At 33.8% G+C, this 72,089-nt stretch overlaps 1 protein-coding gene and 1 long non-coding RNA gene across 2 annotated transcripts; both read right to left on the reverse strand.

Moving 5' to 3' along the window:
* Nucleotides 1–1,653: 1,653 nt before the first annotated feature.
* Nucleotides 1,654–34,325, reverse strand: LOC137402221 (uncharacterized). Its single transcript, XR_010979491.1, has 3 exons — nt 34,254–34,325; nt 2,300–2,373; nt 1,654–1,764 (listed from the first exon to the last, which is right to left on the reverse strand). It is a non-coding gene; the product is annotated as an uncharacterized lncRNA (long non-coding RNA).
* A 16,573-nt stretch (nt 34,326–50,898) lies between these two features.
* On the reverse strand, nt 50,899–71,894 carry LOC137401859 (hepatic sodium/bile acid cotransporter-like). Its single transcript, XM_068088334.1, has 10 exons — nt 71,818–71,894; nt 68,325–68,503; nt 65,941–66,076; nt 61,011–61,162; nt 60,641–60,760; nt 58,270–58,441; nt 56,824–57,011; nt 56,083–56,259; nt 53,470–53,652; nt 50,899–51,913 (listed from the first exon to the last, which is right to left on the reverse strand). Exons 1-10 carry the CDS (start codon nt 71,885–71,887, stop codon nt 51,758–51,760), a joined length of 1,533 nt encoding a protein of 510 aa, XP_067944435.1. The 5' UTR covers nt 71,888–71,894; the 3' UTR covers nt 50,899–51,757.
* Nucleotides 71,895–72,089: the final 195 nt, after the last annotated feature.

The following is a 72,089-nucleotide window of genomic DNA, read 5'->3' on the forward strand; positions in this document are numbered from 1 at the left end:
ATTTTTTTTGTGTATTTAGAGGGTGTGAACGGATTAGCTTGCATTTAGTCATTTTATATAGGAAATATTGCTTTGAGATACAAGAAGATGGACATACAAGCTCAGTCCTGAAATGCATAAAGCTGGTATGGTGAGGTAGGATCGGACGACTACTACTGTTACAGTAGTCATCAGCAGCACTGGGCAGACACATCACAATTTGGAGTAAAGTGGTGAGAAGAATCCAAATTTATAGGTGAGTGAGATGACATGCATGTGCAGATCGCAACACCTACTACAGGCGACGCCTTGGAAAAAGTAGCGCAGGCAAATATCCTCGATGCATACAATTTATGATGCCTTTAAATGCATTCACATCAGGGTTAACAAGTTAGTAATATCGATGGCTTCGTACTGAGACAGAGGCTTACATTGATCCCGCAGGTTTAAATAGTCATAGGGATCCACCATGAATGTCGACAATCGAAAACAAGCGATAACAAGTGATAACAACTTTAAGTTGATCATGTAAAAGGGCAGGTCAATGACCTCAAGCACTTGTTTACACAGCATGTGCAAAGGGAAGGGGTTTGTTGTTGGCTAGGAGATCACCCTACGAGTTAGTATTCCAAAGACATGCTGTCTAGCTGGGTTGATACCGATTACTAATTTAGTAAAACTCCCCCTGCAAACAGTAACGCAACCCTCATTTGTTCAGACCAATACAGACTGAGCCATATCCGGACATTGAAAAAATCCGGACATTGAACTTCAGTATTGCAGTGTACATCAAACAGCCTAGGCCTATATCGTGTTGCACACATACTCGTAAGCTATAATATGGTACAATATGTATATACAGTATACATGAGAGAATAAAATATGGCTATACCTGTAATAGATTACAGTATAATATTAACCCTTTCAGTGCCATCCATGTACAAATTTAGCTATCGGCCTTGTGCCAGCCATTTTACCGAAAACTGCCGATATCGCTTCATGATATGTATATAATATTTTTTCAGTTTCAAACCAAGTTTTCAGTTTTCATCAAGTATCTAGATCATTTTTTGTAACGCATTTTATTTTGCCAACATTTTAACTAACGCTGCTATGCAAAATATTCAATATATCTATACTTTGTGCGATGATAATGCTATGTGAAGCGATCGCTGCGAAGCTAAGACGATCCTCCCCAATGTTCCTTACTTTTACAAAACTATTACTTTCACCACTATCAGAGTCACTGCTGCTACTTTAATTATCTGTATAATCATGAAAATCTAAATCTGAATTGGATATAACGTCATCGACATAAGTAATTACCTGTTTTCTGACTCGTGTGGTACTTAGCAAAACTTACACACAAAAATGTTTGTTTTTAGATTAGTAGTTCTCAAACAAAAGTTTAAAATTGCTTCGTCATTTAGGCTAATTTTATAGAGATATCTTCGGACAACGTTGTCAATATCATGAAAGTCCTACAGACCGTGGGTTATGTTGTCAACGAATAATAAAATGAAGTGACTACGCAATTGCTAGGAAAGTCATAATTATGCGTCTACGGCACTCGACCATAGAAGACGCATTTATGCGTCTATGGCATCGAAAGGGTTAATAGCAGTAACAATAATAAACACAAAATACAGTACAACACTCTGACAGGAAACTTACACACAAGTGTCGCTTGCGTCGTCAGTTTAGCCAGCTACCTATCGGTCAAAGTTGTCACTGTGGACAGAGAAGATCACATCAGACAATTGCCCGGGCCTTCGGAGTTATCCCCTACAAAGCCAGCATCATAAAAACATAAACTTAGGCGCCGATGCGCCGCAAGGTCAGCTTCAAAAGTTAAAGCTGTGGAATTGACAGCTGTCATTCCTGATGGAAACGATCTTTTCTAACCGAAATCCTTGAAAATAGACACCCGCTTCAAATTACATTATCCTGATTATATATGCATGTATCTCAGGGGTTCCCAACCCGGTTTCCAGCCACTTATTCCATGTAGGCTCTATATGGAATAAGTGGAGGTGAAGAGGTCAATAGACAGTGCCAGCAGATGTGTCACAGACACTATAGCTGTAATTTTGTAGCTACCAAACAAACATGTAAAAACATATTTCTGAGGGAAGACTTGCCAAAAATGGATTCACCTATCCAACATACAAAATAAACAACTCCAGTGTGTGCGTGACCTAGAGATAATTGACTGGCCACAGCTGCTCATCGGAGAATAGATTGCAGGGGTTAATGGCCGCTAGTATGATTATTCATCAGTTTTGAAAGGGCTGCAGTCAAATCATTACGACAGGCATACCTGATGGCGAGACTGCCTATGAATCTACTCCAGCAGACTTTATCCTTCAGTTTCCACGACGATGTGTTTGAGATCTTCAAATAAAAAAGCTGAAGAGTGTAAATATTCTGCATGTCATCTTCTCTCAGAATGGTTCAACCAGAAACGATTTATTATTTGATGGTAACCATGTTATAGGAAAGGTAGACAAGGATAAAGAACTAAGGCTATATATTGAAAGATATCAGGCAATAATTCACATCTTACCCATCGACCGGCAAAATAGCAATGTCAAAGCAATGCGACGAACATGTGGCATGTTCGTCATCTTATGACACTTTAACCGTCTTATGGAAGGTTTAAATATATATTAATATATTATATATTAATCAGTCTCCAAAAGTATTCGGCTGTTAATAATCCAACAAAAGCTCTAGCAGCACATATTACTGTAAACTACATGCTGCCGGGATAGAATGCTGTCAAACCTCTGCTTACGATTGCCTTAAAGATGATGTAAGTATAAGGCAATCGTAAGCAGATATTACACAAAATTTCAGTAGATTTTATCTGCAAGTATTGGCATTTTTCTATCATTTGAGATTTTTGTTGATGTTTGAGGTTATCTGACTGCCATTATGTATGAAAATTAAAATTGGCAAAAAATTGATCATGGTTAAAACACTTCATTGGAACATGAACCGTACGCAATGCAACCACACAAACAGCCATAGAAAAGCCTATCGCCTATGGCTTTTAGCTTATTGATGCGGGTACGCCATCTTTGTGCTATAAAACCGGCCTCTGCGCCTTAGCGACTGTCACTATGTTTCCATGATCCTATCCTCATTTGGGGCTGTGCACAATTTTAGTTGCTTTGCACTGCAGTCAGAGAGGCTTCAATGAACGCCAACATGATGCATGAGCATTCAACCAGCCAGCACTTGACCCCCCTAGGTCAAGTATTAGCCTCACTAATGACTCTATAAATAGCTACTCAGTTTTGTCACACTAAGCTTAGCACCAATCGTTCGGACCATTGGCACTGCTCAAATCCAAATAAAAAATGACTAAAGCTTGAAAATGTTTAGAATGGAATAGCCAGCGATATTTAAACGCCGCATGATTGGCAAGTGCCGTTTCCATGATTCGCAAGCATGACGGGTTCGATAAAGGTTTGCGGATTGGCTCAAATTTGCCAAACATGCACATCATGAAAACACAGTGTATAGGTCTTGTTTTCCTGTTGCACCATGTGTCACACAACAGTCACTCCACTATAGTGCTCTATGGAAGCATGCTCTGCTTGTCAGCCCGGTGTAGCGCTTCACACTGGCTCACCCAGATTCCTGCTACATGGAAAATTAGTAAACTTCTGAAGATATAGGACAAAATTTGGCATGCAGAGAAACCGTTACACTTGAATTATAAATTAACTCTTTTAGTTTTTTAATATAGTATTTTATAACATTGCTAAAATGAACAAAACTTTCTATTAATATACCCTTAAAGGAGGTGTGACAACTCCAATTATCTAGGAATAAAGCTATTGTGACACACACAAAAAAATATTACATTTATAAGCTGTATGCAATGCATCACCAGTAATCCTCTGCATCGAGTTGATGTGACTTGTTTTTGCTTATTGACCAATGGCTGATCCGACTACTCTGTTGCGGTCACAAAATGCTTATTTGATGATTTGATGGCGGGGCAATTGGTTATCCACCCACTTTACTCACTATTAATAAAGTACACAGGTACTTTAAGCATTGATCAGTTATTACTAGCAATCTCTTCACTTCGTTTTTGTTGTTCCAAGTTTTAAATTTCCGAGCATATTTTATTAACAGTCATACAAAAATGAAAAAATTAAAATTTTCATAGAGCATTTCTTTTGAAGTCATATATACTTAACAAGGTCAAACTATAAAATTCAAGGCCTCATAAGACCGCAAACAACAATTTGCATCATTATTATGAAATTTATTCTTCAATCGCCTAGAAGAGACCCGCCTTGAAGTCGCATGACAATTGAAGCAGAGCTTTTGAAGTACACAAACCTCAACAGAAGCAACCGCAGTTTGCAATGAGCGCCCACATTTGTTGCTCCATTGTCGCTTGACTTTATTGATATTGTTTGATTTTTACTCAGCAAGCATGTAGATCAATCAGTAAGAGTGTAGATCACAGGATGACGATAAACTTAAGTGGTTGCTTGCTAGTTGATTACGAAACTTAAATTCACCTAGGTGAATGAAATTAAGCATGAAGCGTTTGGTAGCAAACAAGTGCACCTCAGTACGTTGCAAACATGTACACCTCAGTACGTTACAAACATGAACACCTCAGTACGTTGCAAACATGTACATTTCAGTAGGTTGCAAACATGTACACTTTGGTAGGTTTAGCTACATTTTTCAGTCAAAGATTCTGATATAGGCCTATATGGCTTTGTTTGGTTGCCATTTGACAGTCAGAGTTTGTGTAGGAAAGCTGACATGTGAATAGGAACGAATATTTATCCTACGACCAATAGTGAGCTAATACTATACCAATGGTGTCCTACAGTATTATAAAACTTAATCTTCAATCACCTAGTAGAGGCCAGCTTTGAAGTCCCGGTCACATGACAATTGAAGCAGAGCTTTTAACTACACAAACCTCAACAGAAGCAACGACAGCATGCAATGAGCGGCCACATTTGTTGTTCCAATGAGTGAAAGTGATAAAGTGGAACCTGTATATATTTACGACTTCCGCAACATCTCAATTTTGTCACATCGCAAGTAAAATGTGGATCAAATTCGTGGCTTCACAAACAAAAAACTTTCACAATGCAACGCTCAATTTTTGATAAAAAATGCAGTTTTTGTGGATTTACCAAGCGGCAGAAAAAAGAAAAATGCATAACATAAAAATATACAATATAGAAGATCAAACATCATGTACATAATCCACGTTACAGTTAGTTATATGTAGCTTATCTCTATCACTACCTCTACCTACTAAGACTACAACTCAATTCGCCTCCAAGGTAATGTAAATGTGACAAATCTGTTCTTCATGGTTGATAATTTATTGCATTATTACAAATCTATATATACACATATATACATATATATTCATGTATATACATATATATTCATATATATATATATAGATATATATATATATATATATATATATATAAATCTCAGTGTTTGCTGTTTTGTTTTTTGTTAAACCCAGATAGAGCATTTAAAATCTAGCAATAAATAATCCACACAGTGTTGGATTCGATCTCGGGACCTCCAGATCTAGAGGCTTAATCCATTAAGCTACAGGGAATACAATGGAGTTAGTTACATTAGTTAGGATACAATACATTAGTTAGGATATTCATGCTCACAGGCCTCGCTTGGGGTTAAGAACTAGCACCATTGACCTTTAAGAGTAACGATTGTAAAGCTGGTCCAAAACGTGGGTATTGTTTTAGTAAAGATTTTAGTAAAGATCTATCTTACCAGGTAAGTTACTCAAATTTGTTAGGTAATTATCCTACCCGTGCAATGCCGAGCATTTGGCTAGTATATATAAATCTATGTGTTTGTCGTTTGTCTGTCCACTTATAGCGATATAGTTTTAGGAACAAAAACAGTTTCACACTGAAACCAAAGACGGAAAGCCCGGCGCTGCAAACAGGTGTGCTATGCACTACTATGCAAAAACTTTTTATTACCTTTGCAATGTCAGGCATTCAGTAGTATTTTATATGATACATTGGTTTTATACTGTGTGTGTGATCATCCACAGTATTTATTGAAAGGTTATCTTAGGTTTGTCAAACAGTGATACAAATTAAATAAATAGCAGTGTGTTCTTATGAAAACATATAATTCAACATACAATTATAACAAATGTAACCAATATGAACGATAGCAATCAAATTTAACTTGTATTCCAAGAGTGTGTTGACATTATTGTGTAATGATTCCAGGCTATTAGGCTGTATTGTTGTAATATTAGCAAACGCTGTTAGTTCATCATTGCAATACTTTGAAACATTTTGAAAGTCAAACATAAATTTTTTTTATATATTTCATTATCATCATAAAGTAGCCTATGCAGATTCACTCTTGTGCAACAATTTTATTTTCTTCACAAAAATATATTATAGTTTATTATTTTAGGGAAACATGAATATTTTACAAATAAATGTAAAATTGCTGACTTTACCCTAATATGAGAACCAGAAAAACCCTGAAAAAGTGACATTTCGATTTTATAAACTCACATAAATTATATAAATTATTAGGTAAGCAAAAGAAATGGTACACACAAAATTTACCAACCCTACTATTTCTATTGCAAAATATGCCTCAAAGTTGTCAATTCAATGTTGGTTCTGTTATTATTCATAAAGAAACTGTGCTGTTGCTGAACATTTGAGATGTTCTAACAAATAATACTGACAAGTTTCTAGTGAGAAAGGTGAGAGACATTATACCACAATCCTAAGGGAATAACGCATATGTTACTGTTGAAGGCAAAACCTTTTCCAGACAAAGCAACATAGCATATACATACGTAGACATCGAATAGAAAACCAAATAATTTTGGAATGGTATCTTAAACAATTACAAAATAAAACATTGGAGAGTGTTTTATACCTTCATCTGGATTATTGTTTTTTATAATCCAAGCACTTTAGTTGTTTAAAGCCAGTTCGGGGTGTCATGTCCCAAGCATTCAAATTTTAAAAACAACTTTTATCATACCCAATATCATTAGCAAACAGCCTTATCAACTACCAGTATGTTTGACAAGCCATTTGTAAGCATTTATGAATAATACGCTCTAGATTTTCACACGATAAAAATGGATTTGCAGGAGACTACCAAACAAATGCTTAAGCAACCCGATTTGGATTACAACAAAATTTTACATGACTCTTAATGTGAATAGTCATGAAAATTCAAACAAGAAAACAGTGAAACACAATAAATTGCAAGTAAATATTAATATGTGCAGCATCAGGAAAAAAACCCATTTATCAGATATTTAACCTAACAGAAACTGAAAAATATTTTTGTAAAGTCGGTGTGGCTTATTATTACCTATCCGCAGGTAAAGAGTGTGTAGAGTGTGTAGAGAATATTAATGTCTGTGATTATGCTATTAGCTAGCAATAATATGGCTTATTTTCAGCTAAGGGATAAGGAAACAGGTTGGTGAAATTCAAATTAGTATAAAGAAAATAGTTAATCATTAGCACATTGAGCGAATTGCGAAAAGAACTTTTTTGTGTTATTCATGGTTTTTTGCGATAAGACCCATTCACTACTGGTCCAATCGAGTGGAGAGCTTTGGGATTACAAAAAAAACTGCTCTAATACAGCAGGAACAGAATTGCAATCCATTTATGGATGATTCACATTATTTTACATTTAAATACATGCTCCCAAAGCGAGCAATATTGTTTGGCAATATTGTTTGACGTTTGGCTTATTCTTGTGGCGAACTATGGCTATACTGTGTTTTATGCTCAAATTAGTGTGTTAAGTTAAAACATATATAGTTTAAATTTTTTATATTGTTATAATCAATTCACACAGCTAAACAACAAGTTTTTTATACCTCAAAAGGATATGTTCATGTCCAGTATCTAAATACACAGAAAATGCTATTGTGATGCAATCAAACACAAGGCTATAGCCAGAAGGACTTTTAAAAACTTTACATGGATGCTTTGATACATGAAATGATAATATAATTAATTTTTATCTGGAACTAATTGTATCTTTAATAATATTTTGTTGACAAAAAATCTCTCCAGAAAAATTAAAGGAAGAAGACATTTTAATAAGGTATTTTAATATTTTAATAAGGTATTTAATAACATTTTAATATCAGTTCACAGGTATTTTCATGCTGCTCAGCATGAAATCATCTGTAAACTGATATTTAAAGTAATTTGACTTACTGACGACTTGTACAAAGTCTTGAGAATAAGTTGCTGACAATACTTTCCATACATGTTTTATTCCACGTAAGATAGTATCAACATATCAGTACCTATGTCACTTATTGGAGCCTTCTGTCGATGAATGGGTCTGGACACCAGAGGTGCTCCATTGGTGGTAAGTACAAACACCGGATTTTACTTTCGTGGTTTTTTACCAAGAACCAGAATTTGCGCGGCTTACCATAATTTGAAAGATATTTTTTCAACATTTTAACGTAAAGGTCCTGTTGTATTCAATATACCTAAACACATTCATGATTAGTAATGATTAGTAATGGCCAGGCTTCATGTTGCTCTGATAATCTTACACGCCCCCAGTAATAATGCTTGGCACGGGTAATAAAACTCATTGAACTTGCGGATTTATCTTCTCTCGAGTCTTGGGTAATAAAAACTTTGAGCATTTCGATCTTGCGGCAAAGGATTTTGACTTGCGAGTTCAGCTTTTGGTACACGAGTACATCGAGTAGCGTGAACAAAAACTCGGTCTAATACGCCCTGCGCTCTTTGTACTGTTTAACAACCAGCCTGTTAACGCTGCGAGCACGAATATCAGTCGATAAAAAATAGTAAAAATTAATAAATAAATTGAATAGAATTATAATAATAAGATATGTCTGATATTTAGAAATTTTAGACATAAAACCAGTATCAACAAATCCGATACCCGAGAGACCCGTTCGCCAAGAATTACTCGTGCCAAGCATTACTAGCTACCCGATACTCGAAAAGCTCGAACAAAAGGGGCAAGTCTAAACTCATCGGCCAAGAAGTACTTGCGCCAGCACTGGCCAGTAATGACCGTTTCTGGCTACCCCTCACATACTAATAAAAACAATTCATAATCATTCTTTGCTTCTAGAAACTAAATCTAGTAGCTAAAGCTAGTAGCCTATGAGTGCACATGCTATGCGACTGTAAGTACTGTTAGTGTAGAGTTGAATACATAGCATATGGGATATCAACGAGCATCCAGTCGGAGACAATGCTGATGTAGGAGTAGGAGAGTTCATTTCTTCTATAATTTTTGTCTTGAACTACGGTTTTCAACGTATATAGTCGCAGATCGGTAAACTAATAGACATTATGCTTCCGTTGTGTGAATGATGCGGGTTTGGAATTGTGCGCACTTTGACTTACTGTGCAATAAGTGGTTCAATCGACATTCGCGAGGCGAAGGAATTCTGCGCCAGAGGTCATAGCGGCGCAATCCTGTCTTGCTCACCAACACGCTCTCGAAATAGGAATAAGTGAAGTTTGAAAATGTTTAAAATGGAATAGCTTGTCCACCAATTTTTTGCAAATCATTCGCAGGTACTGCTTCCATTTTTCGGAAGCATGAAACATTCAATAAAAGCTCCAAGAAACAAAACTCGCTTGATTCATCTGCTTTTGCTGTTACCATCTAGCGGATGATGCAAACTTGCGGATTAATTATTCAGTGCAGTTAGTAAGTTAAACTACCCATGCTACATTATGTTCTGTATTCCATGAAAGTGTCTTGAACTAGGTAGTAGATGAACATGACTAATATCGTGACCAAATATTTTCGCCAAAAAGGTGATTATAGCCATCATGATCATAGGTGAATATAGCCCCACTAAAAGGGGTGGTTACATGACAATTGAAATGACATTTCTGAAGTATGCATATCCACAAAGCAACTGAAGCGGGCAAAGAGTGGTGAGATATGTTTCCACCAAACGCAGAAATATGTTTTTATCTTTTGCGTACCCGTTGTCATGTGATTCTATTTGGCACATCCTTAAGGATGATTGAATCAATCCTTTCAACAAAAAATGAACAACAAACTGCCCAATCAAATACAAGCTTTGGTTGCACCTGGTCAACCCTTTCGAGACAGATCCTAGCAATATAGGGTTAGTAGTCCATGTCCTCAACATGAATGCCGATGGGAAGTAAACTGAAGGATTGGAGTGATCGAACCATTTATTCGCTGGAAAGCTTCTGGCTGCTTCTCCCATGCAGAGCTTCCTATGTCACTCACTTTGGTTCAGTTTGTCCGTGGGTAAACCTCTAACAAGTTTTCTCAAGACAGAAATGGTTTTTGGGTTAACAAGTTGATTTGAAGCTCCCGATTTTGTGATTTTGCATTGCATCAAACTTGTAAAGAATATATTATGATGATTGTTTTTATACCCAGGATACTTTCATGAATTATGCTGTTTCCTATTACATCATACACAGACAGTTTGCTACTACCTTATTGATAAGTTTTATATTAAAATTAACCCAACTATTATCTAGATGGAAATCAAAAAATTATTAGATATAAATATAAGACAGATTCTGATTGACCTCAAATCTATCATGTGTAACCACCTTTATTCTCACCTCTACTTAATATTTGCTTCAACTTGGAGTGGCCTAAAAAATGTTTGGCGAGAACACTCTCGGCATGTGCCAGTAATTGTTCATTCTGGAAGCGTGTGCCCACATTAGTCAATGTCAATAACTCCACTTGCGTCCTTGACATTCGCATTGCGAAACCATGCTCAACTACTTTCTAACATAAAATTATGCTATAGGAAGGCAAGTGTTGAATTGAGCACTTGAGGAAAAGAAATCACGTTCCATATGAATGTAAAGCGGTATAAATTTTACTCAACCCAACAACAGTGTTCTTAAAAGTTGACTAGGAACAAAATTCACATTACAGTTATTTAGTATCAAAAGGTTCACCATGTCTTACTCTGCAGTGTTGTAGGTACGAAATATGTGGAAATTTGATTACAAGCTCTTGAAAGCTCAAAAGTGAACAGTTAATCACAGCCATCAAGAAAACGTCGTAGGTTCGAATCTCTTTTCAAAACGGCTCAAACGGGACATAGTTGAACACGATGTGCTTGTTTACACATTCATGCAACCTCATTCGTCGAAATATTTTCACAAATATACTTCACGCAATCAATAAAACCATGTCTATTGTCCTTACGCGTCTATTTCATCATCATTGTAATGCTGTCACTTTGAGCATTGATATCTCAAAACTAGCCTAAAAATAAGTTTAATTTCTTAACCTTAGCTCGAAGGAGTGCTTATCATCTTCTGATAAACATGAGGAGCCTGTTGGTCACCTGTGATAGTCGAAAAATGCTGCAGAAATTGTTCGCGCCATTTGGCAGGAAATATGGGCACATGATCAGATTATGACTAGATGATTAGACCAAGCTGAAACGAAACTGTAACATAGCGAGCATCTATATTTGATACAGGCGGGCTTTCCAGTAGAGCTCGAAGTGTTTGTAATAAACTAGTGCAATGAGACATTTTATATTGAGCCTTTTATTGGCCTTTTAATTCACGTGTCAAAACAATAACCACATCGAGTTGAGTATGTCATCAACATAAAGGGATTCCAACCTACGGCAGTCTCGTGCGGCTGCGATTAACTGTTCGTTTTTGAGCTTTTAAGAGTTTGTAATCACATTTCCACATATTTGGCACCTACAACACAACAGAGTAAGACATGGTGAATCTTATGATACCAAATAACTGTAATGTGAGTTTTGTTGCAAGTAAACCTTCAAGGACTTGCAAACATAGAAGTAGTCACTCTGCCAGCCCATCTCAAGTTTTTTTCCATGAGCTGTTGTACGCAAGTATGCTTCGATTGGTACACATACTGAACGAGCAGTTGGACATATACATGTATATGCAATAACAGTTTTGATTGAAATAGCAAATGCAAGTTTGTTAAGTAACATATGTCTAGGACCCTATCACTTCCCAGCAAACCTCGAGTCGACTTGCAAAGTTTTGATAATGTCAATTTAATAACTGTATAAAACTCAAAATTTTGGCAACTCAACAACGAAGAATTTGGCAACAAGATTGCTCTGCGCGAGAGCAGGAGTTTTAAATCTAAGCTGCAGCTGATTTATCTAGTCTGCCTCTGAATATGTTACAAATAGTTGATGAATTATCAAATCAATAATAGAACGAAATGTAAAAATCAATTTCACATTTCAAATCAATTTCACCTGCAATGATCCTAATTGATCGCAGAAGAACTTGAGAAATCAGAAAATGGCATATCAACAGGAAATAAGGTGGTTCATCAAGGCTATCCCATATATTAGCAAGGCATATATAGATAATTTATTGTTGAGCACTTTTAATCATCTTATATTTTGAGGCCTCAAAACCAATCATTTTCAGATTATTTAGTATGACTTGGCAGCGCACAAAATAATAAAAATATGGCTGCAATGGTTTTAATAAAAAATATAGTGTCATTGTTTGATAATGCCAGATCTGAGCATATATAATTGCTAATGAAGCATTGTTTTATATATATAATAGCATGCTTCTGTCATGTAGTGACAATGCTTGGTAGTGTTCTCTAGTAGAGAAACACACAGCTAGGACTAGGTTTTTATAAGCTACCTTGGGTGGTCCTAACACTTATCAAGGGCTTCTTCTGGAACTGTCAGATTAACCTGAAGGGATACATTTTTGCAACACGTCCAGTCTGACAGAGCCAGGTAATCATTTCACTTGTCCAATGTGCGAGGGACAGAGGTGGATCTTTAACATGCCCACATTGTCAGTGTGGTACACGGGTCTCCAAGTTAAGGTCTAGCTCCGAAAGACCCAGCAATTTAGGGTTGAAAGCTTGCTGAGAGCTTTTTGTCAGATTGGCATTAAGCAGGGCTCGAACCACCAACCCCATGGTTGATAGTCAAAGATGATACCACTACACCACCCTGACACCCAGCATTGTATTAAGCCATTGTCAAACTATTCATTTCAACTTTAATGTACCAAATATTGGGTCAAGAGTAACTTGCAAGAATGTGAACACGGCCTCTCTACTAGCAGCAGGGTCGAATAGGGCATGAGAACAACAAAATGGGCCCAAATAAATACAAGTGTTTGGACCCTCGCTGATGACATTGAAGCAAATGATAAACGTATCAGTGCATGCACCAGTGTCACATGAGAGAGATGTCTCCGCTCGCGGTCAGTGGAAGAGACAAAAGGCTATCAAACCTCTCACAATAGGTAGTTCAATGAATTCATATCAAAGTTGAGTGTAAACCCTTCAAGTGAGAATGTGATTAATTGGAGATGAACAATGTAGCTAATACACAAAATTTGTCAACACAGATTCAAAGATCAATCCCTAAGTTTCTATAACGTTGTTAATCTGGGAGTTACTGGCATCAGAAATATGAAAATGGCAAAAACACACGAGTCAAGCGAGTTTTGTAACTCGGAAATTTTCATCCAATGCTTCATGCTTATGAAAGATGGAAACGGAATATGCGAATGATGCGAAGAAAATGCCTCGCAAACTATTCCGTTTTTAACATTTCCACACTTCAATCATTCCTATTTCAAAAGCGTGTCGCTAAAGCGTGGTTCCCATATAGACTGCGAGACCCGGCGGTAAACTCGCCCGGTAGAAAACTTGTGGCGATAGCTTCGGCGCCTTATTTCGCAGATGACTGCATAAAAATGGTTGCTCGTCATGCGGTTTTGAAAGTGCTGACCTTCACCTGTGTAGTGGATTCTGGTAAGGTTTTGCCCGCGGATCCCACCGACAGTTTAACAGCGCTGAACTCTTGCCTTAACCACCTGTAACTACCAGCCGTACTTGGCATGTAGATTCCCATTTCACCATTAATAGCCCTGCGATCCGGCCAGAAGTGCTTGCGGCGTATAATATGGAGACCAGGCTTATTCGAGACAGAAGTGCGTCGCTATGACTTCTGACACAGAAATCCCTATCTTTTTTAACAAAGTGCCAACATTTATTCACAACACGCGAATGCTCATTGAAAAACTTAATCGCCCGGTCACTCAACATTTGCACATTTCCAAATCCATATTATCCACACAATTGAAACAGTGAATATGTCTACTATATGCCTCCTCACACCACATTCTCTATCAATCAACCCACTCAAGTTGTTTGATAGTACATGTACTAGCTGTGGCAATAAGGGGCAAGTCAAAACAGCAACAATTAGCTTTTCTATGTAATGTAATGAACAGCAATGTGTACCCACATATTCTACTTAATATTTGGGGTAGGTATGATCGGACCAACTGGTCACAGAAAACAGGGTACCATGATGGCTTTGTACAAGAACAATGCTTAGCAAGTCATTTTTGGTGAAAGGAAAATATGGAGAATTTACTAGGAAACTGTGTAAAAGGTCAGCGCAAGAAAGGTGCAGTAATATCCATGATCTACAGCCGCAGGATCTGCGGAGGCTTATAAAAACGGTCATTGACCTTTTAGAATCACTTTGCAATTGAAACAGTAATCATAGGGGCCAGAGTGGACATGGGCAAGCATGTCAAGGCTAAAAGCTACTAACATCAGTTTTCACAGGCCCCACAGATCAGGTATGATGCCTTCTTAACTTACTGCAAGCAGAGACTATGGTGTTTTTAAGAGCATTGTTGTACAAATAATGGTCTTGGCTGGACATGTCTGAGTCCAGTGGCAATTAAGCCTCGACGACTGCAGACATGCCCAGTTACAGAGAGCAATTTAAGGTTGGATGTCATTGCTGACACCATGAGTGGCCATTTTGACAATTAAACCCTCAACTAGTTGATTGCAGGTAAGGCATTCTAGATCCCTAAATCCACCGCTTACGTCACATACGCTTTGCATTGACAGCATAGTAGAGTGGCCATCTACCAAACTGAGAGTTGCGGTTTCGAATCCTGTTGAACACAACCTTTCTCTTAACTATTAAGCGTGGCTTCGGACAGACGGACACTACTCTTATTATAGTAAAAACTAGTTGAATACCCGTCGTTGCCCGGGTAATAAAAAGTCTCTGCGCAGAAAACTTATTTTTACATGTATTTAACATACACAACATTTACAATTCTAACTTTCAAACTTCATGTAAAGAGAAAGAAGTTTTGGGCAGTTCAAATAAATTAAGAGAAAAATTAAACAATGAGGATGTGGAATTGTGGGTATAAAAAAGTTTACTGTTGCAGCAGAAGCTCGTTGTATTTAAAATTTTGATGGAGTAACTGGTACCTCTCGATACTAGTACAAATGTAAAAATGATATATTGGACGTCTTTTTCTGAGACTTTGTCTGACCAAAGGGAGAGAGAATGTAGAGGCAATTCCTACTCCGGATAATGCATTTGTCTATATGAAAAGTATTTAGCTTCCACAGATTTACTGAAACCGGAAATATGAGGGTAACGGCACATTTGTAATTACAAGTTAAATAAATAGGTATGGCGAAAAAAGCTTTAAAAAAATAACAATTGTGAAAGGTAATAATAGTTAATAATAAAAAGTGCGTAGGCCTATTTAGCATGTGCACTTGCGATAGGGATATATCTATATGTATAAGCATTAGTAACGATACAAATGGCTTAGCTCAGAGATTGTGCACTTGTTCGGAGATTTGCGATTTGAATGGTGCGAGATCAAACCCTCTGCAAAGCGAATTTTTCATCGCTAAATTTCAATCGCTATAACTGGACACAGGGATGGAAACAAAGAGACAAACAAACACTGAGATGTATATAGAATACATACTTTAGACCTCATGTATATTGCGGTCTTTTACATGTGGTTCTTTACATAGTTTTATATAATGCACTTGTTTGAACGCTATAAATAACTGCCTCAAGTATTTGTCAGGAAGTTTTTGAACTGCAGAACAAGTGAAACAAATTATAGTACACATGCGGAAGAGTACTTGCTCCGAGGTACATTTGTTGTAACAGGCGTAGCAATTGTCCCCCACCCCTAAAATATCAAGGTCAGACCATAATACTGAACATAGACTGAGCTTATGCGTTTCAGCATAAAGCTTCTGCTATACTAAAGGCCTCACACTGTATCGCCCTTTGTCTGCGTTGTCCCTTTGACATTCATCGTGGATAAGTTGGAAAGTTTGCAGCTGTCAAACTTTCCAGCTAGTTGGCGGAGCATCAACAACTGGAAAGTTTGCAGCTGTCAAACTTTCCAGCTAGTTGGCGGAGCATCAACGACAGCCTGTATAAACGTGCATCATTTCGGCAACGGTAATTCGCTGTCACGGATAGCATGATCTATTTATTTCCGTTTATGATAGTCACTGCGAGACTAGTATTTGATTCGAGCGCGTGGCAACAGAAAAATTAAAAAGAAAAATGCGAACGCTACATCGCGGCGTAATAGCTGATGCAAGCGCAGACGTGTTTGTGATAATGTGAACATTGTTATCACTGCCGATCACCGAAGTATCATTGCATCGATGACGAGATACGGCGACATAGCGTGAACCAGCCTTAAAGACAGCACGTGAGTTTATATAAACATGCCGTTTAAAATATTAACATACTGACATTAGGACTGTCATAACATTTGATGACAAAATTGCAGTAGCAGATCCGAATGAAGTAAACAAAGCAGCCTACAAGCGGTCCTGCCAAAGCGGCTAGTCCTGTCAAGTGACAGACAGCGCTTGCTTGGCCGATGTTGACGTAATTAATTCAATCAATCAAATCACAATTTCGATAAGAGAATTGTGAAGCCAGTTTCCAAGGTGAATAATCAACTAGAAAGGTTAGCTAGGAGACTGATAATACCAGATTAAGGACAACCAAAAAGAATGTGCATAGATTGATGAAAATGTACAGTGTTTAAAAAACAACGCAAATTTTACTAGACTTCATCAGAATGTATCAGTAATTTTCTATCATAAGCAATTGTTTTTTATTTTTGTGGTGTTCTGATGGCCAAGGTGTTTCAAAGAGACAATCAACAAAACTTGATGGCTTAATCGAATATAGACGCATAACGCTGCAACTTAAACGCAATAGCGGATATTTATTATAGCAATGAGTAACGTCAATTCTGAGTATTCTCACCCAATCAAGTTTTGTTGACTTTAATCTTGAGACATCCTGGCAGTCACATCATTTCACCCAACGACACTTATGTATTCGCCTCATCTAACTTTCGCGTTTTCGAGGAGTCACCCTCTCGCGAAAAATTCATGGGCGAAACTGAACTGTCATAACGAACGAGCGAAAGCGCGGAATTAAATAGCTTTGTTTATTGATAGCCCAAAAAACAAATGGCCGCAAGCGATCAAATTGCATTATCGATCTCAGCCACACAATTTTACCTGCGGTTCACAATTACAAACCAGTCCAAAAGTGAAAAAAAATTTCTTATCGGTGAACCGAACCTGAGGAATCTAATTACGTTTGTTCCACCGCATTTATTTGCACATCACTATATTTTCGCACTCATCAGAGCTGCAAAATTAAGTTGCAACGAAGTTTTACTCTGTATGCTACCTACGAAACTAAATACTAGCGAAATATAAGTGTCCTAGGGTCTAATGGCAAAAACAATTGTGATTGATAGAAAAATATCGGGACTTTATGATCTTTATAATCTACTAAAAGTTTGAGTAATTTCATATTGAAAGCACAAGCAATACAACTGAATAAAGCGAGTACACAAGGTGTCTGGTAGTAACTGTAAACTGTTTCTGTATACCAAGCTATTTAAACCTATAACAATGCTATTGTTCAAAACCCCTTTGTTAAGCACCAACCCTGAATACTTCCCTTTCACACAAAATGCAGCATAGCAGACATTGGAACAAACTTGTCGCAAAAACTGTTTAGCGATAGCTTGCCAAGGCTTTACTGCAGGCCTCTCATTTGCTGGCTGTACCGGGGACCGTGACGCCCATGATTCGCAAATTTGAGCTAATCCGCGAGTTAACCGCATCAGGGAAACGGCAAAAATCTGCAAGCTAAGCGAGTTTTGCGATTCGCAAAACTTTATCGAATCCATCATGCTTGCGAATGATGGAAACAGCACTTGCGAATGATGTGCATTTAAATACCACGCCAGCTATTCAATTTTAAACATTTTCAAGACTTCCGTAGTCCTTTCTTGATCGAGTTTCAAGTGTTTGCGTCGCCAATTATTAACTTATAGCGTACAATTCCTTACCTTTTTTCTACAAGGCGCTGGAGTCAATCCGCATCATGCAGATTAATTCGCACAATGACGCAACATGCGCACAGCTCCAAACCCGCATGCCCATCATGGAAACATAGTGGAATGTCTTCACTCTTCAACAACTAGCTAATTGATATGCAGTGACTAGCAATATGAGCCACTGATTAGACGCCACAAAATAATATGCAAAAAAGTAATTTTTCAACCACAAGGGAGCATTCGCAATTTTTGCTGAAATCTTCACCTGAAACAAGAGCCTAGTTCGTCCGTTCCTCTATCTGAAACCACGACTGGAGGTTAAAAAAAGATTGTATTGCACGGAATACGAACTCAGCCATTCGACCCGGTCAATGCGCCAGCCATTAGCGTCATAGAATAATTGTATGTATAGTTATTACACCTAACGATCTGTTACAGCACATCCGACTGCGCGGGTACTAGTTTAAAACAATTGCTAAACCCGGTGAAAAAGATGCGATTGAGATCATGTATATTAACGCATTACTTATTAATAAACATATTTTTCAGGTTATGCTAGTATGTTCCATCAACGATGTTTAAGCGATATAGTAGTCACATATAGACCTAACGAGAAAACTTGTGGGTGTTTGAAGTATAACCATCGCGCATGATCAGCGGGGGAGTGAAAAGAGCATTAGAGAACTCAGTCTAATCCATGCAAAAACAACTAAAATCAGACATTTTCATAAATTTACCATGCATCCGGATTGCAAAAGTTTGTTAGATTATGAAAATGAAATGCCATGATTGTACATCAGTCAGTGCTGTTTCAACATAACTCACTTTCCAATCAATACAACGTGCATCAGAAGTGCCAATATCCGTATGATGACAAAATTCATCTTTTAAATAACATCAAGTCATGAGACTTAGTGTATATCAGCAAGATATTACATCAAGAAAACAATACAATTACTTTAAATCCAATCATAAAAACTCAAAAGAACCTTGTATAGGCGATAATCTATTTAGAGAACTTATACCAAATTTTTGTAGATTTTATAGATTATCGTTATTTTTTAATATTTCGGTTTGTTTTAGACATTTGAGGTGATCAGACTGCCAGGATGTTTCTAGATTGAAATCGATAAAACCTGGTCGCAATTAAAACGCTCAGAAGAAAGTGACGTCACTAGTTGCTATTGTTGATATCGGCCGGCTATCGCGTTCAATTTTGAGCGTTCTATTCTGCCGACTATTTGCAAAGATCACCTCAAACACAAAAAACAATCGCAAATGATAGAAAAATACCATCAGACAAAACCTACTAAAATTCTGCGCAAATTCATTCTTAATGTCACTACTAATAGTGAAAATGGCTGTATGCCAGATATATTAGCTTATAATAAAATATAGCATAATATAGTATATATAAAAACTATATAGTAGAAATACGAAAAGTAAATATGAATAAAATGCAAATATCTATGAACAACAAGTACACAAGCTACTATAATACACAGATGCTCCCCAACTTACGAACGAGATACGTTCCGGACAGTCGTTCATTTAAGCAAATTTGTTCGTCAACTGTCTCAGACTATAACTTGTGCAGTGCGCATCGGCTAAATCATTATTATTTTGGCAAAGTTTTTTAGATTAGCAAAGTGTGAAATTCTTGCTCGACTAAAAAAATGTTCAAACGCTAGCCTAATATCAACTAGCTCAACAGTGTGGAAAGAGGTGAGGTCAGCAGGTACTGTAGAAGGTATTGAACAGCCAGAAAAAGATAAAATCATTCCATATGAAAGCAACAATCAGAACACAAAATGCCGAGCAAATGATGCAAATTTTTTTGTTTCAAAAATTTTAATTGTTGTTTCTGCATGTGGTATAATTATGGTTTGTTTATGTCACTTGTTCTTGAATCTATTTTTGTAACACCTGATAGATTATTATACAACTTATAAGCTTGCAGGTTTTTAGGATATTATTTGATAGCATCATTGTGATTATATAAACACGGCTTACAATAGATCGACCGCTTACAATGGATTGACGTTCATAACTCCTTTTCTATTGCACATATAAAGCCAGTTTGGCTGCAAACTGTAGCAAATGTATCGATGAGTGTAATGAGCTTGTATGCAACCTTGTTATATATATATATAACAATATCTATGAACCACATAGATATATATATATATATGTATATATATATATGTATATATATATATATATATATATATATATATATATATATATATATATATATATATATATATATATAGACAAAGTGGATGCTGCACAGTTCGTTACAGAGAAACTATTAGTAATAAAATGTTTAACTTATAGAGTGAAGTACCACTTATACATATTTTATATATATATATTTATATATATATATATGTAGTTATAAAGGGTTATACGGTAGCACCTGTACATACAACTGTTCATATCTACCCTTGTTCATTGCACGAATGTTTGTATGTAGGGTAGCATCTGTATGTAGACAGGAGACAGAATATAAATCTATAGGGATAACGAATGTAATTAACCTAATATATTGCAACTGTTTTTTTTCCATTCAGACCTGGCCATTATTAAGTTGGTTATGGTGTTTTTAATAAATAATATATATTGGTAGAAGAGCCATATAATTAAACTTTTAAAATAAATTTAGATACTTACTGTTTAAATACTCAAATCATATCTTCAAACTGCCTGACCAAAAATCATTAAATGTTATACCAGACACCAACACCTTACCAATTTGCATTATATAACAATGCTATGTAAAGAGAGTTTTTTCTTTCGGTATACATAATTTACTTTACTACTTTTTGTTTCTGTTTTTGTTTCATGATATAATTTGATTTAAATGGCATTGACTGGTGTAAATAAAGGTAATATGTATCAATATGGCAAGTAAGTTATAGACGCATTATTATATACCGTAACTTCCGGATTATAAGTTGACCCGGCGTATAAGTTGACCCGGCGTATATGTTGACCCGGCTTATAAGTTGACCCGGCGTATAAGTTGACCCGGCGTATATGTTGACCCGGCGAATAAGTTGACCCGGCGAATAAGTTGGTCCAGCGTATAAGTTGACCCAGCGTATAAGTTGACCCAGCGTATAAGTAAAAGTGTAAATTTTGGTTTAAAAATCTTGGTTTTGCCACGTACATGCCATATTAATTGAGCCCCCTTCTCTGGGTCATATCGTTTGATCCCTAATAGTTCAGTCGGCATTAGAGGGGGGCGATGCGTAGCTGAGGAAATGGTATTCAAAAACGCCATCAGCGAAAACCCAAATGGTTTTTTGTGTTGTTGGCAATACATATAACAATTAACAAAAAACGAGAGACGATAGTTCTAGTGAAGATCACGAGGCATGAAAAACAAAACTTCGCCCTCGTATTGGCTCGCTATGCTAATACAACAAAACTACCACCTTCGATAATATGTGAGTTTTTAACAGAAAAGCCATGCTGTAAGGCAGATTTCTGTCGGGAATAATGATTCATGTACAAGAAAACAAATGGATGGACGATAGTAGATGTGACAAATGGAGTACCGAAATGTGGGTTTGTGGGCAAATACTACGGAAAAATCCCCCTTCTCGAAAATCCTAGCGATGACAATTTGGATAGTGAAGAATGGAACTTTGTGTTTGATCCATCTTATGTTGAGTACTTTAACTAGTATTTTACAACTAAATCATATCATAAACTTTTGATTTGCGATGTTCTTTGAAGTTGAATTTTATTAGAATTCATGCCATGAAAAACGTGACCGCCGTATGAATCGATGGATTTTTTAGATTTAAATGTGGTATCAAATTATTGACTTATACGCCGTAATTTACAGTATGTCTCAGACATCGATGAAAAGACTCTTAGCACGCGTCCACCGAGTGATCACCTCTAACAGCGATAAAATACTGTCCCAGGCAACTATATTTGAACTGTGAGATAATGTAGTAGATAGTGTGGCTAGAGTCACAGCTCTTGAGAATTCAAGCACAGCTGTTTGAGTTATTACTATTTGCTCAATAGTACAGTGATACTTCAACTTACGAGTGCTCCAACGTACGAGAAACTTGAGATACGAGCCAGCTTTTAAGCGCGTTTTAGCACTAACATACGAGCCATGTTTGAGATACGAGCACTTGAGCCAGTTGCCAAGTATGCCGAAGGTGTTTTATGAGAACAGCATCACTCTGTATTTTTCAACTGCTCAGGTTATACTGTTGTACCGTGTTATTGTGCACGATTTTCTGTGCAGAATTATGTGAATTAAACATACTGTGCGTAGACCAAAAGTTTGCCAGTAAAATGAAAGATAATACAAAGAAAAAGCAAATGATAACAATTGATATTAAACGGAAAAATATTGAAAAATATGCGAAATGTGTATGCGTGATTGAGCTAGCTCGGCAACATGACAGAAATACAGAAATTCATAATTATCAAACAGAAGGATTATATTCAGGGCATTTAGTTCGCAAAAGGACTAACCATAGTTTCTAAACGGTGTCGCGATCTTCACGACCGCTGATGGCATTGGACAAACAATTGGCCGGTGACAGCGTAACTGAAATGATGCTATGTGAAAAGGCCGGCGCTATTTATACAAACTGTTTAATAGACATTCGGACAAGCTGGCTAGTGGTCATGCATTAACCATTTGTGACGACACCTGTGTTCGTCCTAATCGCAACATGTTGCAAGGGCGACAAAGGCAAACGTCCTTAGTTAGGTTTATCTTAAAACGGCCAGCTAGACGTGAAAGCGAAAAAAGGAAAAATTTCTCGCTAACCAGCGAGAAACTTCAAACTATGAACGCCGAAGAAATATTAATTACGTTTAGTTGAAAATGAAAGTTTGCTTTAAGGTTTGCTTCTAAGTTTGTCTTTTAACACTTTGATAAAATCCAAATTTATCAAAGTCAAATGTTGTAACGAAGGATAACTTATATCTCCCTCCCTGGCAAATACGAGTGTTAACTGCTATTGTATGTATATTTAATTTTACATTTTAATTAATCACATTTTCTTGCATTATTTTTTATTTGTTGCTTTTTGAAAGCATGTAGTACGTAAGGACAATAACCAACATGTTCTTTCTGTTACAATATCTTGTTTTGAGTGTTTTATTTGCTTTTTTTAGAGTATGGAAACCAATAAATATATATTTAATTGTTCTATATATAAATAAATTGCACCAACATGCGAGTAAATTGACATACGAGCTCAGTCTCGGAACGCATTAAGCTCGTAAGTTGAAGTATGACTGTAATGCTCTTAAGCATTACTATCGCTCAAGTAATAGTAAAACTCAAGTATACTCGAGTATTACGTTGAATTATTGCAATATTATAATTTTCAATACCTGAAAATTATCTTGAAAATTTTCAAGATAATTTTCAATACTGTTTGAGTTATTGCTATTACCCTACAGGATGAATTTATTCGCGGAGTTACGTTTCGCGCAAATTGCCTTTTTCATGCATATCCGTGAATTAATTTATTCGCGGGTGAACACAATCACTCTCTATGAAGAGTTAACTCTATTGCGGCTAGCAATAGAGTTAACTCTTCGCATGCGCACACCGCGTGTTTCGGTTCCTATTTAGCTTACAACTACGAGTCGATCATGCTAAGCTATAAATTCCTTGCCGCGTTCAGAGGTTTTCATGAATATTCATCGATTTGGAGGCCTTTGATGAATCAGCAACTTGTGGTAAGTAATAAGCTTTTTCAAAACCATTTACTAAATTAATAATTGAATCTACTTCGGTTCTTCGGCAAAACGCAAATTTATTTTTTCCATCCCTAGCGCTTCGTTATTTGTTTTAGTGTGAGAGAGATTTTCCTCATACACGGAGGCACAATGACTGCAAGGGTGGTAGATGTTATTCCTAGAAGATCACCAATCATTCAGGGAGGTCTTGAAATTGAGGTAGAAGTGACCGCAGCTGCTAACGAGGAGAATATATCTGTTTTAAAAAGGAACAAAAACGCCTTTACGAGCACAAATCTTTGGCCAACCGGCAGAACTTTGCAATAGTAAGCCACGAGGAGAGTTCTGATGATAACTCCCTTACCAGTCATGCAGTAGCGAGAGAATCGCCTTTAACATCTACCCAAGACAGTGACAGCGATATAAAGCTGCTATTACCAAAATAACTAGTCAGAGAGCACCATTACACGCTAGTATTTACTTATCAAGAGTATCAGTTTAATTTTATTGTCAGACTATCGCCATATGGGCTAAACTGTTTTTATTTACTCCATTCATCGTTTGTAGAACTTTATTTGTATTAGAAAGATTGTATTTGTACACTCAAGTTCGTAATAAATTATAATATATCTATACATGAAATAGAATATATAACATAACCATGTTTGCTGCAGCGATATCAAGGAGTTGTTGTTGATGAAGGATCTAGGTTAGCCTGGGCATGGCTCTCGTGGGGGATTGGGAGAGAGAGCCTGGGACACATAGCAAAAAAAAGGTAAGATAACTTCAGCAAAACGAGCGACATATGTTACATATGACGCTCAGACTGATACTAATGAAAGCATGTCGATCTCACGATGTATTAGATGTGGCGCGTTTAAAAGCCTATCGTCACGGTAACGTGACTTGATCTAGTGAAAGGCCCTATGTTTTTGATAGACTGGGTAGTTATGCAATACCCCGTTTAATAACAAAACGATAAGAACCATAGGTTACTATTCTTTTGCGTTTTCATGTTTGCGGTTTCATTTCATTTACTGATAAAAATGGAGCGATTCAAAATCATCTATCAAAGCTAGGCATAGTCACGCTGAGACCAAAACAGTCTCAAGCTTTACAACATATTATCGTAGGTTTTGACTAATTTATAGTTCTTCCTACTGGCTTCGGAAAGAGTATTTGCTTTCAGATGGCACTGTTTTGCAGTGGTAGGTCCTAGTTGTTCATAATAACTGTCGCGAGTAATCACAATACCCGCGAGTAAAATAAAACTGAGATTACTTTTTACTAGATAAACTTTTCTTTACTAGCAGCGTGTAATTCATTTTTGTTGTTCTATTGCTATTCGTTTGTATTGTTATTGTGAAAATGTTTTATTCAATTGATTTAATTTTTGATTATAATTAAATCAAAACCTAATTAATTAAACATTTGAAATAATATAACTCCCGTGATTGATTTATTATGCAACCAACATTTCATACTTACCAACCAGCGTTTGTTTGCTGCCAATTCAGATTAAAAATAATACATCATACTCGCGGAGATCATAAAAAAGACCGTCACATGATACTCCTTCGGAAATAACGATTGTGATATTAGCGACTGCAGAAGTCGACTTTTAGAATTGTCTTCCTCGCGTGTTGCTATGTGTCCCAGGCTCTCTCTCTCCCAATCCCCCACGAGAGCCATGCTCAGGCTAGGTCTAGGTTAACTGGTTGCTTCTCTGCCAATATTCCTGCCTTGGTGAATATTACTACTTGTCTCTAGTTTTGGTAATCGGAATAGGTTCTGTTTCATTCTCAATCTGCAGTAAACACAAAAAAGAAAAATATTAATTAGTGTAAAGGAAGTACAAAAACAATAGCTGAAGTATTTAATGAAAGCGATTAGTTTTTAAACAAATGAATTAACTAACGCAGTTAATTATGGAAAAACGTATCTGCACTGCGAATCAAATACATACCATAATGTCCAGATCAGAATTATTATCGTCCTCAACTTTGGTATTAGAGGTTGATGGAGTTGATTTCAATGTAAAAAGACTAGGAGAGATTTTTGTGACGACGAAGCCATGCCGAATAACTTGTGAAAACCTTGAATAATTTTGTGAAGAAGTTTGATGCATTGGCAATGTGGTTAATTTGAAGCCCCAGCGATGATTTTTAAAAAAGTTTTAGAACTCGGCTACGTTTAGTACTTCTGCCTAGTGGCTATTTTTGCGATGACGCCATTTTGCATATCTTGCGACAACCTAGAATAATTTTGTAAAGAAATGTGATGCATTGGCAATGGGGTTAACTCGAAGCCCCGGCGATGATTTTAAAAAGGTTTTGGAACTCAGCTACGTTTAGTATTTATGCCTAGCGACTAGTTTTAATTTGAGGCAGTAGTTATTCTCCCTTGTGATTAAAAATAGAACTAATAATTCGCGGAATTTAATAATTCGCAGAATTGCCTGTTCGCAAAATCGCGAATTTTTATATCCATCGGATATTTTCATCCTGTAGGGTATTACTAATCATGAAAACCTCATACAATATGTTTTCATGACACATATCATGCGAATTTGGAGTTGTGTTACCGTGGGAATTAAATGTTTCTATGGACATTCACATGATGCAGATTGACTCCGGTGCCCTGTTGAAAAAGGTAAGGATATGGATGCTATAAGCTAATAATTAGCGACGCACGTGTTATCGACGCAAACACATGAAATTCGATCGAGAAAGGACGAACGGAAGTATTGACAGCGTTTAAAATTGAATAGCTGACGCGTAATTTCAATGCCCATCATTCGCAACTGCTGTTTCCATCATATGCAAGCATGATGGATTTGATAGTTTTGCAAATCGCAAAACTCGCTTAGCTTGCGGATTTATGCTGTTACCACGATGCTGTCAACTTGCGGATTGGGTCAAATTTGCGCGTAATGCGTGTCATGGAAACATAGTGATAGTTGGCCTTAAAACTGCCACTGTTTCTCTTGCCCTCCCCCTCGGGAGAGACAACAACGTATACATTTATCTTTATTATACAGACAGGCACCCTGGCAATTTAGTTTGCAATGAGAGATTGTTATGCATGTTGATAAAACACAAGGAATAAGTAGCCGCACAAGTATTCAGAAATACTTGAGGGTGATAGGTTGCTGCAGGTGTTACAGTGTCGGTATACCAAGCTGAATGTCACGAGTTATATCTATATAACTTACATCCTAACCTTTTTAGGTATATGTAAAGACATGTTATGGTTTTACTTTATTTTAGCCATACAAAATATTTTTGATTATTTCTCCTTTGCAGATAGACCTTGCTTTCTAAAATATGAAGAGATGTGAATTGACATTTAAGGGATGCGCTCTCCTGTTACTTATCATAAAAACACCGTAGCATAAACCATGAAGTGAAAAATAAAAGAAAAGTTGTACAAATCCATAATACTACAGTTACTGTACAGACATTTAATTAAAAAGTCAAGTTCCTTTTTGAAGGGCCCAAGAAGTGAGTTTGAGAAGATTAAAACAGATTATCAATTTAGGCCAACATGATGTATTTTACCGTTTGTATAAGGTTGAGTCACTATAGCGTAAATGCTCTCGGAACAGATTATTTTTGTTGTAGAAGCGTCTACTTTATTAATCTTAGACTTTGAGGTATAGCCTCTTTCGATATTCAGGCTATGCATGTACAAAACTACAAAGATTGAACCATTGAAAGGAAGCTTGCTATATTGTTTATCCATCAATAGATGAGGTCTATCTAGGAAGGTTATTTAAAAGACATGTGTCAAACGCACGGCCGCAGGCCACATCCGGCCCACCTTGTAATCATATCTAGCCCGCAAGATTATTTTATATTATTGTTATTCGTGGCCCATCGATGTGGAGCATCGATGACATAATACTGCACAGAACTACAGATCCCATAATGCAATGCTTCAGCTGCCTTGCTGCGTACTTATCGCGTCAATTTAACCCGAAGTTTGTTTCAGAGTGATATTCCTGTCTGTTTTTATCCATATTTATGTTTAAAAAATATTTAGTTTTAGCGCATTCAATAAACGTTTATCCTGTTCGGCCCGTGACCTAGATCGTGTTTGGAAATTTGGCCCCTCATACAATTGAGTTTGACATCTCTGAAGTTTAAAGGAATAAAACGGTAATCTTGTAAAAGTTTACCTGATGAGAGTGATACACCTATGTATGTTGGATTGCATTATGTCATGTCGACAGAGAGAGACAGTAACTACCAATAATAAAAAGTTATTTAAAACAGTCCCAAATCTAGCCCAAAACCTAAGAACAACAGAAATTGTCAACCAAGAGGGATAACTAACCAGCATAGGTTAATGGTAATGTAAATATGCCAGACAACTCGGTCTTTAATCAACACAATTGGCATAACAATCAAATAGAACCTATATAACTTAGTGATTTCTCTGACTTCGAAAATGCATCTGCAATTACTTTTTCGAAAAGGGAACCATATATGACAAAATAAGTATTTTTTCTATATGGATGCATGTACATATAAAATTGCTAACAAAGACTATGTAATAACTTTGTTATATTATAGAAAAACTTTGGTGACCGAGATCGCAGCCACCCATACACCGAGGCTTAAAGGTAAACATGGTCAACAGCGGCCAAATGAAATTGACTTCTTATACTCATAGTTTTGAAAGGTATGAGAAACACAGAGGTCTTTTACCCGATGGTGACAGATGAAGTTGACATAAAATATGAATTGTTAATTCTCATCAGCAGATTATAGATGCGTACTCAACACCTATTCAAAACCTGCCTAAATCAACGCTGAATTCAATCAACACAAACATGGTGGTATAGACTATAGAAACTCTTTTATTCAAGCAGACGCAAAACGGCTAAGTATGTGGCGTGACAAATTCTGCGGAAACCCATTGACCAGATCATGGTGGTTGGCTTTTATGGCTATTGCAAAACACTAAGTCACTTGTGGCCTGAAACAATGCATGAAATCGTTGAAGGTCATGCAAAGTTCTCCATTTTTATGCCCAACTAATTGATTATACAGTATTGGTTTACATAGGTAATTTATAAGCTTATTCACTCACCGCTGATATGAATTTTCATTTTGGTAAAATTGAAATCAATGAAAAGAGAAAAGGAAATAGCTCAACCATTGATAGTTTAACAACAGAGAAATGCTTTCTGCAAGTTGGTAGACATGATCTGTTTATTCGTGAATGCTGATTTAGAATAAAATTTTCCATGCATGTTTGCTACCCTATTCGCCGAGACAGTTTGGTGTGCCAATTCATTGCAAACTACGGGTGGGGCAATAAGAATAATGGCTTATCATGAACTTCAATTCAGGCGAATGGATAGCTTTTAACATACCAGCAGATATCTGCAAGTTTTATCTAAAGTCAACAAACAGAGAATGATATGTACAAGTTCAAAAAAGAGTGTGAAGGATAGTAAAAGTTCTCATATGAGACAATTTTCGAGACTATGCCAGTAAACTTTTTCGCGGCAGAGCTCTGGGGAAATCCTATAAACACCAACCAATGTCTGTCTCACCATGGCAAACAATAGCCCATTCGAAAGCCAAGACTCTGATGTATTGAAATATATAATAAAAAAATTATGTAATTTATGTGCTTTAAGCAGTACAAAGCAGATCAGAACTCGTGTGACCTTGTAATGTTTTACCTGTGTAGTTGAGCTCCATTCCACAACGGCATTCAACAAAAATGCTCAATGTCATGCTTTTTGGTTTCATCTATCTATTTTTGCTTTGTTGCACAGTCAACTACATGTACATGTATATCATGGTATGAGGGATGCTTGGGTTGCTCTAACAGACGCATTAGCAGGTGCCATCAATTAGGAAATTATTACATAACCAGAAAAACTATTTAATTATAAGAGAGTTAGGTGAACGAATGAAATGGAGCAATTTTTATCGTAAGTGTATACAGGTATTACATAGTGCCATTACATTTATTTGATGGCAGAATTCCGACTGGTTAATCAGTATTACGAATAAAAATGGTAAAACGGCTTGCAAACGAAAACTAATGGTACATACTGTTTAACCTATTCTGGCGGATAGACCCATTAACTGCTGACTAAGTGACTAGAAAATTTTCTTCTCAGGTTGCAAAATTAGTGTGGCACACCACGATGGATCAGCCCATGCAATTAATATGACAAAGGTACTTCAACGAAATCACTTCATCCACACAAAAAAGGGTGATCTAATAACACAGGGTATGGACTTCTATGGAGCGATAACCATCTTGCCTCAACGTATGCAATGCAAAAACGTCTGTCACAAAACATAAATTCTGTATGCAAATCAATGGATAAACGGCCATTTGGACAAACTCTGGTCTTAAGGGAAACATTTTTTATTTTCTACTAGGCAGACCGCATGTAATGACTATCCACTATGATATTGTTTTCATTTCAGTTCATTTCGCATTGCTGTTTCAACAGCAATGCGATACTTTAAAATCACTATAAAATCAATTTGTGAAGTGTTTGATGACCAACTTTATATATTATGATCAATTAAATTTAAATCGTGATGACCAACTCATTTGGTCTTCATAATTTTGTGAATAATCTGGAATAGTGTTGTCTCAACATCATTCCAGAAAAATGAGATGTAAATGCAAAAAACTGAGAGAAACTGGCAAACTTTGCTTCAAAAAATATTTGGTTAGCATTGCCTAATTTTACGCGTCAACTGACTTTTACATAATATATTGTTGCCAATATTATTTTATTGGCGATAATTTCATTTTAAACATGTGTTTCCCAAATTGAGTCATACAAAATCATAAAACAAAAAGGGCAACAGTAAGCCGATGAAATCAAATAAATTGTTTTATTCTATTGGCTAAAATATAATAAACCAGCACGTTATGAGACAAAGACAGAGACCCAAATTTTGCTTCGGAAAAAGACGCAAAGAAATATAAGCCTAGTAAAACTTGCCAGGGAAGATCAAAAATTGTTTCTCTGTACATATTTTACCTGATTCGTTTCATTCTATATGAAAATATAATACAATGAGAAACTTACCAAATAATCGCCTGTTTTACAAGATGGTTATTAAGTGGATGGCTCACATCTCTACCAAAACGTAATACAACAAAACGGAGGCTGTAGATAATTAGACCAAAACGTGAGTAACAATTGTGTCAAGTGATTTCGCTTAAATGTTGGACATACCGAGGGTAATAGACCACTTTGACGAATATTGAGTTTTTACAAAAATCACAGCAGTGGGCATGCTTTTGAACATGAAATACTAGTCTAGAAACACCAGAAAAATCAGTGTGTCAGTTTGAGATAAAACATCCCGCCTGTGAATACTCTTGCCGGCTAGATAAGGATGACGTTGCGTTTGTGGCACGTTGTAACAAGCCTAGCCATTTTAAAAGTTCATCTCTGGCTGTCTACGTGCAAGATATCAAATGACAATCATTAGCGTTATATATTCTAAAAGAAACTCTAGTGATTTGCTCAGCTACAGCGAGTTCAGGCATTCAAGGGAGAGCCTCATCTGACTGAGTGGAATAATAAAGAATATAGGCAAAAGAGTAATAAGAAACATACCATTCCTAGTCAGGCAGATCTAGCAAGCCAAGTGATGAACTAAAACTGATTTTGGATACGCTAGTAGGGTAAGATGACTCAGAGAAACCACACAAAAAATATGAAACCAACTGATTTGGTCAGTGCAATTTGTAAGCTAAGTTATGTAGTTATGATAATTGGAAATATATAGTTTTTATACCACTGAGAGATTTTTCTCATAACTGTAAGTAACCAATGCGGTGAGCTCATAAATACAACCTCCTGCAGGCAGGATGATATTGAAGGTGAACTAGAAGCATTTTAAAATGACCTTCACCTTCAACAATATCATTATAATATTTCCCTTTTTATCAATAATCTTGATGCTGGAAGAACAAAAAATCAGTTTTAAAAATAAAAACACTCTCTATGCAACCTCTGAGCTGTCACATGAGCAGGTCATTTTGTCGGCACAACATAGACATATGATATACGATGTCAACGTCTACCACGATTAGCCAATGTATGAAGCGCTTGCGTTGGCCACCATTTCAATAAATTTTTCCTATCTAGTCGTCATGCTACATCATTTTGGTTCCCCAACATAGCAATAATTACAACACAAGGTCAAAGCAGATTGCACAAATACCGAAAAAGTCTGTTCACATTTATGAACTATGAACATATGAACTGTCCGTTCGCTTGATCTAAGCATTTAAGCGTTTGTTGATTTTAATCATAAAACATCCTGGCAGTCGGATCACCTCAAATATCAAAAATCATCACAAATAATAGAAAAATACTGATATTTCTGATAAGATCTACTAAAATTTGGTGTAAGTTCCTCTTTAAATCAATGTACTCTTCAGACGATACAAAATAATTACCAGGTCCATACAACCAATCGTGGTCACCAAAATGTATATACATATAACATGTGTATGAGAACCCGCTACTCGCCAAACCGCAGCAGAGCATAATAGAACCTCCAACAGTACAAAAATAAAGATATTTATTTTTGTGTTTGTATTTTGCTTAGTGCGTTCAGCTTTTGCAGCCCTCATAACAATATAAATTGACTCCTATGGCCATGAGGAGACTTTAACGGGTCTGCTCTATTGACTATTTAGAAAGACAGGCTTGAACAGCAAGTGATTATAATCTTATAGTCAGCATATAGGGCAAAATAAAATATGTTGCTTGAAACAACAAACACTAGTCATAATCAATAGCACAAAACGAAAACTAGAATTGTTCAACAAATCCAAGTAAACAAATCAATGACGAGGCAAATGAAAAGATGCAGTGGCCTAGGGTCAGGTTTGTATTATTAGTATTAACACTAACCCAGATAATGCAACTCAGATATAGTAGTTTCACACTAGCGTATAGGCTACACTAGCAATATCACACAGTAATTAGTTATGACTGCAAACTAACAAAGTACATAGAATGCATTCAGGTTGAAACTTTCGACTATCAAGGATATAAAGAGCAATCAGCATGACTACAAATCAATCAGACAATGCATTGATGGCCAAATGGCAATGAGCCATTCTAAAAACGCTCGCATATTTCAGTAAAAGGTGTCAATTTTTGTGCAGAGATCCATCGTTAAATGAAAACTGGTGAAAATATAGTGAGGTGTGATAGAGTAAATAGAAGATGACAAAAATAAAAAATAGCACAAAAATAAAGTTAAAAATTAATTAAAATTTGGGGAAGAACTGTCATATGGCCATACCTTGTCAAGCGTCATCTGCAATCTATAATGATCTGTATGGATAATTTATTACAAATTGCTGCTTCTACTAAAGTGTACTTCAATCCAACAACAACTGAAAGGATTGTTGATATAATTTGTTATTATTATTATTATTATTATTATTATCATCATCATTTTAGCAATAAGAACGGCGATGCTGTTTCGTACTTGTTTTTTGAAGCATTTTAGCGATGTTCATAATAGTTTATTTCGATAAAAAATGTTCTGCATTAATAAAGTCCAGTTGATTAGCTTCCCTTTGTGTACGTTTGCACGTATTTTTACATTTACGTAGCTAGTAACTTTAACGTCATTCGTAATTTTCAAAATCTGAAGGGCATGACTCCATAAACGCATCACCCATTACATACGCAGAAGATTTTACAGAATAATAATTTTTGCATTTAATTAACGACAAAAGCTTTTGCCAGAAAGCTAGATTTTTAAAGTTTAGCGAAGTTTGTTTGAGTAAAACCTGAACGGAAAGTTAACTTTCGGCTACAAGTGTTATCTAATATTTTAAGATTCTATCATATGTATAGCTGCCAAACTTATGTTCAGCTAACTTTAGCATTTGTAACACTCAACTCAGTAGCTTTAACTCTAATTCTTTCGGAAATATTTAATTTAATATTATTTTTGTGTTATGTGGTGCAGCAAATTCAGTGCATACTTTTAAGAACGAACCATTCAAAGGAAAGTCAATTATTAGAACGTGCTATCTAAATATCACTCTAACTAAAACTGTGTGAAGCTAAAGTTTTCCACGAACTGATACTTTTGCCGATAAATTAAAAAAATAGAAACTAAACTAGCAAACGCTAACAGATTACTTGTGACGCGATTTTGGCGAAAAATCAAATTGCATTTTTAATAAAACGTAAGCAACATCATAAACTAATAGAAACTTATGTATTGTGTGCAAACTGCATACCTTATCCAAACACCTTGCAGCACGGTCAGCAATTTGGTCGTGGTTGTTGTTGTTATCAAACGTTGACCTGCTAGGGAATAGCGTAAGAATTTCTAAAACACGCCTCTTGCGGTGGTCGAAATCGGTGAACCAACCTGAGCAAGCCAAAGATTCATTGCAATTCGCGGCTAAATAGCTTCCGAGGCATAAAAAAGTCCATGTAACTGGCAGAAGTCATTCCTGATAACTTTATGAACTCAATAGATAATCTCGAAAACCCGCTACACGAATTGTCTACTTTGTTCAACTTTAAAGGATCCGTTTGATTAGATGACCTATCAAAAGGAATAGATAACTCCTAATTTCTATTATTTTCCTGTTTTGCTTTCATCTGTGAGATTGATCATAAATTTATCAGTACAAAAATACTTTTCAATTTTATTTATTTTAGATTACTTGAAATAAAGTTATTTTCAACATCAAGATAACATTAGGTATGGCTGCTCACATACTTGAAACTAAAGGCCGTATGGCACTTTCAACCAAATATCCTTACTGTAGCTAAAAAAAAGAGCTCATGACAAGCCAACATCTATTTCCCTTTTTTACCCGTTTTCCTTCTTTTTTACTTTTCGTCTTAATTGTTTTTTATTTTCCCTACTCTCTTTTTTGACTCTTTATTCTCTAATACCTCATCTTTCTTCCATCTTTGAATTGTATGGAATAAATGGTGTTTTGTTCTAACATTGACATATATTGCACTCAACTACAGTCAGTGTGTGCGCAAAAATAATTTCTGACGTTTTAGTGGTTTAGTAACTAATTTATTTGTGAGCTAATCTTGCAGTTGTTTTTCTAAATACATTTGTATCTTTTTGTCATTTTTAGTTTTAATTATGATCATAATCATAAGATATTTTTCTATAATTTTTTTATAATTTCGAAATAATATTGGAAATTTTTTACCAACTCATTTTTGGTGTTCAAACTGTTGTGAGTAACTATTCAAAGTTCAGTAGAGTTGATGTATTTAATAAAGTAAGTTTCTATGAAATGCATTTGATTCTGCTTGCTTTTAACCCAAGTATTCTTTACTTCAACAGAATTATCTTAACAATTTGGCAACAAACAAATACATGTACAATACATACAATTACTTGCTTAAAAATTTCATCATACACTAATAAAATAATAGTCATAAAATCATGGTCTATGTCACAAGTTTGATGAACGATTTGGTTGATACATTGATACATAGACTGATAAAAACATGGCTATGATTCAACATTGTGTTAGCAAAGTTCAACAAAAATTATTTCAACAGAAACTAGATAAACACAATTACATGTAGATCGATACAGTTTTGATAAATTATCTGGTCAAAAACATCTTGCTTATGGAAAAACTTAACCCTTAAAGATCAACTCAATTATGCCTAAAAATAACTGCATAGTTTAAAGGCCAACCAACAACTAGCAAATTGGCAGACACAAACAGTTATTTTATTTATTTTTGGTATTGGCCTTGACACACAATTTGCAAACTCCCACAGTCAGTATGTCAGTGTTTATCAAAATATTGAAAATGGACGTGTGAGATTTCTCGATGAGTGAAGATGTATTGTGAGATAAAATGAGAGAAAAAGTGAAATGTATCGATTTATGACTTTACGCTTTACTAAGCACGATCTTTGAAAAAAATTTTGAATACTTTTTTGTAAATTTTTATAAGCAAGTCTGATTGCATGTAAAATGCATGAGCTCATTTTTATTCAAATAGCTTGTAAATACCAGATTTTGTCGTTTCATTTTACTAGACTCTACTTGAATATTGCGTAGCGATCAGGAGACTGAAGGACAGACGGGCGAACTACTCAGAGCTGAGAGCTAAGAGCAACAAAACAGAAAATGCTTGCAAATTAATGACTAGTTTTAATCTATATGCTGTTGATACGCGAAACAAACTAAAGATTTAAACCTAAAAGTTAATTTGATGTACAATATAATCAAAATAGCAAGGGCATCATTTGCATTAATTGTGCATTTACATTGTATAAACGCTAGAACACTGTGAAGAACTATACCAAGGTACCTATTTTCTTAATTGCTTAGTTTTGAAAAAGAGCTAGTAGTAAACTTAAAAATTTAATTCCCTTTCTCAGATCATTTTAATAAATAATACTATCCTTTAACTAATTTGTGCTAAATTGCAAAAGAATTAGCGAAGTTTTTAAAGGAGGCTAATTATTCTGTAGCTGTATAACGATGTTACTTAAATAAGCTCAAAGCATACATTTGAAAAACAATGTACAAATATACCGCATTTAAAGTTTGCATCAAAACTTAAGCTGTTCCCAAATAGACTTATCCTGCCCTTTATTCGTTTCCCTAACAAAATCCAGGTTAACAAAGGGGCTTCTTGTATGTTAACACTTTAAAACATAACCTTGTATATATAACCAAGTGCCCGATCCTAGATCGTATAACAGTTTTCCATTGACTGTAAAAACCCTTAGACTAGCACCATTTCTTTAAAACTGAAGATGATTTTAAAACTCAAGCTTGTAGAACTCAGTATAAAACAAACATCAAATATAGTGAATAGTTTCTTGTTACTCTTTCAAATAAGTATTGTTTTAGAGATACATGTAACTAAAAAAACACAATGATTGCTATATACTGTGTCTAAACACAATGATTGCTATATACTGTGTCTAAACACAATGATTGCTATATACTGTGTCTAAACACAATGATTGCTATATACTGTGTCTAAACACAATGATTGCTATATACTGTGTCTAAACACAATGATTGCTATATACTGTGTCTAAACATAATGATTGCTATATACTGTGTCTAAACATAATGATTGCTATATACTGTGTCTAAACACAATGATTGCTATATACTGTGTCTAAACACAATGATTGCTATATACTGTGTCTAAACACAATGATTGCTATATACTGTGTCTAAACACAATGATTGCTATATACTGTGTCTAAACACAATGATTGCTATATACTGTGTCTAAACACAATGATTGCTATATACTGTGTCTAAACACAATGATTGCTATATACTGTGTCTAAACATAATGATTGCTATATACTGTGTCTAAACATAATGATTGCTATATACTGTGTCTAAACACAATGATTGCTATATACTGTGTCTAAACACAATGATTGCTATATACTGTGTCTAAACACAATGATTGCTATATACTGTGTCTAAACATAATGATTGCTATATACTGTGTCTAAACATAATGATTGCTATATACTGTGTCTAAACACAATGATTGCTATATACTGTGTCTAAACACAATGATTGCTATATACTGTGTCTAAACACAATGATTGCTATATACTGTGTCTAAACACAATGATTGCTATATACTGTGTCTAAACATAATGATTGCTATATACTGTGTCTAAACACAATGATTGCTATATACTGTGTCTAAACACAATGATTGCTATATACTGTGTCTAAACATAATGATTGCTATATACTGTGTCTAAACACAATGATTGCTATATACTGTGTCTAAACACAATGATTGCTATATACTGTGTCTAAACACAATGATTGCTATATACTGTGTCTAAACACAATGATTGCTATATACTGTGTCTAAACACAATGATTGCTATATACTGTGTCTAAACATAATGATTGCTATATACTGTGTCTAAACATAATGATTGCTATATACTGTGTCTAAACACAATGATTGCTATATACTGTGTCTAAACATAATGATTGCTATATACTGTGTCTAAACATAATGATTGCTATATACTGTGTCTAAACACAATGATTGCTATATACTGTGTCTAAACACAATGATTGCTATATACTGTGTCTAAACACAATGATTGCTATATACTGTGTCTAAACATAATGATTGCTATATACTGTGTCTAAACATAATGATTGCTATATACTGTGTCTAAACACAATGATTGCTATATACTGTGTCTAAACACAATGATTGCTATATACTGTGTCTAAACACAATGATTGCTATATACTGTGTCTAAACATAATGATTGCTATATACTGTGTCTAAACACAATGATTGCTATATACTGTGTCTAAACACAATGATTGCTATATACTGTGTCTAAACACAATGATTGCTATATACTGTGTCTAAACACAATGATTGCTATATACTGTGTCTAAACACAATGATTGCTATATACTGTGTCTAAACACAATGATTGCTATATACTGTGTCTAAACATAATGATTGCTATATACTGTGTCTAAACATAATGATTGCTATATACTGTGTCTAAACACAATGATTGCTATATACTGTGTCTAAACATAATGATTGCTATATACTGTGTCTAAACATAATGATTGCTATATACTGTGTCTAAACACAATGATTGCTATATACTGTGTCTAAACACAATGATTGCTATATACTGTGTCTAAACACAATGATTGCTATATACTGTGTCTAAACATAATGATTGCTATATACTGTGTCTAAACATAATGATTGCTATATACTGTGTCTAAACACAATGATTGCTATATACTGTGTCTAAACACAATGATTGCTATATACTGTGTCTAAACACAATGATTGCTATATACTGTGTCTAAACATAATGATTGCTATATACTGTGTCTAAACACAATGATTGCTATATACTGTGTCTAAACACAATGATTGCTATATACTGTGTCTAAACACAATGATTGCTATATACTGTGTCTAAACACAATGATTGCTATATACTGTGTCTAAACACAATGATTGCTATATACTGTGTCTAAACATAATGATTGCTATATACTGTGTCTAAACACAATGATTGCTATATACTGTGTCTAAACACAATGATTGCTATATACTGTGTCTAAACATAATGATTGCTATATACTGTGTCTAAACATAATGATTGCTATATACTGTGTCTAAACATAATGATTGCTATATACTGTGTCTAAACACAATGATTGCTATATACTGTGTCTAAACACAATGATTGCTATATACTGTGTCTAAACACAATGATTGCTATATACTGTGTCTAAACATAATGATTGCTATATACTGTGTCTAAACACAATGATTGCTATATACTGTGTCTAAACACAATGATTGCTATATACTGTGTCTAAACATAATGATTGCTATATACTGTGTCTAAACATAATGATTGCTATATACTGTGTCTAAACACAATGATTGCTATATACTGTGTCTAAACACAATGATTGCTATATACTGTGTCTAAACACAATGATTGCTATATACTGTGTCTAAACATAATGATTGCTATATACTGTGTCTAAACACAATGATTGCTATATACTGTGTCTAAACATAATGATTGCTATATACTGTGTCTAAACACAATGATTGCTATATACTGTGTCTAAACACAATGATTGCTATATACTGTGTCTAAACACAATGATTGCTATATACTGTGTCTAAACATAATGATTGCTATATACTGTGTCTAAACACAATGATTGCTATATACTGTGTCTAAACACAATGATTGCTATATACTGTGTCTAAACACAATGATTGCTATATACTGTGTCTAAACACAATGATTGCTATATACTGTGTCTAAACATAATGATTGCTATATACTGTGTCTAAACACAATGATTGCTATATACTGTGTCTAAACACAATGATTGCTATATACTGTGTCTAAACACAATGATTGCTATATACTGTGTCTAAACATAATGATTGCTATATACTGTGTCTAAACATAATGATTGCTATATACTGTGTCTAAACACAATGATTGCTATATACTGTGTCTAAACACAATGATTGCTATATACTGTGTCTAAACACAATGATTGCTATATACTGTGTCTAAACATAATGATTGCTATATACTGTGTCTAAACACAATGATTGCTATATACTGTGTCTAAACACAATGATTGCTATATACTGTGTCTAAACACAATGATTGCTATATACTGTGTCTAAACACAATGATTGCTATATACTGTGTCTAAACACAATGATTGCTATATACTGTGTCTAAACACAATGATTGCTATATACTGTGTCTAAACATAATGATTGCTATATACTGTGTCTAAACATAATGATTGCTATATACTGTGTCTAAACACAATGATTGCTATATACTGTGTCTAAACATAATGATTGCTATATACTGTGTCTAAACATAATGATTGCTATATACTGTGTCTAAACACAATGATTGCTATATACTGTGTCTAAACACAATGATTGCTATATACTGTGTCTAAACACAATGATTGCTATATACTGTGTCTAAACATAATGATTGCTATATACTGTGTCTAAACATAATGATTGCTATATACTGTGTCTAAACACAATGATTGCTATATACTGTGTCTAAACACAATGATTGCTATATACTGTGTCTAAACACAATGATTGCTATATACTGTGTCTAAACATAATGATTGCTATATACTGTGTCTAAACACAATGATTGCTATATACTGTGTCTAAACACAATGATTGCTATATACTGTGTCTAAACACAATGATTGCTATATACTGTGTCTAAACACAATGATTGCTATATACTGTGTCTAAACACAATGATTGCTATATACTGTGTCTAAACATAATGATTGCTATATACTGTGTCTAAACACAATGATTGCTATATACTGTGTCTAAACACAATGATTGCTATATACTGTGTCTAAACATAATGATTGCTATATACTGTGTCTAAACATAATGATTGCTATATACTGTGTCTAAACATAATGATTGCTATATACTGTGTCTAAACACAATGATTGCTATATACTGTGTCTAAACACAATGATTGCTATATACTGTGTCTAAACACAATGATTGCTATATACTGTGTCTAAACATAATGATTGCTATATACTGTGTCTAAACACAATGATTGCTATATACTGTGTCTAAACACAATGATTGCTATATACTGTGTCTAAACATAATGATTGCTATATACTGTGTCTAAACATAATGATTGCTATATACTGTGTCTAAACACAATGATTGCTATATACTGTGTCTAAACACAATGATTGCTATATACTGTGTCTAAACACAATGATTGCTATATACTGTGTCTAAACATAATGATTGCTATATACTGTGTCTAAACACAATGATTGCTATATACTGTGTCTAAACATAATGATTGCTATATACTGTGTCTAAACACAATGATTGCTATATACTGTGTCTAAACACAATGATTGCTATATACTGTGTCTAAACACAATGATTGCTATATACTGTGTCTAAACATAATGATTGCTATATACTGTGTCTAAACACAATGATTGCTATATACTGTGTCTAAACACAATGATTGCTATATACTGTGTCTAAACACAATGATTGCTATATACTGTGTCTAAACACAATGATTGCTATATACTGTGTCTAAACATAATGATTGCTATATACTGTGTCTAAACACAATGATTGCTATATACTGTGTCTAAACATAATGATTGCTATATACTGTGTCTAAACATAATGATTGCTATATACTGTGTCTAAACATAATGATTGCTATATACTGTGTCTAAACACAATGATTGCTATATACTGTGTCTAAACACAATGATTGCTATATACTGTGTCTAAACATAATGATTGCTATATACTGTGTCTAAACACAATGATTGCTATATACTGTGTCTAAACACAATGATTGCTATATACTATGTCTAAACACAATAATTGCTATATACTGTGTCTAAACATAATGATTGCTATATACTGTGTCTAAACATAATGATTGCTATATACTGTGTCTAAACACAATGATTGCTATATACTGTGTCTAAACACAATGATTGCTATATACTGTGTCTAAACACAATGATTGCTATATACTGTGTCTAAACACAATGATTGCTATATACTGTGTCTAAACACAATGATTGCTATATACTGTGTCTAAACATAATGATTGCTATATACTGTGTCTAAACACAATGATTGCTATATACTGTGTCTAAACATAATGATTGCTATATACTGTGTCTAAACATAATGATTGCTATATACTGTGTCTAAACACAATGATTGCTATATACTGTGTCTAAACACAATGATTGCTATATACTGTGTCTAAACACAATGATTGCTATATACTGTGTCTAAACACAATGATTGCTATATACTGTGTCTAAACACAATGATTGCTATATACTGTGTCTAAACACAATGATTGCTATATACTGTGTCTAAACACAATGATTGCTATATACTGTGTCTAAACATAATGATTGCTATATACTGTGTCTAAACACAATGATTGCTATATACTGTGTCTAAACATAATGATTGCTATATACTGTGTCTAAACATAATGATTGCTATATACTGTGTCTAAACACAATGATTGCTATATACTGTGTCTAAACATAATGATTGCTATATACTGTGTCTAAACATAATGATTGCTATATACTGTGTCTAAACACAATGATTGCTATATACTGTGTCTAAACATAATGATTGCTATATACTGTGTCTAAACATAATGATTGCTATATACTGTGTCTAAACACAATGATTGCTATATACTGTGTCTAAACACAATGATTGCTATATACTGTGTCTAAACACAATGATTGCTATATACTGTGTCTAAACATAATGATTGCTATATACTGTGTCTAAACACAATGATTGCTATATACTGTGTCTAAACATAATGATTGCTATATACTGTGTCTAAACATAATGATTGCTATATACTGTGTCTAAACACAATGATTGCTATATACTGTGTCTAAACACAATGATTGCTATATACTGTGTCTAAACACAATGATTGCTATATACTGTGTCTAAACACAATGATTGCTATATACTGTGTCTAAACACAATGATTGCTATATACTGTGTCTAAACACAATGATTGCTATATACTGTGTCTAAACATAATGATTGCTATATACTGTGTCTAAACACAATGATTGCTATATACTGTGTCTAAACATAATGATTGCTATATACTGTGTCTAAACATAATGATTGCTATATACTGTGTCTAAACACAATGATTGCTATATACTGTGTCTAAACATAATGATTGCTATATACTGTGTCTAAACATAATGATTGCTATATACTGTGTCTAAACACAATGATTGCTATATACTGTGTCTAAACATAATGATTGCTATATACTGTGTCTAAACATAATGATTGCTATATACTGTGTCTAAACACAATGATTGCTATATACTGTGTCTAAACACAATGATTGCTATATACTGTGTCTAAACACAATGATTGCTATATACTGTGTCTAAACACAATGATTGCTATATACTGTGTCTAAACACAATGATTGCTATATACTGTGTCTAAACACAATGATTGCTATATACTGTGTCTAAACACAATGATTGCTATATACTGTGTCTAAACACAATGATTGCTATATACTGTGTCTAAACACAATGATTGCTATATACTGTGTCTAAACATAATGATTGCTATATACTGTGTCTAAACACAATGATTGCTATATACTGTGTCTAAACATAATGATTGCTATATACTGTGTCTAAACATAATGATTGCTATATACTGTGTCTAAACACAATGATTGCTATATACTGTGTCTAAACATAATGATTGCTATATACTGTGTCTAAACACAATGATTGCTATATACTGTGTCTAAACACAATGATTGCTATATACTGTGTCTAAACATAATGATTGCTATATACTGTGTCTAAACATAATGATTGCTATATACTGTGTCTAAACACAATGATTGCTATATACTGTGTCTAAACACAATGATTGCTATATACTGTGTCTAAACACAATGATTGCTATATACTGTGTCTAAACATAATGATTGCTATATACTGTGTCTAAACACAATGATTGCTATATACTGTGTCTAAACATAATGATTGCTATATACTGTGTCTAAACACAATGATTGCTATATACTGTGTCTAAACACAATGATTGCTATATACTGTGTCTAAACACAATGATTGCTATATACTGTGTCTAAACATAATGATTGCTATATACTGTGTCTAAACATAATGATTGCTATATACTGTGTCTAAACATAATGATTGCTATATACTGTGTCTAAACATAATGATTGCTATATACTGTGTCTAAACACAATGATTGCTATATACTGTGTCTAAACACAATGATTGCTATATACTGTGTCTAAACACAATGATTGCTATATACTGTGTCTAAACATAATGATTGCTATATACTGTGTCTAAACATAATGATTGCTATATACTGTGTCTAAACACAATGATTGCTATATACTGTGTCTAAACACAATGATTGCTATATACTGTGTCTAAACATAATGATTGCTATATACTGTGTCTAAACATAATGATTGCTATATACTGTGTCTAAACATAATGATTGCTATATACTGTGTCTAAACACAATGATTGCTATATACTGTGTCTAAACATAATGATTGCTATATACTGTGTCTAAACATAATGATTGCTATATACTGTGTCTAAACACAATGATTGCTATATACTGTGTCTAAACACAATGATTGCTATATACTGTGTCTAAACACAATGATTGCTATATACTGTGTCTAAACACAATGATTGCTATATACTGTGTCTAAACATAATGATTGCTATATACTGTGTCTAAACACAATGATTGCTATATACTGTGTCTAAACACAATGATTGCTATATACTGTGTCTAAACACAATGATTGCTATATACTGTGTCTAAACACAATGATTGCTATATACTGTGTCTAAACATAATGATTGCTATATACTGTGTCTAAACACAATGATTGCTATATACTGTGTCTAAACATAATGATTGCTATATACTGTGTCTAAACATAATGATTGCTATATACTGTGTCTAAACATAATGATTGCTATATACTGTGTCTAAACACAATGATTGCTATATACTGTGTCTAAACACAATGATTGCTATATACTGTGTCTAAACATAATGATTGCTATATACTGTGTCTAAACACAATGATTGCTATATACTGTGTCTAAACACAATGATTGCTATATACTGTGTCTAAACATAATGATTGCTATATACTGTGTCTAAACACAATGATTGCTATATACTGTGTCTAAACATAATGATTGCTATATACTGTGTCTAAACATAATGATTGCTATATACTGTGTCTAAACATAATGATTGCTATATACTGTGTCTAAACATAATGATTGCTATATACTGTGTCTAAACATAATGATTGCTATATACTGTGTCTAAACACAATGATTGCTATATACTGTGTCTAAACATAATGATTGCTATATACTGTGTCTAAACATAATGATTGCTATATACTGTGTCTAAACACAATGATTGCTATATACTGTGTCTAAACACAATGATTGCTATATACTGTGTCTAAACACAATGATTGCTATATACTGTGTCTAAACACAATGATTGCTATATACTGTGTCTAAACATAATGATTGCTATATACTGTGTCTAAACACAATGATTGCTATATACTGTGTCTAAACACAATGATTGCTATATACTGTGTCTAAACACAATGATTGCTATATACTGTGTCTAAACACAATGATTGCTATATACTGTGTCTAAACATAATGATTGCTATATACTGTGTCTAAACACAATGATTGCTATATACTGTGTCTAAACATAATGATTGCTATATACTGTGTCTAAACATAATGATTGCTATATACTGTGTCTAAACATAATGATTGCTATATACTGTGTCTAAACACAATGATTGCTATATACTGTGTCTAAACACAATGATTGCTATATACTGTGTCTAAACATAATGATTGCTATATACTGTGTCTAAACACAATGATTGCTATATACTGTGTCTAAACATAATGATTGCTATATACTGTGTCTAAACATAATGATTGCTATATACTGTGTCTAAACATAATGATTGCTATATACTGTGTCTAAACATAATGATTGCTATATACTGTGTCTAAACATAATGATTGCTATATACTGTGTCTAAACACAATGATTGCTATATACTGTGTCTAAACACAATGATTGCTATATACTGTGTCTAAACACAATGATTGCTATATACTGTGTCTAAACATAATGATTGCTATATACTGTGTCTAAACACAATGATTGCTATATACTGTGTCTAAACACAATGATTGCTATATACTGTGTCTAAACATAATGATTGCTATATACTGTGTCTAAACACAATGATTGCTATATACTGTGTCTAAACACAATGATTGCTATATACTGTGTCTAAACATAATGATTGCTATATACTGTGTCTAAACACAATGATTGCTATATACTGTGTCTAAACATAATGATTGCTATATACTGTGTCTAAACATAATGATTGCTATATACTGTGTCTAAACATAATGATTGCTATATACTGTGTCTAAACATAATGATTGCTATATACTGTGTCTAAACATAATGATTGCTATATACTGTGTCTAAACATAATGATTGCTATATACTGTGTCTAATAGAGTGTGTATATTCGGTACGAATAAAAAATAAATATATTTATTGTAAAGCTCTTGTCGCTGAAGGTAAGAAGCTTGTTAGCTTTGTCTATTTTTTATCCTCGGTTGCGAAGCATTTCAATCAGTGTGTAATTAAAAACTGTCAGCAGTCATTTTTCATTTATCGGAGGGTTAGAAGTGCCCTTATTTTAAGATTTCTCAAAAACTAATGGTCTCATCAGCCTAAAATTTTGAAATTGCAGTTACAATGCAGTACAAAAAAGCAGCCTAGATTTTGTAACTCTACATAAACCGAAAGTGCGGAAAACTGAAGCAAAACTTTGCAGCCGAGTTTACTCGAGCATAGGACTAGGTAGGAACACAACTCTCAAACAATATCAGGCCCAGACTTCAGATGTGTTTATAGTTTAGATTCTATACTTTATAGACTTTCATGTCCAAAAAATACTCATGTCAAAGAGTGAACCACTTTGAGATGGCGTTGATGCCATCTCTCATACTCTTTTAACTCATAAGGAGGCGGTGAAACTATTCAGGATCCAGTTCATGTCAATCATGCGCATGCAAATATTAATATTTTTCTACCTTAACATGTGGGTCTGATTCTGTGCATATTGAATTTTAAATGGCATTGCGGTTACTGCTGACATATTGCAAAAAATGTGAAACTTATAAGATTTAAATGAACAACAACTCAAATATCACGAGTTTTACAGCTGTTTTCTTTTACTTCTCCATGCATGGGTCAGCAGCAAATGTTACAAGCTGCCACTGTAGTAAATTACTCCGAGTTACAATTTGGCATGTATATGATTTGAAATAAGCAAATATAAATGTATGTTGTGTGATCATATCTGTACAGATTGTTACCATCAACCATTAAAATGAGTTCTTGAGAATCTAGCTTACATAATCAATCAAAAACATAATTTCATAACTGTTTGTTTCACAGATTTGAAATCAATGCAAAATGATGATTAGTTTAATATATAATTTATAGCCATCAACTAAGTTCACACTGAGTAGCAACGTTGTAAAATAGGATTTTAGGTTTCCAACAAAGGGGGCCCTATTTATTTCATGCACTACTGTATCTTTAAACGCTTTGCCTCTTACAGGCAAAACATCTGTTAAATGTTACACTTAATCGATTGCCTTGGCGATTCAATATTCTCCAAGTAAGCAGATTGAGCCAATTAAAGGCTCGAACAAAGATGTTTAGAGATATCACTAGTCTTCTATGAATCTCTCCAAAGCCAAAAATAAATTACAACTGAATGCTAGCAGAAACCAACTCCACTCGTTCACGCAGTCTGCTACAACCCTCACGTCAATGTCTGACCCGCTGTAATGATTGATATCATCAACTGCATAGATTGGATTGTGAAAACGTCCTTGTTGTTAAAACATTGACATTGTGGTAAGGTGTCATGCATAAACCCACAGAAATTAGAAAAAAGCCGCCAGTATTATTGTAGGCACATTATCCTCACCATCAATGATGGTGCCAAAGCTCCATCTATGGTAATTTCTATTCATTATTTCATAGACATCAACTTGCGTAAGTAAGTAGTACTGCCACAGGATCAGAACTCTGAGAATGGTGTTCAATGCCTGTGAGCTCACTAAAGCATGTATGTTATTCCCTTTGTGTGCTTATTTCTATGTTTTTGAAAAAGGTGTTCATCTACTATATTATGAAACTCAGACCTTGTCATCTTAAATCTGTTGCACTGAAGATATGAAATAGGTGGAATTAATTGCCATTTCTATTAGCATTGGTAAACATCACCAAAATGATCTTTTTTATTATATAACAAAAAAAACTAAAAAATGAAAAAACAGAAGTAGAGAACTATTGAGTGAGTTGAACAAAAGCGTTTTAAAAGTTGGTAATCTAATAGTATTGCAGAATAGTAATAGTCTAGTAATAGAATAGTCGGAATAGTAAATTGCAGGCTGTAGTAACAGGACGTTCATAAACTAAAACATACAAAGGTAGATATAGTATGTTGTGCGTAACGAAATATTCCTTGCTATGGCTATCACACTAGTTAATTATAAAACTATTAAATAGACAGTTTGAGATCACAATATGTAAAGGGGGAAATACTGGGAAACTATTTCTTTCATGAAGTATGAAAGAAAGCTAATTATGTTAAAACATGCCAGAAACTACTGCTAGAGCATTTAAGGAGTTCTGTACGCTTTTACATTTGATATCAGCTAATGTAATCATTTTTAACTGTCTATAATTTTTGGTGCTTCTCTAGAATTGTACAATTACCTTGAAAAGCACTTTGTAGGTTTTAGATTGATTTTGCTATTTAGAAAAAACAACTGCAGAGTAGCTAACAAATAAATTAAGAACTAAACCATTAAGACATCCAAAGTTATTGACTGTAATTAAGGGCAATACTCAGTTTTAAAGCAAAACTCCAGCAAATCTCTACCATGTAGGTTTTAGGTTGCAATCATTGATGAGCTAGAGAACAATAGATAAAAGAAAACAGATTTTGGAATAATTTTACACAAATTATTAAAGATGTTTCATATATTTTATTATGATCCCAAGTACAAACTTTTTATAGCAATTCATAAAAGACAACAGCTCAGTATGTGAAACTTCCATTCACACCAGTTTTTTTAGAGTTGTGCTTGCATTTGAATGAGAAGACAACTTCTGTTTATGTCAAAAGATTTTCAGGCGAAGCATGTTGCAGTGGTTATCACAAGTAAAAAACAACCTCATGATTCTTTTTGCGTTCTTTGTCATTCATGACGTAAAATCACTTTCTTTGTTACCTCAGACCATACATACTATACGTATTTGAAAAGTAAGTTTTGTAGACACTCTGTCTGCCACCAAAAGTATTCTCCAGAAACATAATCTATTTATTGAGCACCCATTTTATCCTATTCTGTGATTGACAATAAGTACTAACAAACTAAATATTAAAATGCTACTATTACTTAAAAGGTCACTAATTTACTTTCCTATAGTTACGTAAATAAATATGTTCAAAACCATGATGAATTTGGACAATTTTAATGACAAATAACTTAGTTTTGATTGAACTTCTTCTCATAATATGCATATAGCACGGTGTTACACTAAAGCCAGACTAAAGAAACAAATATCAGTTAATATTTGATAATAATTATTAGTAGAACATGCTTAAATTTCTATTGATGTGCATCTTGCCATAAATCATCTAATAAATAGTTAAACTATGTATGGATTAATAACAGACAAAGTTTTTATTTTAAGACATCTTATAATTACAATCACTACTGTATTTTTATAATTGTATCTTCAAAAAATATTTTACAGCAAATCCATGCATTTTTTATGCTAATTGCCTAATATATAGTAGCCCAATAAGTGATGTAGTGTCAATTACATAGCGGTAAAGGCTTGTTACTAAATGCACCCGCATATGATCTTTTCAAAATCTCAACGCTGAGTTTTTATTTTAAGTACATTTGGGCATCGACTGAATTAAATTACTCTGCTTTTGTGCACAAAATACATCACAAAGAATTAATCTGCTCCAAAGTTCACTTTCCAGTACCAATAAAAGGTTTTTTAAGCACAATGTTTGTAAATTTTAGCAAACTCAGAGAAACAACGCTTCCGCAGTCAAACAATGAATATATATTGCTGTAGTTAAGTGCATAGCTAACCACAGAAAGAGTAAGGGTATTATTCAGCTTTATTCAGCTTGATTCTATAAAACTTACCAAACCCAAAACATGCTTTTAGTTTGTTGTTTCGAAATAAATCGCTATGATTTTGTAAACTTAGCGGTTTAAATCCATCTTTGAAATTAATATTAATTTAACACTTTGAGTTTTTATCTTCTTTTAATACTACAAACACTGAACTAAAGCAACCATGCAAAAATTAGAGTATGGTACAAACCCACTAAATAGCAAAAAAATATTAATGATAACATTACATTGTTAATATAACGTTGTGGGGCTTTTTTGTGTAATTCACAGCATGGCTGAGATAAGAAGATTTCTTAGGAAGGTATTAGACCTATCAGACTAGTTGTTCCAGATCAAGATCAAAACTAACAGTTTACAAGCTCTGTAAAAACCAGCAATAATAATAATAGGAGTTTTTAATAATAACATTTGAAACAATACAGAAATCAGCAACATTAAAAACAGCAAGAATAAACATGAAGGCTCTTCAGTAATAATGAACAGTGGAATGGTATCCTGTGGCTTTAAATTAAAAGTACTGAATACTATTAACCTCTCTAGTAGTTCTGTGATAAAAAATCCAGCATAATAGTAATGATAATAAAAATAATAATAAGGTGATGCGAGTGTGGTGAGAAAGTAAAAATTGAAAAGTAAAAAGAGTTGGGATTTGAATTGAGAGGATCGTGAAGTTTTCAACTAAAAATGATACCAATAATCACTAGAGCTTTGGGAACCATAGGCTACAGTCTGACCTCTCACCTCACTAAAATTGAGGCTTCCGGAAGGTATTTAAAACTATCAGAAAATCAGCACTTCTTGCAAAAATTGTCAAAAAGTGTTCCATTACTATTCAAATAAGAGACAAGCCTTTGGTCCTTAGATAGCACCCAGTCTCACCATGAAACCAGTCAAACGACTGTGGAAACTATATTCCAGAACAATGATGAGTTAAATGATTATAATAATGTTTTATAATGATAGGCTTGTAATAAGATACAAAACATTAATTTGATACAAAATGTAAACTTATCTTAAGTCCTTGACATTGTTGTTGTTCCGCTTTGAGTAAGTTTATTCTTGACCCATGTGATCTAATTTAACCATAGTAGCTATCAAATAGTAAGCATTATAAGTTACAGCAACCTAGGATGAGGTTTCTCACAAACTGTAACCATAAATATCTGACAGCAACGAGAACAAGTAAGTAAAAGGTTAGCTAAGTAGCTTGGAACTTGAACTAAATTCGTGATCAGAATTATTCTACTCTAAAAATTTCGTTTCTGTTGTTGAATTATCAATGGTTTCATCTACATTTGCCTCTTTGTCACTGCTAGAAGTTGTTTTCTCATCATCAGAAGAGAGAGGATGTGAATTTGACTCACTGCTGCTACTATGCTCTTCTGATTTGGCTTTTCTCTACAAAAGAAGCGTTGCGTAAATTATAACTTTTTATGCTTTCTACCTTCATTCATTCTTGGCTTTGAACCAGCGGTATATTTTTACTATAATAAGAGCCATGTCTTTTTATCTGTTTGTTCAAAAACACTGCTGTAAATTGAGAAAAAAATGGCGTCATACATGATTTGAGCCGATAACATTTGACCTCCCCACCTGATGGGCTACGACCTGTGCCAGTCGTTCATCTATGAAGAGTGCAGAATTACTGCGCATAAACACATTTGCTCATGACACCTGAGATTTCCGGGAGACTAGACCTTAGTATCATTTTTAATATAATAAAAGTTGTGTCTGTTTGTCTAGAGCCATACTTAGAAGTAAAGAAAAAGATTGCTTTCAGTGAGATTTAGACTCGCGACTTTCAGCTCTGTAAACTGACACTCTACTACCTTAGTCAGTCACCTACTTTCTGACACTCTACTACCTGAGTCAATCACCTACTTAACCGCATTTCGCAATGATCGATTGATTACTTATTACGCCTGACAGTCTCTCAGTGCACCGGAGTTCTTTTATACTGCACTATGTACATTATACTCTCATGTCTTTAGGTACATTTTTAGATGTTTCCGGAGAAAATGTTATTCTATGCAGAGATATCTATCAACCTCGCCATTTGAGTTTGAAGCGCTGGTTAGCCGGTCCGATATTTTGAACACAGCGACATTAATAGTGAATGTTCAGTTGACAATGTACTAATGACATAGATTCACAAATTCTATTTTAAAATATTGTTTCACTTAAACAAAATTAGGAGTTTTTTTGCAAAATATAAGTTTTTTTGCTATTAAAAGTTCTAAAGAACTTATAAAATAGCTTATAAAAGTTCTTTTTGCCTTTAGCCTAGAAATTAAAAATGTATTTTGTTATTAGCCAATCAAACTTGATTAAACAAATTTTGAAATCTGCTAACACAGACTATGTGTCTTAAATCTAGTCATACAACAAATTTCAGGCTTGTAAAAAGTTATAGTATGCTAGTGTTAGAAAATGATAAGTGTAAACTTTTAGTTTAAAAAATCTGTCAAAAGATTTTTAGGTTTTTATAAAGATATATTAAAAACAAAAGATTTGCTCAAGTTTTGACAAGTATAAATAAAATGTAGTTTAAAAAACTGCAATGAATGTAATTGAAAAATTTCTTTAATGGAAAGAAATATGAGTTGTGCTACCTCGCAAGGCTCGCTCATTAGAGTTAGTTTTTAAAAAGCAGCCAGTAAGCTAAACATCATTTCTCCTTAGCCATCAACCTGTTTTACATCAAAACCCTTTACAACCTTGAAAAAAGTTTACTTAAAAAATGTATCACATTTTACAAATATTTTATCACTAATGTTGCTTATGCAGTGTTTAGTATGAAGTTACCACTTCGCATTCTCTGCGGTTAAATGTTGAATAAAACACAAGAATACTGTTGTTTCATTCATACTGACTGAACAAGAATATAAATGAAATGTACTGTTGTTCATACAACATGTTTGAGCAACAGAAAATACTGTAACATAACAATGTACCTTCTTAGTTATCTTTTCTTGAATCATGTATATAGGAAGGATGATGTACAATGGCCAGTTAGCCATGAAAGCAGAGACAACAGGAAGCACTATTGCAAGGTCTAGGTCTGGCTGGGCTGTTAGAGAACGTACAAGGAGCAGACATACGGACACATTCTGGAAACCAGTCTCTATAGATATAGTCTGCAAGTAACATACATATTGTAAATAAATTATGGATTTATTCAAAGGAATTTTATCTTTTCTGCTTAGAGAAGACAACAAGAAAAGACAACTAGGTTTGACTCGTTATAATGATTTATTTTATTTAAAATTTTTACTTTTTCAATTGCACAATTTAAATTTTAAATTTAAATTTGCATAATTTATATTTAAAACCTTTACAAAAGTTGTATAAGCAGTTTTAGTAAAGTGTAGCAATTATAAAGACCATTTCCGGTAGGTTTCTGATTAACAAAATTATAGCAGTATAAACAAGTTGTTTAATCTTAGTACTACATAAGTAGGCAACTCCTATTCAACTTGCAGATAGATAACTTGATGGTGTATCTTTTGCACAGCTTTTAAAAACGGCTAAGCAAAAATACATTGCAAGCTTATTGTACCTAAGTATCTCTATATACATTGTATATATAGATGAGCAACGCCGGGCATTCACCTAGTATATATACAACTCTCAAAGTTTGTCTTTTGTTTGTCTTTTGGTTTCTGTCATTGATGAGCCCAGCGATAACGATTACAATCTTACAATGAAAGATCCCACGGTCCAGGAATTGAATTTGCAACAATTACAATTGCACATATGCAAACCTGCACACCTATCCACAAGGCTGAGCTATCTTTATCTGATTTATCTCATCTAAGGTATCCTTTTTGCCAATTAAAGCCAAATATGTACAGTCTATTATGAATTAATATTATCTTTTGTGTTTGCTCTTCTCTTGAAATTTTTATAAAAGCTATTTCAAAATCCATCAATCTATTTCTTTGTTTGTAATTTTCAACTGTGTCGCTTCAATTTCAAATGTTTTGTTACAGTGCAACTGTCCCAGTGCAATTTCAATCTTCAACTTTCCGTTATTGCAAAGAGCAGTTGCTAGAAATTGTAGAGCTAAAAAGTGTTTACATGGACATCCTTGAGTAAGAATTACCTCTACATTCTTTCTTGGTTTGGTCAGACAAAGTGCCCTCGTGCACTTCACTGATGTATTTAATTTCAAAATCTCATTTTTACGTTTGTGCCAGTATCGACTATTGTGAGGTACCAGTATTATAGTCAAACTCAAAATTTTAATGGATAGCTTCTGCGGCAACAGTAACTTTGTTCATACACACACTTTTATGTGCTCTTTGTTATTATTAATTCAACATATTTGTGACTTTTATGTTGTTTTATCAGTTCAGTTTAATTGTACCAGTAATAATTCACTTTTTGTTGTAACCATTGCAACAAATCAGACTTTATACAGCCTTTACTTGCTAATTATTTCGCATTTATACACTTTTACTGTTGTTTTAGTTTTTCTCTTAATTTATTTGAACTGCACAAAACACTTTTTGCATGATATGAAGTTTAAAAGTTATGATGGGAAGTGTTGTATATGTTCAAGAAAAATAAAATGTTCTGTGCAAAGACTTTTTTTATTACCCGAGCGACACTGAGCATCTATCTAATAATATGTGATACAAAGGAACCTACTGCATTTTATTCTTTTTTAAATAGGCAGCAAAAATTATGCTATGAATGTATGCTATGTATAAACATCTCTGTTAAATTTTACATTAAAGCCTGTTTTATTTGCTTCAATTAGGAACAATGTCTAAAAGAATACAGTGTCTAACAATTTTTGAAAAAACTTTTGCTATTGTCCCTTTCGATTAAAAACCATGTGTTAGTCCAACATTGTAGTATTGTAAAAACAAAATTTAAATTCAAAATATGCACTAATTTCTTTCCTTTACTATGAAATCTGTATTTGAACACATTTTATACGGCTTGAATTTATTTAGGTCAACAATTAAATAATAAATACTGGTTATATATAATCTTGCTTACTTGTACTTCACAGAAAAAATTATTTTAAGCGCCAAATATTATATTTAAATGCCAATAATTTAAAACAAAATTATTGTTAGTAACAGCCACTAAAGAACACATTTCACAAAGAGCTATCGTCTAGTTGAGATTATTAATCTTTTATGAGCATCAGTACTTCATAATATTAGTACTTCATGGCATTAGTACTTCATAGTATTAGTACTTCATAGTATTAGTACTTCATGGTATTAGTACTTCATAGTAGCACTACTTCAGAGTCTTAGTATCTAATAGCATTAGTACTTTATAATATTTTTGTAAAAGTGAGAAGCTAGTCAACGTTACCAAACATGGTACTGCAAATCGATGAGAAAAACAGAAAAAAAATGTTCTTGTCAACAACAGCAGTTGTCTTCTTTCTATAAGGAGTGCACAACTACAAACAAAGTAACTCAGACAACTTCATTGACCATGTACCAAATTCTTTTGAAAAACAGTATTTATGATGTATTTATGTTTTAAGATGTATTTATGATTCAGTGCTACACTTGGCTATATTAGTTCTATTTTATTACCTTTATAAGTTTCCAGTTGAAGCAGCAGATCCATGAAAGGATACCTCCCAATAAGAATCCTCCAATCGGCAGCAATGATCCCGCAAGAACCAACTTTGCATTCAGACCGGCATAAATGTATGTGTTGGTGTAAAAGGAGGAGCCAATGAAGATAATAATCACAAAGAAAATAAGAACCTGTCAATAATATGAAATATATATATATAATACAACAAATATTACGAAGAAAGTAAACTTTTAGTAATAGCAATACAAATTTGTTTCGTGCAATGCACTCATCAGGCGCTGTTGGACTAAAAAAAAATATATCTTTTTATATCTGTACATAGACTATAGACAGATAGCAACAAACTTCTTGAAGGAAATTAAAACATTGACCTCTCATACTGTCTGCACAATGTGACAATATTATAACATTCTTTATATCATTGGTTATTGAAAACTTTAAAATAAATATAACAAATTCTACAGTGTATTTGGTTTTGAGAAGAATCTTGTTTTACATGTAGCTAAACCCTACATACTTGTAGCACTTCAAAGCCATCCTGATAGAAGACATACTATGTTCTGCTAGAAAAACATAGCAGTAAATTTCTTTTATTGAGAAGGAGCAATACTTGCTTCACTGTGAGCCAACTAATATATTGATAGTCAGAAATGTGTTTTTTATATAACAAGAAACTGGAAAGTGAATGAACACATCATAACATTCACATGAATATACTTGCATACATTACTTACTCTAAGGCATTTTTTGATGACCTTTGACACCTTAGGAAGTTTGTATTTTATAAATACTCCGACCATCAAAGGAAATAGAATAAGCGCAAGACTCCTTAGAATACCAACAAATGGTATTTGCACTCTCTCAAGGCCTTCATCTGCAGGAATAGTACTGCCCAGTGTGTAGACCCAAAATGGTAACATTCCTGCAAAATTGGCTAACCAGTTTTTGTACAGAAATAAAATGTTTAACATATTTTCTTACATAAAAGTTTTCATTTCCAAATGAAAATGTGCTGCATTTTTGTAGTAGATTTTGCTTAAACATCAGAGATAATAATACTCATTTATAGCCAGTAATATAACTTTGGTAATATATCCTTTGTGATTATTACTAAAGTTAAAAGCACCACATTTTAAAACATGCCAGCCAAAAGTGCTATCTTTTAAAATAAGCCGATCAGAAGTGTGATATTTTAAAATATGCCAGTAAAAAATTTCACCTTTCAAAATTGGCAGTCAGAAGTGCAATGTTTCAAAATATGCCAGTCAGAAGTGTCATCTTTTAAAATATGCCAGTCGGAAGTGTCATCTTTTAAAATATGCCAGTCAGAAGTGACACCTTTTAAAATATGCCAGTCCGAAGTGTCACATTTTGAAATATAATAGTCAGAAGTGTTATCTTTCAAAATTGGCCAGTCCGAAGTGTCAACTTTTAAAATATACTAGTCAAAAGTGCCACCTTTCAAAATGCTTCAATCTTTTAAAGTGTGCTAGTCGAGATGTGTTGCTTTTTGCAACATGCCAGGAAAAAGTGTCATCTTTTGCAAAAAGCCACCCAAGTGTCACCTTTGCAATATGCCTTCTAAGGTTGTCACCTCACATAAGATAAGGCTACCTTTCACTTTGTGCAAAATGAAAATCATGAGTACCATCAAGCATTCTTAGTATTTTCTACAGTTGATTATCTTCATAAATTCAAAGGTTTTTGTAAAAAATTCCCAGATTATGTTATGATGAGTTGCATTTACATTACAGTTCAAGTATTTATAACATACAGCGACAATATTGCATCATATACATTTCCTTTTAAGTCAATGTATACACAACATCTGTAGTTTTGCCTAGATCTTTTCAAACTTATGGGGCTTCATTAATGTAAAAGTAGCAACTGCCCAAATATTTTGGAGACATTTTGAACAAGATATGGGGTCAAACTAGTCGCAAGAATTTCTGTTTGAACAAGAGTTAAATTAACTATTACCGGTCAATACTTATGTTTTGTAAAAACTTTATCAGAGTAGGAGCCAAAAACACAACTTGCTATTGCATTTATGCAAAATCATTGATTTTGTATAAAATCAGACAAACTCAAACCTAAATAATTGTTTTAAAGTCACAAATATCATTTTTATTAAAATTGTGAGGGAGAAATGCAAAAACTCAGCAAAAAACTTTTCATACCTAAACTAACAAAAGTGCTGACGGTTGTCATGGTTACGCTGAGAGACACATCTCCATCAAATAGCTTAGCATACATATTGCTGGTTCCACCTCCCGGCGAACAGCCCAAAACAAAGAACCCAAGAGCCTTTGCTCCAGTGTATCCCATCATCCATATTATCCCATAGGCAACCTAAAAAAAGATAAATGCTCTCAACCAAACATTTTAAGCATTGCAGATGATATTGAGAACATAAGAACATAATATCCCCATCTGCCAGGATGAAATCATGTCTTCAAAGAATGAAGTTAATTTTAGACTGAATTTAAGCCTGCAGACTCAAAGCTGGGTGTAATCTGTTTGACTTTTGGTTAGATTAATGGAAACAGGACACACAATCCAAAAACCAAACCTAATGTAGCTTACCAAGATTATTAGAATGTAAGTAAATTTTCCTTTCTAACCAGTAATACTGTCAGTAAAGTATCTAGGCAGGCGGTGACTAGCTTTGCTTCAGTAGGTAATCTTTTCATTTCATGACCATATTTTTATAAACAATAAAAGTGTGGTTTTGCTGGTAACTGTACTCAAGTTATTGAAATATTGTGTGAGCAACCCCTCTAATAGCGTCTGCTTAGCTTAAGCCTGGTTCTCATGTACGCCGCAAAGCACCGGCAAATCACCGCGGGCTCTCAGCGGTGAAATGTGAACCTGCATGCCGGGTACCGCTGAGTACCGCCATTAGTTTCCGGCGGTCAACGCAAAATTTTAGCGCTGTTCAAATTTCACGAAAAGCCACAGGCAAACCTTCCCGAAATGCACTGTACAGGTGAAGGTCAGCATTATCGAAACGGCATGGCGAGCAAACATTCTTAATGCGGTTATTAGCGATGCAGCTTTATGTGAACAAAAGCCACCGAACCTAACGTCGCAAGTGTTTTGCTGCGCAATATTATCGCCGGGGTCTATGGGAACCAGGATTTACTGCAAGCAGAGAGTCAGTGCTTTTTAAAGCGCATTGCATCACAAATAATGACTGGGCCATCTTGGCTAAACACGTCTACATGTATGAACAACGCCAAGAGAACTTCAACAACTGGAAACATGCCCAGTTACAGAGAGCAACTTAAGGTGGAATGCCATGCCTGTTACCACCAGTGGCTTTTCGAGAATTGACCGCCATCTGACCTTGCAGGTCATGTGACCTAGACCACTAAGCCATGGTTGCTCTCCAATTCAAAATAGTTGCACTCATTGTGAACTACTTGGGAAGCTTTTGTTTAGGACATGTTGACAAAATTTGAGCTCCACTTAAGGCTGGTTCACACTATATCACCGTTAGTCAGCATTTTCCTTTTGGCGTTCATCGTCGATTAAGTGAGCCGTGAACCGATGGCATTCACAAAGCATTGCGGGCACGTCGGGAAAGTTTGCAGCTGTCAAACTTTCTTGATATTTCGCCGAGCATCGACGACCGTTTTTCAAATGTGAACCATTTCAACGATGGTAATTTGCGGTCGCGGATGGCGTGATTTATTCATACCCGTTTATGGTGGTCGCTGCAGGACTAGTTTTTGATTCCAGCACACGAAAACAAAAATATTTCTTAGCGAAAATTTAAAAGGAGAAATGAGAAAACTATGTCACGGAGTATTTCCTGATGCAAACGCGGATGGGTTTGTGATAGTGTGAACATTGTTATCATCGACGATCACCAAAGTATTGTGGAATCAACGATGTGATACGACGATATAGTGTGAACCAGCCTTTAACATTTATAAATTCAGCTACTTCTTTATTATCACAAACAAATGTTTCACACTTCAAATAAGTTCATAAAACCACAGGCTGAATCAAGTGCTCAAATTGCACTAGAATAAAATCTCATCACTCCAGCCTATTGCAATAAGTACTTGTCATTTTAGGAAATCTCTTCAGACCAGTGGCTGGGAGAATTAGATTAAAACTACATATTTTATAAAAAATTAATTGTCAGTGTTGCATCATCATTACTTACGCACACTATGCTAAGTTTGATATGTGATATACTATTAACACTGTTCCAGAACATTCTAATGATTCATCGCTATATGTAAGCTGTAAGCTATGTCCAATGCAAGCTTCATCAGCTGCAAGCTATGTCAGCTGCGAGCTATGTAAACTGTATGCTATGCAAGCTGTACTAATTCAGCTATATAAATACTCTTGTTACAATGAGTTGTTGTCATAGTCTGTCACTTTGAGCTGTGTTAATATTCTCATGACAATTGGAAATTATTAATCGACTTACTTCAGCGAGTATACATCTACAAATATAAAGCAGTCAGCTAACATGCTTCTGTTATCCAAAAGTATATGGTTCTAGCAGGATTTGTATTATGCAATACTTACCAGAGGCATGATGGTGAACTGAGATATCAGAGCTATGATCGGAGCCTTTGGTTTTTTTAAATGCTCCTTTATCACACTGAAATTGAGGTCATTACCCATGCCAAGAGTTACCAGCGCAACCTAAACAGAAGAGATGGAGTATCAGAAATTTATCTTCACTTAATTGAATTACTTTAAACGCATTTTATGCATCTTGCTTAAAAACAAAACAATTTTTCATTAAAAACTCATTGAACCAAAAAAATATATTGGCAGATGCTATGAGAAAATTTATAGCACAATATTAACAATAAACCAATAATAAATGTTAATAATTTCACTGCAAAAGTATTACTATTGAAACCAAGGGAGAGGATGAATCTTAACTTACAACTACTATGACTATGATATTAAATATTTCATTAACTGGCCGGTACTTTCTCATAGAGCGGAGAGGAAGCTGACCAATGTATCCATTTTCACTTTTGTTATCTGATCCAAAGTAGAACTTCAGATTTGAATAGCCAAGATAAACAGAAGTACCTGTTGGAAAGAATAAGATTAAAATATTCTAGAAGTTTACGATATTTTCACAGCTTATGAAAAGTCTTTACAAAAGCAAGATAAGTGTCTGTGTGTTTGTCCATCAATTAGTCTCAAGCAAAGTTGTAGACCAGAATTAAAGATTGCACGATTTGGGAGTCGAACTTACAACACCCAGTGTAGTAACCCAACGCACTAACACCTGTACTAACTGATGGGGAATCATTGTACAGATAGTTGCAATATGTGCTTCACCTGCATGTATGACAGTCTCTCACAGCACACTAGACCTCCAGCGTACTAGTTACGAATACTTGTAGTGTGTGCCATGTAGCCAGTAGGCCGATATACAAACTTTAATTGTTACGAATTCTTCTAATTACATTTAACTAAAGGCCCAAGAAGTGCACACTCTAAAAATTTCCTAGACAACCAAACTTGTTCAGTGTTTAAAAAATTACCAAAAACAAATTTTATAATAATAAATGTTTAGTCTATTATGTCACTTGAGATTATCATAGACAGAAAAAACAACCTTCATATGCAAGTAATGTGTAGTACATGAATATCCCTAGCATATCTTACACATGTAACAGTAAATTTCATTCAAGATGAATTAAAATTCAATGCATTCATGTTGCTGTTAAAGAATTACTCTTGCAGAACAAAATGCCCATGTATAAAGATTTCGTGGCAATAAACTATTAGCTTTTAAACAGCTAAATGCATAAACCTTCTAGCTAGATTCCACAACATTTCTAGCAGTTATCATCAGTGCGTTCAAAAAAACACGGGATCGCTTAAAAATTGCATTTTCCTAGCAGATGACTTCTGGTGGTTACTTATCAACTATTAATTTTTAGAAAAATCTCTGATTGAGTGAAAACGATCTAGCCTTTTTATAGAACCAAGTTGTTTTGTATACTTTAGTGTTACCTATCATAATCAAAGCCAAAGGGGGTAATGGTGACGTATTCATGCAGCTTTTCTTTTAAAAATCAGTAAACAGTAAACAGGCTTGTATTTTATCTGTAGCCGCAGACTTTAAGCCATTTAAAGCGTAATGAAGTAACAAATCAAGCCTATCAAGTATATTGTGGTGGTCCATCGCCGGGGCCAAAGCCGAGCTAGAGAAGATAGTCAACACTGAGGTGACTGACGCCAGGACCGAGCCGAGCCCCGATTCGGTAGATGACGACACGGCCTTTGGTAAAACTTTCAGTCAGCTGAGAGTTAGACCTACAGCTGAAGGGAAGAGCCAAACCAAAGCCAGAAGCTATATAAGACGCTGCTAAAGCGACCAATAGCAGAGCACCTGAAACTATTACAATGTGCAGCTACTTATGTGTTTATTGCATGTAATTTGTTTATTTTAATGTAATATTTATTGCACATATTTGCCGCGAAGTATATTCTTTTTGAAAAACAAGGAACTCGGTTGGTTTCTTTACAATAGTTCCTTTCCAATGGATGCTTATCTGCGGGAGTCCCTGCTTAAAAAAATGTTCATCTGGTGATCAGCTGGCAAAATTAATATTAGAATTTATAATCTAAAAGAGAATTATTTACGTCAGAGCTGTATAATTGAGTATTTTAGATACATCACAAAGCAAATATTCTTAGTTTTTTTAACCCACCCTCTCGCTGTTATACAGGATGTCACTGACAGGCTAAAGAATGCAAGTCATAGTAATGAGGCTCAGAAATGGGACTTTTGAGCTATGCTTTTAATGCTCAATTGGTTACACACTGACAAACTGCATCTATTACCAATGAGTACTGTAGATATTTGCTGTGACTACAAACTGACGCTACTAAATGATGCGTTGTGTTGATAACTAGATTAACCAGAACCAGCGAGAATTGATCTTAGGCATGCAAAAGCTGCGATGTCATTTGCTAGATTTTCAATTAACGCTAGTGATGTAATTTTAGCACACTTAGCAATTCATGTAAATCTCATTGTTTATTGTTTGTCTGTTTGTAATTTGTGTGTCCAGTTATAGCGATAAAGTTTTAGGAGCGACAAATCTGCTTCACACTGAAATTCAACTCAGAAACTCCAGATCTGCAGGCCATTGTTTCATCTACTAGGCCACGAGGCTACATTGCTATGCACTAGAATACTTGTAGTTATATTCATTACACCGGTTAAAATACACATGTTTAAAGCACTTGAGAAAATACTATTGGCTACTACCAGCACATTGAAGATCATGATTGCATGACAGATCATTACGCGTAACTTAACAATAATTAAGCTGGCTTCAGACACGGCTGTTGTTATAGTAGCTATTTAGATTTAGACTAGCTTCGGTTACTAGCTTAAGTTACTCAAATTAATTTTGTAATTATTTTATCACCCATTGAGTTTGATTGCCCTTTTATTATTTCAATTAGCTAGTTACCGTATCTTATATGGATCATAAGTAGTTTGGGACAAAAATAACTTTTGTGCAGCTATTTTTGCTGCTATATTTTTCTCTACTCACTAATCATAAAAATCAGCTAAGTAAAATATATAATTTTTTGATTTTTGATTTTGATTTTTTGATTTTTCAGAATTTAGTTTAATGACACAAATAAACTGTAGGAAATGGTTGCAACATGTTTTATTCCCCAACAAACTATCTTCATGAGCAGTTCCAATATATTCTAATAAACTTTATGTCGGCATCAAGTGAAAAGATTTTTTCCACTTGTATGTAGTTTGTGGTGTCAAACCCTGTCAGTGTTAGTTGAAAGCATGATTTAAATAAAACTGCCTTGCGCTGAAAATGAATGTAATGGAACTGATATTATGTTAGTTGCACAAACTATCTCAGCCAATCACAGACAAGCACAAACTGTCTCAGCCAATCACAGACATGTTGATTAAAAATGAACTTACACAAAATTTTAGGTAATTTTATCAAATAAGATTTTATTTAAAAATATCGGTATGTTTGTATCATTTGTGCATACTTTTAATGTTTAGGTTGGTCTGATGGCCAAGCTGTTTGAAGATTAAAATCGACAGAGTTTAATCGGGTTTAAAAAGCTCAGATCAAGCACCTGTGGGATTATGATATCTATAGTTGCAAAGAGAATGACAGAATAGAGATGTGTAACGCTGTGACTCAAATGAATAGCGAATTTCAACTATTGCAACGATAACAACTAATAACATCATTTTTGCACATTTTGATTGCCGTGATCAAGTTTTATCGATGCTAATCTTGAAACATCCTGGCAGTCCGATCACGTCAAACATCAACAACAATTACAAATGATAGAGAAATGTTGATACTTTCTGATAAAATCAAATAATATTTTGTGTAAGTTTATCTTTAAGCCTTTATGCTGGGTTAGACCTTAATGTTCATTTAAACATGGGCGCATTATAACTCACGGCCGACGCATTGGCAAAGAGTTAGATACAGAAACGATGGACTTTGTCATTGTGTCATTGTGTAAGCATCCATCTACGCAACCAAATTAATTATTACGCAAATGGTTCATAACACTTTTATTTATAACTTCAGATTATTGGCACCGCTCGGATTGATCCAAAGGCGAAAAGCCAGTTTATTTGTCAAGCACTTCCTTGTGAGTAGATGAAGCAGGTGATGTGCCAGAGCATGCACATCAGAGCATTTAGATTTGCAGTTACACTCTAGTGATTTAGCATTTTGACTGATTCACCAATATGGTATCACGGTATCAATGATCTAGCGTGATATCTATGGTGTAACATGATAGCTATGGTATAACATGACAGCTATAGTATAACATAATATCTATGGTATAACATGATATCTATGGTATAACACGACAGCTATAGTATAACATAATATTTATAGTATAACATGATATCTATGGTATAACATGACAGCTATAATATAACATAATATCTATGGTATAACATGATATCTATGGTATAACACGACAGCTATAGTATAACATAATAGCTATAGTATAACATGATATCTATTAGATAGTATGATAGCTATGAAATCCTGGTTGACAGCTAGTTAGATGTCATTAGTAATAACTAGTGAAACGAAGTGGTGATGTTTTGTAAAGTAACAGTAGGCTCAGCATAAAAATGAGTTTTCGCAACAGTACTACTACATTTAATTTATCAGTACTATTTTTGCCATAAGAACTTGTTGCTTTTGCTGGTCACTTCTGTAATCTTGTGAAGTTTAATTGATATCTGAAGTCTTTGTTCACATTATCATTCACACTTGAAAAACTTATGAATTGTTTGAAAAGTTAATTTTGTACTTCAAATAGAAACAATAATTGTTATATGTAGTGTAGTCAAGCTTTAAAGTATAAGAATATAATGATATTCTTTTCCTGTAACTATGTGAAGGTCTTACTACAAAAGCTGCGTGTACTTGAAAACTTTTGTTAATCTATACCGCTATTGCTATAGTAATCGAGAAGCATTCTAGCTAGCAGAGTTTTGACTGCCAGTGCTTGTTGAATAATTGCATATTACTGGCTACAAACCTTCCCAGCAGCTACCAATTAGTTTTCTTGAAAACTCGGTCATCATGTGAAATACCTTTATCATAACTACATGAATGCGCTTAGTGGATCACCAATTTGGTACGTGTTGCTGCAGGTTATACAGCAAGTCAAGCATTTTTTGGTCTGCTGATGAGTTGCACCAAAATGATGGTTTATCTCAGATAAACAAATGATAAATTTTTTTTAACTTGTTTGTGAATTTAAAGGTTATATATTTATATCATGGCAAACATAACCTGATCAGCGTTCAAACTTACAGTAAAATGACAACTCATAGCAGGTGTCTATCTGCTGTGTTTTTTCTGTAGTGTAAAGCACTTCTGGCGATGCTTCCGTACTGTTTGTTATATTCCAGCCAATTTCCTCTTTGCATCGAGTTACAGTAACCCTTTTCTATGGAAAATGTTAAAATTAAGACAACATTTAGCAATTAAACAGAAAATACCTTTGAAATGAAAGCTATACACAATGTTAAAAACATGCTTATTATACAAACATTTACGAAAATTTTTATAAATAACATGGCTAAAAAGCAACAGCAATTAACCTTTAGGAGTATTAGCATAAAATTTAAACTACTCTCAGATTAACGAAAACTAAGTGGTACACCCTTCTTTGTTACTCAACTAATAACCATGAAGAAGACAACTTCCTTCTTTACAAATTATTACCCTTCTAAATGAGGTAGTGTGGCTGCTAGAATAGCATGATATCTTGGCAATGCTGAGGTTTACCAATATAGATAGCCAACAGATACTCTGCTTTACTATAATAACAATAATATATATATATTATGTATATATACATATATATAATATATATACATATACATATATATATGTATATATATATTATAATATATTAATTATATTTAATAATATATATAATTATATTATGTATATACATATACATATATATATATATATATTACATATGTATATACATATATATATATATGTATATATACATACATACATATACATATATACATATATATATATATATATATATATATATATATATATATATATATATATGTATATATATGTATATACATATACATATATACATATACATATATATGTATATATATTATAATATATTAATTATATTTAACAATATATATAATTATATTATATATATAATATATATACATATATATATACATATATATACATATACGTATATATACATATACATATATATATATTATATATGTATATACATATATATATATACATATATATATGTATATATACATATACATATATACATATATATATATATATATATATATGTATATATGTATATATATGTATATACATATATACATATACATATATATACACATATATATATATATATGTATAAATAAATACAGTGAACTTGTGAAACTGAAATCAGAGTGCTCAATGCATAAAGCAGAGCTAAAATCATCTGATGATTGCCTCGCAGAGGCATGAAACTATTTAGTAATAAATTGATTTGAACTCAGACACATGTTTTTCCTGTAATATTTTATATATATATATGTATATAAAATATATATATATGTATATATATAAAAATATGTATATAAAATATATATATGTATATATATGTACATATAAACATATGTATACATATATACATATGTATATATATATACATATATATATATATAAATATATATATATAATAGATAAGTGGTCAGGCCTACTGCTAACAGCACTCTACGCTCTAAAAAGTGCGGAGTGTTATAACTAACTAGAGTGTGGAATAGGTTAATTTTACTTATCTTTATTCCAGATTGATGTTTTATTCTGGGGTCACGACAGGTCTGTTTTGTGCTGGTGCACTCTTCAGGTGACTTGTGTTGAATGGTTGATTATTCAACACAAGTCACCTGAAGAGTGCACCAGCACGAAACAGACCTGTCGTGACCCCAGAATAAAACATCAATCTGGAATAAAGATAAGTAAAATTAACCTATTCCACACTCTAGTTAGTTATATATATATATTATATATATATATATAAAATTTATTCATGTAAAACCTTAGATAAAAAACAACTTCATTACTACTCTGATCACTCATTGAGCACTATTTGGCAGCTTTAACACACTACATTGGAATGTATATATATATATATATATAAATATATATATACATACATATACATATATAAATGTATATACATATGTATATAAATATATATACATATATACACATATATATATCATATATATGATATATATGTAATATATATATATAATTTATTATATATATGTATATATATAATAATAACTTTATGTTTTACTATAATCTACTGTAAAATACTATTTACTGAAACGATTATCTAAATCTTCTGAAATCCTACGCAATCCCATAGTCATAGTCATCAAGTTATGGCGCTGATCACTACTAGAGACTGAAAGCATTTTGTTTAACTAGATCCATCAACCATCATGGTACACAATTTTTCAAACAACTTAAATTTAAGGATTGAAGTTAACAGTGTTTAATTGGTAACAGTTAGCAGATAGCATTAACAAGTGATGAAAGTTACAAGCGTATTTTACAATCCATTACACTAACAGCTTATCATAAAGAACTCATTGAAATGTGTAACAAAATGTACAGATCTTCTCAGAACTCACTGAAACTGTTGCGACTTGCTCATTAGAGCTGTGAACTGTTATGGAATAGTTCTGCGCATTTTTATCTGTGTGTAGTAAAGCTGAACAAGGAACTGCCGAAGGTTTCCCAACATGGTAAAATATTGTGAGAAACCTTTCTTCAGGACGTGGTAGTAAGATGCTGCTCTGTGTTGCATTTCCTATAACAAAACAGTAGTTAAACAGAGTTTTTATATCTGATATTACTAAGGCTTACCTCAAAAAAATGTTTTATAACATGACTACTGTGGGAACTTAGAGTTTTGTGGATACTAAATCAAATAATATTTCTAATTATTATGTCATTTTTTTGCATGTTAATATTTGTATAGTTTACAAATTTGTTTAGCAAATGCTGTATGCTCTAATATATGGTTTGCTACATGATTGGCTTATAATTAAGTTTGTGTTAATGTATGAATTAGCCTCAAGTTTACACTTTCAGATTTCACTTGCCTGAGAAATAATATTCCATGGAGATTTGACTTTCGAAGATTTCAACCAAGTGAAATAAAGTTCTCAACTGAGACAAACATATATGTATGACCACAAACTTTAAGCTGCGTTGGATATGCTGTATGCATATTTCAGCTAAATTATGTTGTCTCATAGTAATTAGTGGTGATATTCAAAAGAATAGTCACTACCATTTTTTCAGACTGAGCCTCATGCATTTGTCTGGAGCATTTCTATTTACATAACTGTCAATTATGGTGGGGATTAAACTTCAAGTTGTACCAAATAAAGCAGAAAATGTTTTGTGTTAATTCAACGTGATTTCAATGAAATGGAAGTTTCGCATTTCTGTAATATTACTGCACAAGGGACAAAGTCTACAAACAGTATATGTGTTGCCAACGAGGACAGAGACTTGACACCAGTGTTACACTCATGGCTTAGTCGAGGTTATTGGATCAAGTACTCTGTTTTGCATTCTGGGATGCTTAAGATTAGGCGATCATTGAACGGATTTTTTACTTAATCATCAGATCGAAGCTAGCTTGATCCTATTTTAAAAGACGTCAGTGTTTTACAATGGCATCGTATGGCATCGTATGGAAAGATGTTAGCGTCTTAAAATCAGATCACTCATGTATGTCAACATGTAAGCGTCTTACAATCACATTATAAGTAAAGATGCGCATCTTACAATCAAATGTCATGTAAAAATGTTAGTATGTTAGTGTCTAACGGTATGATATTGTGTCTAACGGTATGATATTGCGTCTAACTGTATGATATTGTGCCTAACGGTATGATATTGTGTATACTGATAAGATATTGTTTCTAATGGTATGATATTGTGTCTATTGCTATGATGTTGTGTATACTGATATGATATTGTGTCTAATGATTTGATATGGTGTCTAATAATATGATGTTGTATCTAATGGTATATTATTGTGTCTAATGATATGATATTGTGTCTAATGATATGGTGTCTAATAATATGTTGTTGTATCTAATGGTATGATATTGTGTCTAATGATATGATATTGTGTCTAATGGTATGATATTGTGTCTAATGATATGACCTTGTGTCCAATATAATAATGCTGCGACTAATGATATGGCCCTGTGTTGATAAATGTTCAGATCCTAAATGGTAACTATCATGTGCTAGTGCTAAAAGCATGTCCTTCTTTTAGCCACCTATTAGCTACTTGTTTATTCTAATTTAAGATAAGTATTTCACATCCACGTGGCAAACTACAGTGTTTATCAAATTACTAAAGCAATAAATTTCTATGAGTGACATATTTCACTATAGCATTGATACTTGAGGATCATATGTCTTGTATAAGCATAGCACTGTGAAAATCAATCTTCCCCATACAAATTAAAACTATTAATAACCCTATGGCAGAAGAGTTGTTGTGATAAAAGGAATGATCAATACGAAACAAAAAGAAAAGCTCAGTGAACATGAGTGACAAAAACAATAAATGCTTGCAGGTGCTTGGAGCAAATGCACTCATTCATCATTGTTATGGGACTGTTGAATCAGCTATAACAGGAGAATTTCACGAACTTTGTATAGCGCAAAAGTCTTGATGATTGAATCAGTGGCATAGCTACTAACAGCTTTCATTTGGTTGGTCTACGATGAACTGCTGAATGTGTGATGGCTGCGTGTTATGATTGAGTGTGCAATACTTGTTATAATTCAAAATTATGAAAAATGACCTTTGTGAGTTTTTTATTACAACTGTACTAAAATATGCAAAAAGCAAATATTTTTACGTATTGTATGTAGTATATATTAGTGCTGGGCACGAGTACTTCTTGGCCAACGGGTTTTTGAGTATCGGGTTTGTTGATACGAGTTTTATGTCTAAAATTTCTAAACACCAGACCTACCTTGAAATTTACCATGCAGTTATAATTCTAATCAACTTATTTATTACTTTTTACTATTTTCTATCGACCAACATTCCTGCTCGCAGCTATAACAGGCGAGTTGTTAAATAGTGCTTAGAGCGCAATAGATCGAGTTTTTGTTCACTCTACTCGATGGATTCGTGTACCAAAACCCGAACTTGTAAGTCAAAGCTCGAACCCGCAAGATTGAAATGCTAAAAATTTATATTACCCGAGACTCGAGAGAAGATAAACCTGCGAGTTCAACGCGGTTTGTTACTCGTGCCCAGCACTAATATATATCCATACTGCTGAAGTCAAAAATTAGCCAATAGATATTTACTTAAATAAAGCTAATGAAAAGTGCTCAACACAAAGTACTGTATGAATCTAAATCTATGATTAGATGGAAATAAATGTGTACACATGTTCTTCAAACTAATATATATACATATTAATTTATATATATATACATTTATGCTAATATATATAAATCACATATATACATATGTTATTTATATATATTAGTATATATCCAGTCTGTATACACATACACATATATATGTTTATAACACATACACATGTTTATATATATGCGCTATATATATAGCATGTATATATAGTTTTATATATATACGCTATATATATAGCGTATATATATAGCGTATATATATAGCGTATTTATATATATATAGCGTATATATATATATATAGCGTACATATATATAGCGTACATATATATATATAGCGTATATATATATTATATTTATACTATATAATATATTTATATATATTATATATATAATATATATATTATATTTATATTATATAATATATTTATATATATTATGTATATATAATATATATAATATATATATATGTGATGTGCTTATACTTCTCAAGCTATCATTTGATGAGTGCATATTTATATTTATTTAAAACCAATTTATAGGAATTGACTTACAACCAAGTGCTCTTTATATTTAATATTATTATATTTATACCAGTTTATTCATGTACCTGTTCTACTACATTGTACATAGGAGTCTGTTATACTTATGCTGTCCTTTATATTTTTATAGTCTCCAGTTATTCATTGTACATATAAACTTACCATGCAAATACTCAGCACCGCTAAAATGTATCCCAATGATTAATGTTAAATAGACCTTAATGGAGTGCATCTTACAGCAACTCACAAACCTAACTGAAGCCTTATGCGAATGTATTAATTATTTATTTGTAGCTTAATTCATGAATAGGAGGTGCTTGACCGACCACCAATAATCAAGCAGATAAGAGCAAGATTGCCAGCTAAGCAGTAGCATCCAATGGCATATATTTTACTAATGAGCTTATAGCGTTACAAGTAGATTAGCTACCAGC

Source organism: Watersipora subatra, chromosome 8, assembly GCF_963576615.1.
Source record: "Watersipora subatra chromosome 8, tzWatSuba1.1, whole genome shotgun sequence".
NCBI classification, from domain to species: domain Eukaryota; kingdom Metazoa; phylum Bryozoa; class Gymnolaemata; order Cheilostomatida; family Watersiporidae; genus Watersipora; species Watersipora subatra.

Bases quoted from the DNA above. Each gene is read 5' to 3' on its own strand.
- LOC137401859 (XM_068088334.1), bottom strand. From the start codon at position 71,887: ATGCACTCCATTAAGGTCTATTTAACATTAATCATTGGGATACATTTT. The intron at 61,163-65,940 runs GTAAGTTTGAAC...TCTTTCCAACAG, and splicing joins CTATGAGTTGTCATTTTACT to GTACTTCTGTTTATCTTGGC. The intron at 51,914-53,469 runs GTACATTGTTAT...CTTCTTTTGTAG, and splicing joins AAGAAAAGATAACTAAGAAG to AGAAAAGCCAAATCAGAAGA.